This window comes from Lissotriton vulgaris, chromosome 3_1 (genome assembly GCF_964263255.1).
Source record: "Lissotriton vulgaris chromosome 3_1, aLisVul1.2, whole genome shotgun sequence".
NCBI lineage: Eukaryota > Metazoa > Chordata > Amphibia > Caudata > Salamandridae > Lissotriton > Lissotriton vulgaris.
The window spans coordinates 877,444,466-877,516,554 of record NC_141689.1 but is presented as its reverse complement, the minus strand read 5'-3'; positions in this window follow the sequence as shown (position 1 = coordinate 877,516,554).

Below are 72,089 nucleotides of genomic sequence, written 5' to 3'. Positions count from 1 at the left end.
CATTCCACTAATAGCTGTCTCTTTCTTCCAAAAAAAAGGGGATGGGAGGAGGCAGATTGCCTCCTTGCTTTAGAGCCCTTTACACCATTGCTGCAGTGTATAAACTTATGTAATGAACTGATGCTCTCCTGAGATTGTACATATGGCAACCAGTTTGGTGGAACCAGTAAACAGTTCATCATGATGGGTTAGTGTGCGTGTCAAGCACAAGTTATACAAACATGGAGTACTCCCATTTGCATTTTTACGTGTAAGAACAATGAGCGCTGTGAAGCTAGACATCCCTTTTCCTGCCCTTCGAGCCACGCTTGAGAGGCACTGGTTCAGGGGTCATGTAAACTGCCAGCGGAGAACACAACGGGGAACATGTTTCCTTTAAAGCTTCACCAGTTGTGTTGGGTTTTCTCACCACATTCTAATTAGTCACCGAATATGGCAGAGAGAGTGCAAATGCCACACCTTTGTTTTTTAATACAACTCTTGGATATGAAATAACACCACACAAAAGAAAAGCATATTTAGATGTCATCATGGCGTAGCTTGAATGAACTAATACGTAGAAGTCAGGTCATTCTTAAAAATAAATACTGTTTAAATGATGTAATCTCCCTGTGCCTTAACAGAAATAAATAAATCAGACTTAAAGTAACATGATCTGGTGCTCAATAAAGCGCTCCAAAGCCATCAGGCAGAGCTTGCATACTATAAATCTTTAAATAAGCTGTCGCCGTTGCGCCCCACAAGGAATTGGAGGAAGGGGGAGGAACAGCAGAGCGAGTGGGGTGGGGGTAGAGTAGCGAGGGGAGGGAGGAAACAGAAGACGCATGTGAAGGCCCATCAGATAAGAGAAAAGGGAATTGCTCAGAACGGGCACCCTTGGAAGGCCTGTGCGCTGCGGCTCATCTGCTTTGTGAACATATTTCTTATCTGCTTGCAGAGAGGAGATGCCATGTGCGTGCACATCGCCTGTCCGTATGCGCAAATGGTTTGTCTCCCTTCGCACACCAAACCCATAAGTCTCGCCAAGGCGAAGCAGCACATGCGCTGAGTTCGCTAGGCGAAACCTAAAAAAAAAGGTTATTGGTCTGTCACTGTCTCACCATTTTAAAACTGATGCATTTTCAATGTTATATTCAACAAAGCCATGGTTGCTGCTTTTTTAATGCAAATAGCAACCATTGACAAAGAAAATAGTTCTGGTTTGTAGGTGTAACACTACTTGTTGTGTTATATACCTGGATGCAGTGACAGAAGCAACAAATTACCGGTCTGGCGACACACTATGCTAAGCACAGATAATTAGCTTAGGTGTTTTAAGCCATGCCCTTAATTACATCAAACACCCCCTTTAGAGAGACCCTCCAATTTTGTCATCCCACTTAAAGCCCTGGAAACAACACCATGTCACAGTGGCACTGTGCATCATGCATGACTTCCACTTTTCCGGATTGCCTATGTGCAGGGGCATAGTGAGCCTTGCCCCGCACCACCCCTTGCTTTAGGAACTACAGCAGAGGTGAAGTGCAACTCAGCAGACAAAGGCTCAGCTCATAATTAATGTGAAAAGGTGTGCAAGTGAAGGGATGGCTGGATGGCTGAATGGATGGATTAGTGAAAGGGTGAATGGATGAATGAAAGGGTGAGTGGATGGATAATGAGATAAAGGATGGACGGATGAGTGAGTGGAAGAATAAATGAGAAAAAGAGTAAAAATAGATGGATATGTGGGTGGAAGGGTAGACGGACGGGAAAAAGGATGGATGACAGGTGAGTGAATGGGTGGATGGATGAGCGAACAAATGAATGGATTGATGAATTGATAAGTGAAAGGGTGTATGTAAGGATGGATGAGTGAGTGAAAGGGTGGATGGATGAGAGAATGGATGGATGGACGAGTGAAGGAGTAAAAGGGTGGATGGATGAGAGAAAGGATGGATGGATGAGTGAAAGGATGGATGAGTGATAGGGTCAATGGATGGATTCATGAATGGATGAGTAGATGGATGAGTGGGTGGAAGGGTGGCTAAATGAAAGAGAGATGGAGAGAGAAAGGGAGGGTGGATGGATGAATGCCCGAAAGGGTGGAAGGATGAGTGACTAGGTGGATGAATGAGTAAGTGAAAGGATGGCTCGATGGGTGAAAGGGTAGATGGCTGGATGGATGAGCGAATGGATGGATGTGAGGAAGAGTGGATGGATGAGTGTATGGATGGAAACGGTGAAAGGATGAATGGAGGGATGGATGAGTGAAAGGGTGGATGGAGGGATGGATGAGTGGAATGATGGATGGATGAAAGGATAGATGATGGATAGGTTTGCAATTGGTTGAATATTGAGATGGATGGGCACAGAGATGGAAGGACAGAATGAATGGTGAAAGACTGAATGATGGTGAAAGAATGATTACACCTTGTAACCTCCATTATCTTAAGTACATTTCCTATAGATTGACTTTTACATTTATGAGCCATTGTCTCTATATAATATGTTTGTGATGTAACGGACTCCGACACCCTGTCCTACTTACTTTGGATGAGTAGCACTATAAAAGAAATTAAATACACATGAGAGAAAGTCTGTGTGAAGAGGACTGTCACCACTGGAGGGTGGTAGCAAGGCCGGACTGGCCGGACCTGACATCAGGCGTTATCCTAGGAGGCTGGAAAGTTGGGGGGGGGGGAGTTGTTACCACAAGAAGACCTGCACATTTGCTCAAAGCTGCGTGCATACTGAAAAACCATGAAGTGCACAATTGTCTCAACCTAATATTGACTTCTTTTTACTTGTACTTAAGTGGTTGTCTATTTCCTTATGTATATACTATTGCGCGATCTCTTCTGATGAGTCTGTAAAACTTGCTTTTTGTCTTGAATTTTGACCTCCTGTCCTGAATATTTGTCCTGAATTTTGATCCTTTGTCCTGAATTTTTACACTAACCGTGCTGAATTTGCAAACATGCCATTTGGTCACCCTAGCTAAGACTAGAGTTAGAATAGCAGAACCGCCTATGCCGGAATATTCATAAATATTCTGGGACGGGATCATATCTGGCTCCAGTATCAGCATCTTTAGTGAAGGTGCACAGTCATCTGGAGGATAGCTTGCATTTCATTCCTGGCGTCTTGCTTGAATGTTTGGCACTGTAAAAAGCACAAATATTATTACTTTATCATTTTTCCTCTGGCCTGCCAACTGTACTGCAGCAAACTATTTCTCAACTACCAGGAAGTCATTACGTTTCATAATGTCGACCAGGTTCTGCTTCCAGATTATGACCTGCACTTAAATTTTCCACTGTAAAACAGACATTTGTTTCAGCGTCTAAAATGATAGATTATTAACTGTAATTTCGCAAATGTTTACAGAAAAAAGATTGCTCATGAATCGTTTTGACAGGAAAAATACCATAGCATTAAAATATTAGCAGAATGTGTCTCAGTTGCACCCCAGGGTATACAGTTTTTATTCAGTCATTCTGAATGCAATTATTCATTGAAGCATAATTTTTCATAAATGTTTCTATAAGCAAATTTCTGAAGTTGACATGGGTCAATTTAGGCCGGATCCAAGTCGGATTGTCAGGAATACCGGTAACCGTTTAAATTGTTTCCATTTAGTTTGGTTATGTTCATGACCACAAGGCCCCCAAACAAGATTCTACGGCACCGGCCTATTTTTAGTATTACCTGTTTCTTCTGGAGAGCTTCCAGTAAAGCCATAAGGACTTCTTCGCCTCTTTGAGGCCCCTTCGTTAGCGTTATCAAAGTACTCCGAACCAAATTGGATCCCAGCTATAGTCTGAAAGAACTTTGGAAGAAATCTGAAAGAAAGAAATTTGTGGTTCTTTTTGGACATGACAAGAATCCCCTTTGTTTACACTTCTGTTATAGGTTCCTATAGGTGCCCCATATCTCTTCATGAAGTGCTGTACCTTCTCACTGCAGGAAGATGGATGAAGAAGTCCCAAGAAGCCTCACCAAAATCAGCATCCAGTGCCGACATCTTGCTTTGGTGGATTAGATCTCTGATACTTTGCTCCCGGCATGGAATGGGGTCTCCTTGTCCCACAAGGTTCCTGGTTTAGAAAGGAGCAGCTCACAACATGTTGTTACAGGTCCACGCCACTGAAAGAGATTCTTCACGTATCACCGCCACTCTCCCTGGGGCTTGGTAGCAATACAGTTCGCCTTCGGGCAGTTGCCATCTTGAATTCCCCACTGGGAGACGTTGGAGTCTTTGTTCCAATGGAACTCTTTCTGGACAGACACCACCACAGCTAACAAGAATGGGGTCAAATTACATGTGCCTTTTTCCCATCTACATAATGAAAATCAGCCTGTAATCTTTTGTTGGTGTAGGTCAGTCACAAACCGCAGCCCATGCAGGTAAGAGCGGTGGGGCAAATAATTTATTTACAATCTAGTAAATCTGTCGAATCCCCCCAACCCGGCCCCACCGCCCTACCGCTCTTACCTGCACTGGCAGTGGCTGTCAGTCACGTGATATATTTAAGAGCTGCGCTGCTGTTAAAGGTTTGCTTTGTGACGTCATCAATCTCACAGGTTTAGGGCGAAACCATGTTGACCTTCATGTTGTGTCGCAGCATGGGTGTCACTTTGAGAGTGCAAGAGAATTTGCCCATCAGTACCCTTGAGAAGTGGGTATTCTCTTTAGATATGTCCTCAGCAAAGATTATAAGGTATTGGTTAAAACACATGAGCTCTTCTGTGCCTGGCGGCTATTTCAGACTGGGGTGAATTTATGACATTGTTCTGCATTCTGTCCATCAACTGTTGTTTTTGCGGCTATTTCAGACTGGTCTCAAGGTGTGCCTGCTTTGAATATATGAAATATAAATATGAGAACATGAAATATCGGACTCCCACGTTGGGGTTGAATTACAAATGAAGTTTTATGTATAACGACCATGGATAAACTGTACATAAATACAACCATGTGTATTGAGGTTACTTCCCAATGTGACTGGAGAAAGCAGTTTCATAGAATCATTGACCTGACCTTATTGTTTATCAAAAGCAGAATATGTATGGCATGGAAAAGTATAAAGTGGCATAGCTACTGTCTGATTTATGCATGAGGGTAGCGACTGAGTGCCCACTCCTGGAGGGAGTGAGAACCATGATAGACCACCAAAGTGCATGTATTATATGGAGCAAACTCCTGGGAGAATTCTTAAAACACATGGATAAAATACCTCAATGAGGTGTTCTTCACCCATCTCTCACAAACTCACTGACTTGTACTTTTCTAAACTGAGAAATAATGCATGATTAGTTTATAACAAGACTAATGCATTTGTGTGTGTGTGTTTATTTGTGCCATGGCTGTGAAACTAAATATGACACAATAACCATTCTTATTAAATGTATTAATAAACACACACTCACATGTTTATTACCACAGTGAAATGGCAAATGTGCGTTTATTACCAAAGTACAGAAAAATGGACATGAGAAAAACACTTTTTACTGTCACACAGATTACATGTAGCTATTAATTTACACAGGGAAACAACTTTCCAAATAGGGATTCACTTCAATGTGTCCTTACCACACACACTTAACCCCTTCCATCCAAATTTTGGGTAAATATATTTTATTAAAACACACACAAACACATGAATAATGCCATGTCATAAACCATGTATGCAGATGTGCTGAGTGTAATATTACCATAATTGAGGAAGGGGATGGTCATCATGACTCATTCAATGGTGTGTAGTTGTAGGTCAGAGTCTTCATAGGAAAGGTGTTTTTTTGTTTTTGTAATACGTTTGAAGCCATTTGACAAATCTGCACAAATACTTTGGAAAAAAGTTTATTCACATTGGCTCATTCATGGAAAGTTTTTTGCCGATCCGGGAAGCGTGGCCCAGTTAATTAGGTTTCCAAAAGTATGATTTTCCTATGTTAATTCCCAAATGAAAGCTTGCTCTCTGATACAGAAAGAAAGTGCTGAATGGAATTAGACCACATTTGGCAAAAAGATATAACTTCAGTCAGAAAATGTACTTTTTGTCACTTGGTTTAAATTCATTCAGCAGTTTTCAAGAAATTTGCCTCTAAAAAGGTGCTTGTGGTGGGCATGAAGGGGTTAATGCTGGTAAAAAGATAGAAATATCTAGATTGTCTATTTCCAGATATGCTCTGATTGGCCCATTCATAGTGGATGGGTGGGTCCTGTTTGGCTAGTCACAATATTGAGAATATGTTGTGGCAGTCATTACAGCACTCTGACCCCGTAAAAGACAAGGCGGGCACAACCGCGCCAGGACCATATTTTGTACTGTCTTTCACAAGCACCTTTCATTTGCTGCATTCCCATGCACAATGAAAAACAAGAAAATATTTTTTTTATTCAGAAAAAGACTGTATAAAAAACCTTTGTTTTACCCATGAGGTAGAGAGACGCTGTGGGAGACACTCCCACTCTAAATGACAGCATGCAATATGCTGGTGGACTTGGATGCCTGACAAACAGAGGGCTGTATTCGTCTTAGGCTAGCCGGAAGAAAGGCATGTAGGGCTTTGGGTATATTTAAACAGATAAGCAGCAAACACAATGAAGGATCCTACTAGCTTGTTTATAATGTGTTAGATATATTCGTTCCAGTAAATGTCAAATTAATTGTCTTTGCAAAAGTGCCATTTATTATTACTATCATAGCTATTTCTAGACTCTAAATTAGTGCATAATTAAGATTTGTAACCAAGGCACTGCTGTATTCATTGGCTACTCAGGACCATGTGTATGGCCCGACTGAAGAAATCACCCTGCCGGGAGTGGTGAGAGGTTTGGAGTAGTCTTCATAGTGACATGTCCCCGTGATATAGCCCATGGTTAGGCCATAAAGACCGGTGTCAATTATTCCAGCTTCGTGGGGACATTGGCTATAGGTGCAAGGGGCAACAGGTAAGGGAACTCTACCCTGTGTGGGGGGAAGGGCTAAGAGGTGAGGGCAAAATACATTGGTTCTAATCTGCATGCCCCTTATGTAAGGGCACTTGACCTTCAGATCACACCCAACTGGGTGCAATTTGGTTCCAATCAGTCTTCATCCTTAGGCCAAACAAGAGCCGCAAAAACAGTAAATCATTGAAAAACAGTGTATTGACAACCTGTGGATCCAGGGTTTATACACCTCCTTGGTTTTGCCTGATTGCACCTGGGCCGAATGTTATTCCCGCTAGTGCATCCTTTTCCTTGGGTTTCCTTCATCTTTAGGCAATCCCCTGAGAATATCCTTCTAGCTTTTAAATGAGCAGCCTTAAGACAAGTAATCAGGGCCCCGTGCAGCCAGCGCGTCAGTCACAAGCCAGGGGCTGGAACATCTTCTGAGGGGTTTGGGCAGGTGCAAGATGAACATCTGGCAGCACACTTCTTTGGGAGAGAGCTTCCAGGATACTTGCAGTTGGAAAGGTGCATGCAAAAGGAAGGCCTGTGCCTGAGAAGGAGCACAAGAAAACAGCTGACTCCTGTGATCTTCCTCCCAGGGTCTTCTGGGAGGTGTCAGGGGACATCTGTGCAACACAGATGATGCCTGACAAGGAGGCCAACTTCCCAGCTAAGACAAAAGGTTTCTCTGACCAACAGATGCAAGGTTCACTCAGAGAACTTCTCCCTCTTCCTTGGCAAGCCACAGACATATCACTCAAGTGTCTACTGCCAGTCATCAATCCACATCTTCCCTCTAAAATGCTGCATGCCAAGGCTAATTTTGCAAACTTTCTTGGTGATGATTTTGAAAGAGCAGCATGGTTTTCAAGCACTTCATAGAAAGTGCTCTGCATGCCTCCTATCTCAGAAGCTCATTTATGTCTTTATTTCTGGGTCCATTTTTCTGGCACTCAGTTGCAGCTTTTTGTCAAGCTTTGGGACCTTCTCTAGAGTATTGTGTCGAACTCTGTTAGCCTGAAATCAAGCTTTGTATCCTGTTTTGAGCTTTCTCTCCTTCATGTGAAAGAATGTCTACTGGTGTAGTGGCTTCATTGGGTGTGTAGACCTAGTTTGCCTAATTCTGGTACCCTCACATGAAGCCTCCAACTTTAAAGGCCTCCTGAATTGTATTTCCCTTTGTACTGAGTTTTAAACATTGTCTGGCCAGAGTATCGTGACCAGAATATTGACTATTGCAACGTTGTAAAGGTAAGTATATAGAGGTAAGTGTAGATTTACTATCCATAACTTCACCTATTTGTGCTCTGTCAATATTTATCTTCCATGTACCTGCTTCTGGAGTTAAGAGAAGTAGATCTATGCTTACTTATACATATTCATACCTACACAATATTATCGCAGTCGATATTTAGGTAATGATATTGCGACAGGATGACATTTCCTCACTCGATACTGTGACATACACCCTTTTGTGTAGTACTGTGCCATTTATGGAAACCTTACTGCCCTTCTCTGAAGGCCTAAACGGGTTTATTATTATGTCTTGGTCTGGACGCCTCAGCTACAGCTGTGTACAGTTCTGATGCTCTCATCTGGAGTGTTGTGTACAATTCTAGAAGCCTTATTTTAAGCACGGTGTCGATTCCTGGTGCCTCCACTTAAGCTTTGTCTTAAGTTCTATGAGGTCTTAGTCTTATAGTATAAGCATTTACTCCAGTTCAGGCAATTCATCCATAGTAATATGTCGTAATATGAAGGCACCACATTGCACTTTACTGTGGGCAATATGTCCAGGTCTGAGGTGCCAATGTACATATTATCATTCAGCCACGACCAGGAGTTTGTGCCCACTTCTGGAGACCACAATTGCCATCATTGGCCTGCGCCACAGGGCATAATAGAATCGTACTAAATGCATTAATAAGCAGCAGCATGTCATATTGGATCATTAAAGTGCGATCCAGATATCTATTGGGAGCACACTAGCACACGAGGACAAGTTCCTGGCATGTAACAGTAGTAATCTCGCGGGAGTTTAATTTCTGCTAAAGATATTCTGGAGAGCTATTCACTAACACATTAACTGTGAAGGCAGTTTCTCTCCAGACACAGTATTTGAAGCTGTGTTGTTTAATGTGGCATTGCATTTATGACAGGCATTATTTTTCTTCTGTTTCCCAGTGTTTCAAACACTGATGCTCCTGCAGCATAAGCAATTGTCTTCTACACATCTAGGGGCTTATTTACAAGCCCCTTGCGCCACCAGTAAGTCACTAGTTCCCGTATAAAAAGTGACGCACCAGAAGCGCAAAGGGCTTGTAAATAAGCCCCCTAGTCTTTTTTCGTTTTTTGTTGTTGCTAGGAGTAAGACATTCTTACTCGAGAAAAAACTATTTCGTGACTTAAAGTCAGCTAGTCTACTTCTCGGAAATTATGAACAAGTTACATCTAAACCTACGGTATGACGTAAGCACTCACAGAGAAAGCTTTGTGATTCAGGCCTGGAAATTCAGAACAATTTACACCATGACAGGATTCAGATACGTCTACTCAGAGGCAAGCTTCGTAAATTGGGATAGCTAGTACAGAGGCACCCATAGACTGGTATGGCCAGGCTGTCTGAAAAACTAACCAGAGCAGTTGGTGCGCTAAAATACCAATAATGCAAGACCAGATCTACAGAATATTGTCTGCTCTAGAAAGAGCCCATGCTTTCAGCTCGTAACCCACAGCAAGCACAGAGGGCCCGATTCAAAAAGGTAAGCTTACACTTTTGTGCAAGTTTACTATTTCTTTTGGTATTCACAAACTATGGGGCAGATTTACAAGCCCTTTGCACCGCTTTTAGGCCGCCGTTGCGTCACTTTTGTGATGCAGCGGCGCCGCAAAAGATGAGCCATGGTGCGGGTATTTAACCCGTGAAGCATCTCCCAGATGCGTCACGTTGTAAAGACCTGCGCCAGAAGAGGCGTTGTAAAAACCTGCGCCTGAAGAGGCGTTCCGGCGCAGGAATGCCACCCAAAAGTGGCTGAGTGAAATCTACAAAATTTCACTCAGTCACTTTTGGGCCCATACTGCGTCAAAACCCTGCACCTGCTTGAAGCAGGCGTAAGGATTGACGCAGCATTGTGCACATAGGGCCCCGCTGATCATTGCTGGTGCTGCGTCACGCTTGCGACGCAACTCCAGCAATGCGCCACTTTTACGGCACAGATGCGTGACGCATCTGTGCCGTTTTTGCCCCATGGTGCGCCGCATTGTAAATGCGGTGCATCAAGGGTGGCGGAGCTGCAGCGCACAATTACTGGCGCATTCCTGCCGATATGCAGAGATGCGCCAGTAATTGTAAATCTGCCTCTAAGACTTTAATTTTACTGGTAGTATTAAAGGACTGCAGAGACTCCTCACTCGGGGGAGACTCCCACATAAATAGGTAGGCCTCTTCTATCTTTCTATCTTTTTATGTGCAGAGTTCCACAGGGTGTCCGCAGTTGTAAACCTACTATTAGTAAAATTAAACTTGTACTTTGTGAATACCCAAAAATAGTAAACGTACACAAAAGTGTGACCTTGCTACTTTGTGAATCAGGGCCGGAGACACTACTACTTGTGGTACTTGTTAAAATATGCAGATGATACAACTTTTCTTTTCTGTCTGATTTCTTCTCCTTTTCAAGCCCTTGTTCGGGGAAGCACAATAAGAACTGACCATGCCTAATGTTTGCATCCTCAAACAGGAGTGTACCAGCAACAGCATGTGCAATGGCTGCTACAAGTGCCCATAGTGAGGATCACACTTGGCTCGACTCCGAGAAGGAAGGGATTGTATTTGAGTATATATCTTATTATATGTACTCCCACACTGCTGAGTTTAATAACAGTAGTGTGAAAACGTAATATGTGTTATATTACATCACTGGATATTTGTATATCACAGTGTCCTAAATTACTTAGCTTCTTGGCGCATGAAGATTTCTTGTTATGTTCCCATTACATCACATCTACTCGCCAAAAAGCGCTTCAACGCCTCGTCAGTGCTATATAAATGCAATTACCATACAATACAATACATCACATCCAGATTTTCCCATACTATCTAACTGAAACAGGCTCACACCACTTCAATCAAAGTGATCAAAAACGAATGTTTACTTATGCTATTATTTCTTGTTAATGTTCAAAGTCTTTGCGTGTAAATTTGTTTCAGTCAAAATCATGCACTTCTACATGCTCATGTTGGGAGGAGTTCCCAGCCTCAACTCCACTCACCACACAGGAAACCATACCAGATACCCTCAGTAAAGCATTGCAAATTTGATAACAAACTTAAAGTACGTGAGAAAGCCTTGCGGTATTCTTTACAGTGAAGCTGAAATGGTGCGAAATCAGAGCCAGATGGACCCCGAGAGCTATTTTAGGGCTTTGCAGTATTTCATGAATTCTTTTTTTAACTAAAGATTGTGCTTCCATATATGCTCGGAGTCAAGACCAAGAAAGGGTATTTTTAACATTTTGTAGCTTAATACCTAATGTGGCAGAAAAATCACAAACATCTACATAGTTAAGATAACACATCAGCCCTAGTGCCTGGTGCTTTGAAAGGCAGAATCAATGGCTGCACGCCGAGAACAGCCCAGAATGTGTACTTTCAGGCAATGATCCATTCAGTATCATTATGATTGAAATGAGGAAATGTTCAATAATGAGCACAACTAAATTGTTTCAATACATGAATGTATTCTTTAAAGTGCACTTGAATTAATGTTGTCTTTATATCTTCCCTGCAGGGTGACTGCTTTTAAAACTCATCCAGGAGTCTTACAGGTGAGCAGGCGTTGACGCTTCCTGTTTATCAAAATGTCTTGTTTTCACCATTAGACCTTTTATTTGAACCCTTGGCTTATCCCATTATAACTGGCGCAGGAATACAGTGGAAATTAGTCAGATTTTTAGTTTGAGGGGGTCCGATGCATTCAGTGTGTATATCGGAGCACCAGTCTGCATGTCAGAGTATATGGGGAACCTTTTTTAGGTCAAGCCTAAGCAGCGCATGTAAATTGTAAATTGATACTTGTATAGCGCACTACTCACCCTCAAGGGTCTCAAGGCGCTTGTACGAATACCACTGTGGAACCCGTCCTGGCTTTCCCTGTGAGGCAACCACTCCTGGGCACCCACAGGGTGAAGGCCAGGCATCCTTAGCGTTGTGGGGGCCGTTGTGGAGATTAAGCAACCTATTGCCCAGAGTTGCAGAGTGGGACTCCATGATTGGAATAGGCACCGCGGCAAGAATTACCAGGTCCTTGGAAATTTGAGGCCAAGACCCGCTGAGGCGGGGAATTGAACCCTGGTCCCGGGCTAGACCTCTGCATCAGGGTCTGCCGCTCTAACCATTGAGCCACACTTCTCGCATGTGCTGCGGCATGCTGTATTGGAGTATAGAATTAAAGCCTGCCCACTCTCCGCCCATATTTGTCATTGGCTTGTGTCATTGCCCTTCGTAAATGCTGGTTTCTGATTCGTTAATAGGCTTGTTAGTCCCTCCTTAGTACCCCCTAGTCTTCATTTGTAATCTCCCATGAGGACTGGCCCTTTTACTTTGGTTGTTACACAGTATGTCGTTTTTAATCTGTAAGCATGTATGGGGAATATTATCAAGGAACAGTGTTAAAATTACCGCAGCTTTAGCGGCAGGTAACTGCTGCTAAAATGGCGATAATGGGCTTGATAATATGCTATAGAGAATTCCAATAGAAGCCTGTGTAAACACCAGAACATGGGCTTCTATTGGAATTCTCAAGGGCATATTATTAAGCCGATTATCGCCGTTTTAGCGACAGTTTCCTGCCGCTAAAGCAGCGATAATTTTAACGCCGTTCCTTGATAATATGCCCCTATTTTCTTTAAATAGTTTCTCCTACTGCAGGCATGACATGCTTTTCTGCAATATTCAGTCATGCGTGCTTTAACTTACCAAGCAGCCCGGGACAAGGGAGGCCGCTTCTTTGAATAGGTCTTGCATTTACAAGAGTTTGAGCTATTGGCATTGTTAATGAGAAGGCCTTTTATTTATGTGTTAATTAGGAAAACACCCTCAGTAGGTATTTTTGCAGGTGTTTACGGTCGCCTTGCCACATGGCTCATCACACCATCAGGGGAAAGTTGGAGACCCTAAGCAACTCCTGGCTGGCATTTGCACCAAAATTGGCTATAGGAGCAGCATGATCAGAACACTCAGCGAAGAAAAGGTAGGGACTCCACTTTTCCTGAAGAAGTCCAATGAGAATAAAATGTGCAAAGAGATGGAGATCTTCTCCAGAAATTTCTGAGCAGTACTTACTCTGAGAACATTGAAAATGTAGAAGGATTGCACAATGACTATGTGAGAGAGCTTGAACAGTATTGACCTGTGGAATATTGATATGAAGACTACAGAAACCAGAATGCTCTGGGTAACGAACAGGTATTTCTAGGAAAGGGCCAGTGCTAGAGTGCTGATGGACTGTGGTGCCATAAAAATGTTAAGGTTACCACAGCCAACCAATTCTAAAGTAAGTCGAGGCTGGAGTGGAGTCCCGCAGAGGAGGTAGAGCTGAGCAAACCAAAACTGAATGACTGCTTGTATTTGAGAATTTAGAATCTACAGAAGCTTCGAACAACTGGAGAAGAGTGTTCAAACATGATAGAGTTCAAAGGACTAACAGAGAATTAAAATTTGTAATAAGTAGTAAAGTAATCACAGAGGGCTGGAGAACCTGTGTGCATGGGTGAATTATATATTCTATATTTTTGTTTATTTTTCTTTAATGTGCCGTCCGGACTATTTGCTCCACGTATTTGTCCTGCTGATACACTATAGTTTAGGATTTTCTTTAGGTTTTCGATGCGATCCTAATATTGGCTTACTTAATTCTTTTTTTCCTTTATTTTCTTCCTTTTAGGACTCGCTTACACAGCACATGCACTGTGATGCAAGACATAATATTTAGAATTCAGTGGGCTTACAATCCTCCCATAGCATACCATTAGTTGTTTTCATTGTCCCTCTCGTTTGCAATCTTTCCATGCTAAGCCCCTTTAGGCTTACTGTTAGAAATGGGATTTTTGGTAGGCTAGGGCGCGGGCCAAAGCCAAGCAATAACCACCACTTTAGTCAGGATAAGGGAGTTACACATCTAAAATAACCCCATGCTCACCCCCTTAGTAGCTTGGCTCGAGCAGCCAGGCTTATCATAAAGGCAGTGTGTAAAGCATTTGCACATAACCAATAGTAAGATAGTGTACGCATCACCAAAAGACACCAGACCTGTTTAGAAAAAAATCCAATATTTTTATATAATTAAAACAAGACCAAAAACGATGAAAATCCACAATACTATACTTAAAAGTTCACAGTTCCAAAAATATTTTGATTAAAAAGAGTTCCTTGTGTAGATAGCTCCGTCCATGCTTCCACAGCGTCGTGAGCACACAAATCCAAAAACAGTTCTAGCTGACCGCGAGGTCGCAGGCCAACTATGATGTCTGGAAGACCCGCAAACAGTACCTTTCAGAGATGGATGGCGATGGGGCCCTTGAAGTCACTCGCGTTGCAGGTCGAGCTCCTTTCTGACGGGATGCGGGGCGCTGGGTCCAACAGTCGTCGGGTACTGTGGTGTGAAGCGCAGCGGTGTGGCGTGCGGTGCCTCAGGTTGCGGTGTGAGCAGCGGCTTTTTGGCATTGTCAGATGGCATCATCGGTGAGACCCGGGTCGCACTGCGAGATGGAGGCGGTGCTAGTCACGGTGCTAGCAGGTCACGGTGCAAGAAGTGGCGCTGTTATTGCTGAAGCGCTGTCGTTGGCTGACGAACTAGAGTCGATGACAACGGTGTCGGTGGCCCAAGGCTGCAGTGTGAGACATGGTCGGTGTGTCGTGTAACTTACGAGCGGTGCCCCCGAACCATGGTGCAAGCAGCGGCGTTGATTTTGGCGGGAAGTGGCGGAATCCGGAAGGTCACGGCGTCGTCGTGTAGCTAGGCGGTGCAGAGAGCGGGCCCACAGGTCACGGTGCAAGCAGCGGCTTGGGGATGGCGTCAGCAGGGGTCGTCAGTGAGACCAGGGTTGAAGTGTGGCATAGCGCCGATGCCCTCTGCTGTGCCAAAGCTTCGGCGTGAAGCAAGGCGGTGCGGAGTGCGGTGCACACAGGTCGCGGTGTGAGCAGGGGCTCGGGATGACGTCTGCAGGCGTCATCGGTGATATCAGGGCCACGGTGCGGAGTTGCGGGCGGCGGTGCCCTCTGCGGTGCCTTCAGGACACGGGTTCGGCAGGGTCGTCGTAGGTGTCGTCGAGTGGGGTTCTGCCGCACAAAACATACAGGCCCCAGTGCTGCGGGTCAAAGAACCTGAAGTCTTTGCTGTTCCTGAGACTTCATGAACAGGGGGCAAGATACCTCAAGCACTTGGAAAGTCTCACCAATTTGGTTGCAAAAAGTCCAGTCCAGGCCTTTCACTGCCCAAGACAGAAGCAGCCACTGCAGGTCAGCCCAGCAAACCACGCAGCAAAGCGGTCGTTCCTTTTAGCAGCTTCTCCGGCTCTTCGTCTGTGCAGTCTTCTTGGTCCAGATGAGTTCTAAAGTTCAGGGGTCTGGGACCCAGTATTTGTACACAAAAATCCTTTGATCTTCCAGGGAGAGGGCGTCGGTGTCCGGCCAGAACCAATTGGGCCTTCTCTGGCGTGAACTCCTAGTAGGAGGTGGAGACAGCTTTATCAAAGGCAGACCAGGCCCTCAGAGTTGCAAGGTAATCTCCTCCCTCTTCCCCCCGTCCTAACCCAGGTCTATTTAGCCCTTTCCTGACCTACCTAGACTATCAGGAGCCACCCTGCTTCCTAGCCATCTGTCGTCTACAAACCAGACACGCAATCCAAATTCCAGCAGAGGCACACAGGATGACCGAGCTAAATAATATCCACTTTCTAAAAGTGGCCTCTATGAACTCAGAATGAAACGGGCACCTTCGCTACAGGCTGCTTCTTTAGACGCTGAGTTCAGGCATACCAAAATTAATTCACTTATACCTTTTTGGGGTTACGTACATGGGTGGCACAATCCATGTTGCAGGCCCACGAGTAGCGGTTGACTCACAAGCCCCGGCACCCACAGTGCCCTTTATTGGTGACTGACAAGTAAGTCATACATTCAATCATAACACAATTTACCACAGGAGCACCAGCGCTTTACCACTGATCAACAGTGCGAAAAGCGCGCAGAAACATTATACCAGCAAAAACAGAGTCCAAACCTGGAGGGCAGAAAACAAAAACTTGGGGGTAACATGCCAAAAGATGCCAAGTCTAACACTTCCCTACCTTTCTTGTGTTAGTTCCACCCTGGAGCATGGATCCAGTAAATGTGTTCTTCCTCGTATTTTTGAAATACACTTAATTTTATTGAGTGGTTAATTATTATTTTTGAACGTTCTTGTGCTTTCCTACTTTTAACTTCTTATTTATGTTTCTTTCACCCTATCTATTCACGCTTTAGTTTTTTAGACCCACAACTGTACTATTCCACGTCACTCTGCTCTAGCCTCCTCCACTCTATGCCACTTCACTTCACTCTACGCGACTCTACACCACTCTACTCCGCGCTATGCCACTCTACTCTATGCCCCTCCACTCTATGCCACTCTACTCCACTCTATACCACTCCATTTTACTCTATGCCACTCTGCTCTACTTTACGATACTCCACTCCACTCCACTCCACATGATGCCACTCTATGGCAATCTGCACCACTCCAGTCTACTCAACGCCACTCCACTCCACGGCACTCTAGTCCATGCCACTCCACTCTACACATCTCTAATCCACTCTACTCCATTTCACTCTACTCAATGCCACTATAAGCCTCTCCACTCCTCTGTACGCCACTCTACTCCATGCCATTCTTCTCTATGCTGCTCCACTCTACATAAATCCAAGCTATGCCACTCTACTCTACAACACTGCAGTCCACGCCACTCTACACCATCCCTCTCCATGCCACTCCACTCCACTATACCCTACACTAGTATTCAAGGTGTTTAATAAGCAATACTGTGGCATTCATCTGATAGAATTCCGCTGGAGAGCATCCAGTCCAGGAGTCTTCCCTTGTTTCATATTGTCCAGGGAGGCTACCAACTCCTCTTTATGTAGTGGGGCATACAGTGTCCATTTCTGCTCTGCTGTTAAGAATGCAAGCTGCCTTATTATCTCTGCGGCGCATTTTCCTTCATTGCGCTGGGCGGACATTTAAAAGTTGCGCTTGGTGCAATGAAGGAAAATGCGCCATATTATGATGAATGAGCTGCCGCCAGGACAGGTACGATCTCGTGCTGCCCTGTGGGCAGTGCATTCCTGTGAAAAATGGAGAAGCTGCTACGAAGCAGCTCCATATTTACATAGTGCAGGCAGCAACCTGCTTGCACTTCTGAAGGGGATTTCTGGGTGCTCCATGGGACCCCCTTTTCCCTCTGCCAAAGGGTGGCTCTCGGGGGGCGGGACAGTGTGCCACCTTATAGGTGGCACACTGTCAGTGCACCTCTTGAGAGCTTCTTTGCATCTGCACCTGCGTCTGTAATACGGAACAGGTGCAGAGGCAAATGGATTCCCTCATTTGCTTGGGGCAAGCCCCCAGGAAAATGAAGGAACCCCCATGAATGGTACCAAGGACACCCTTTGTAGTGGAAAAATGCAGGGTGAACTCAGAGGGTAGGTACGTGGCTGTGGAGGGACAATTGGATGAGGATCTCTTAGCCCTGGTAGAGATATATGCAACAAACACCGATCACTCAGGTTTTGTGGACTGCCTGCGACCAGCACTGATGCACAATCCAAAGGTGCTGTCAATATAGGGGTGCGGTTTAATGTAAACTTGGTTAGATCTACCCCAGCTGCTGAGTGCTGGTTGCTGGAAAGCGTATCAGCACTTTCATTGCTAAAGGGCCAACTACGATCTCGTTCGGAAAGCATACCTAATGACTTGGTTCCGGAATGCTTTCCGTACGACTCGGATTGGGGTAGTCCGACTGAATGAGTATGATGTATCCGTATCCGATTCGGTCAGGTTACAATTGACTTTAATGGGAACCTGTGTTCCGAACGTGAACACAGGCTCCCATTGAAGAAAGGGGCAGTAGCGGTAAACGTTGCACCATGTGGCAGGCACCCACACTGTGCATGGTTGGAAAGGGGGGACCCATGGATACCCCCAGGGGTCTGATTTGGAAGAACCCGGGTGAAGGGGTGCCTACTATGGCCCCGAAAGACTGATTCCGGCAGCTCTTTCGTTCCGGGCAAACAAAATCGGAAAGGCTGCCAGAATCGGTCATCGGCCTCACTCGTTGGGAAACTAAGTCCAGAGAGCTGTACGAAGCAGCTCCGGAAAGGCTTGTCCTGTCTGAATGCCTTCCGGAACCGATTCTTTCAGCCCTAACGGTTTCCAGGCATCGTACTTGGTCGTTCGGAACTGGGATCGAGTCAGTCGGAAACACGGGCTCCGGATTGGTTTTGGCAAAGTCGAATCTGATTTGGAGCCTTTCCGAAGATATGGTAATCATTCCTTTAACCTCTTCAATGCTGATGATGGAACCGCTCCGTCATCAGCCGCGGTGGTGCTGTGCTGATGACGGATCGGTTCCGTCATGGCCCGCACGACGCGCCTGCACGGTGCGGATTCCGCGCCTGCGCTGGGCGTTCTATTGAGCGGGCAGGGCCATGACGGAACCGCTCCGTCATCAGCACAGCTTACCCGAGGCTGGTGACGGAGCGGTTCCGTCACCAGCGTGTGAGCGCCGCGCGGCCCCCCGCCGCCAGAGCGCTGCAGCGGAATAGCCACCACAGCGAAGGTGTTAATGTCTAATGCGCCGGTATACAATGTGTTTATACAGCTGTACACCACAAAGAGGGAGTACTCATCTTATTCCCTGGTGCATCACCTCTGCACACGAATAGGGCTGTTTCTCTGCGGTGCAATGTTATGCACACAGATAATAATCTTCGAATACATGGCTCATACAGTATCAGAAATGACAATCAAAAGGAATAAATCCAGTGTGACAAGACCAACTTGGGGGGTTCGCCCAGAGGCACTATACAATACCTCTTTTCATAAATCCATAGGATCACAAATATCTCATTATTTCACTGAGAACGAAGACTCAACTGACACCAGGGCAATGGGAGGAATTTATAGTGGTAGTAAGAGGCCACTGTGTAAACTCATCTTCAGGCACAACACAATTGCTGGTTACAAAGATTTCAGACATGGAGAGGGACATGCGATGAGTCGAAATGACTAAGCTGACCCAACCTGAAACCTTTTTGCAACTTGCAACGCTGTAACGGAATGAACCACTCAGAGATGAATGATAAAATGGGTAGGATTGATTCAATATGTGGCCAGACAGTAGGAGGGGGCGACAGAGCAGGTAGAATGCTGTCATAGCTTCTCAACCACGACTCAACCCATAAACCTATAAGATCAATCTCAACTCTCTCTGGTGAGATGGTTAACGCTAAAGCGGGCATAAATATGGCCTTTGCCAATAATTATAGAGCTCCGTACATTTCACATCCAAAAGCAGATAGGGACCAAATACAAAGCTATGTCCTAAGGATACCTATATCACAGATAAACCACTGTAGCAACTCAGCGACTTAGAGCTGCTGCCACAAGTGGACAACATACACACAACTATTGCACAAATAGCTAGACAAAACACCTCAGGCATAGACTGCCTCCCAATTTAATTCTATCTCACATACAGTGCACACACAATCCCTAGAGTGTTACAGATGTATTACGATGCAAAAGCCCTATTCAATATAGTGAAAGAATTCACTCACCCCAGCGCACTCTCGACCCCTGTGCCCATGTCACAGACACTATGTGAAAACTTATCCAACTTTTTCGAAGAAAAAATTGCCAACATAGCGGCAGCAATCCTGCAGAAAGATTCCGATACCACCAAAGACCAATCCCCAATAGCACTCATGCGTTTACCTCATTCCAACCACTTAGCAAAGAACTTGCTCTAAAACTATTTCTGGAATGTAAATCTGGCTCACCTCTGGACCCAACCCCAGCTCTTATCATGAACGAAATTGCCCCCATCATCATTAACCCCCTACTTGACATCTGGAACTCCTCACTACTCACTGGGGTTGTTCCCGCAGCCTGGAAACACGCCATGCTGATCCCTCTCCAAAAAAAAACCGGCGTCGACCCTTCCTGTCTAAATAACTACAGGCCAATATCACTTCTACCCAAACACGCAAAAGTTCTGGAAAAAGCTGTCCAAAAACAACTGTCACACTACTTGGAATCCAACTCCCTATTCCACGACACCCAGTCAGGTTTCAGACCAGACTACAGTACAGAGTCGGCGCTATTCGAGGTATCTGAATCGATCGCGAATGCACGGACAAGGGAGAGGAGGCCATGCTAGTCCTCCTCGACCTATCCGCAGCGTTCGATACCATCTCGCACGAAAAACTCCTGACCCGCCTACAAGAAGTTGGTATTAGCGGACCCCCACTTGCATGGATAAAATCCTTTCTCACAAACAGAATACAGCAAGTGATGCTAGGACCTTTTCTCTCCTCCAAAAAACAGTTGATCTGGGGCGTCCCACAGGGCTCTGCCCTCAGCCCGCTCCTTTTCAATGTATACCGCAAACCTTTGGCCAAAGTTGTAGAATCCTGGGGCGTCAAAGTAACCTTCTACGCTGACGCACCCAACTGGTGTTCTCCTTCAAAGAACACACTGAAAAATCTTTTACCAACTTCCGCCTCTGTATGCTCAACATCGCAGCCTGGATGTCCGCCAACAACCTGAAACTCAATACAGACAAAACCGAGGTACTGTTCTTCAATCAAAAATCGCTTATACCCTCCAACCTCTGGTGGCCGTCTGAACTCAACCCCCCCCAGAACCAGTCCAAACCGCACGCAACCTTGGCTTTCAATTCAACACCTCCCTCTCCTGCAAAACTCAAGTCAACAAAGTCACCTCAGCCTGCTTCGGCAAACTCCGAATGATAAAAAAAATCATCCCATACCTCCCACTGGAGTCCCGCAAAACGGTGGTCCATGCCCTGATTACCGTTCATCTGGACTATGCCAACAGCCTATACGTAGGCGCCACCACTTACCTCATCCACCAACTTCAAAAAGTCCAGAATGCGGCGGCCAGGCTTGTCTGCAATGTCCCCTATCGCCATTCCATCACACCCCATCTAATCAAACTTCACTGGCTACCAATAAAACTCCGTATCCAATTCAAGGCCTTAACACTGGCCTTCAGAGCGCTCAATGACAGAGGCCCATCCTACCTACGTCACAGAATGAGGTTTTCACAAGCACCAAGAAACCTGAGATCTAATCATCTTCGCCTCATGATCTGCCCCCGCTTTCGCCTCACACGTACAGGGGGAAGGGCCCTGGCAGTAACAACCGCCAAACTATGGAATCAGCTACCCACTGAACTAAGATTCCTGACGTCCGAACCCCTATTTAGAAAAAAACTAAAGACCTGGTTATTTTCACAGATCTAAGACCCCTCTGTACTTCCCCCCGACCCTCCTGAGACTATGTCTTCAGCGCCGGGACACCTCCGTCGGAGGTAGCTGCGCGCTCTACAAAATTCAAAATAAATAAATAAATAAATGCAAGAGCAGTGGAACTGCTCCCGGAATCATTGAGGGAGGTGCTGATAGTGGTGCTCCCTGAATGGATACGTAATCCCTTGGAAGTTTGCTCCTACAGCCCCCTGTACTTGCTTAACAGGGACTACAAAATCTTTGGAAAAGTATTAGCAAATAGAATACTACCTATACTGAGGTCTTTGATCCACTCAGACCAAAATGCATCAATAACAGAAAGGAACACCTTCCTTAATATTAAGCAGTGTATGAGCCTTATGGGAGCTCACAGTGCTGGAGCAGTCAACCGGTCTCCCTAGATATTGAAACGGCATTTGATGATAACGTCGGCTGACCATGCCTTCTGGCAGTACCTAGGTAATGGGTATGGGCCCGGTGTGTCTCAGCTGAGTATGTATGCTGTACAGTCGCCAAATGTCCGGGCTAAAACAGGACACTTCAACAGATGTAGAGGAACCCAGCAGAGATGCCCCCTCCCCCTTAATCTTTGAGAGGGCCATAGAACCACTGACCTGCCTGTTATGGACAAAAGCACATGACTTGGGGAATAAATGCATCCAGCAGGTTGAACATGAAACCCATTTATGCTGATGATGCCTTGATTTACCTCTTAGATGCCTGTGAGTCTCTCCATGGGCTCAAGAAGTTGTTAGTGAAATTAGGAGATACATTGGGATTCAAAATAAACTGTACCAAGTTGTGTCTGTTCCCATTAAACCCAGTACCAGATAATCACATACAGACCAGGCTAGAATGGCATTTGACCCTCTTAAATAGTTAGTGGTGCAAATATACCACACAGCCACAGACATTATTGACTGCAATTGTAACAAGGCCCTTGCATCGATCCACAGATCCGTCCCATTCTGGACCTCCCTCCCGCTATCCCCACCGGGACTTGTAGTGATAGCTAAAATGTTGATTTTACCAAATTACTTTGCTTATTTACAGCATTACAGGTACTCCTTCCTTGATCCTTCTTTAAGACCCTCCATGGCCTACTGTTGAACCTCATATGAGACACTGGTAGGAAGAGAGTTGCACTCCACCTACTGCAGTGAGCACTGATGGAGGGTGGCGGGCCCTGAATTATGAAATGTACTATGCAGGGATGCAATTACATTGGCCAATCCTCTGACTGTGAGACGGATTCGGCATAGAGATATCTGAACTGAAGAGGGTCCTTGGAAGGGTATCTTTCCTTCCCTGGATCCTAAACCACTCCAGATTGCAATGAGATGACACCGAACTGATAACAGTAGCACTGATATGTCCATAGGAGCGGTCAACCCTCATTGTATGTTCTGCGATTACTGATGTGCGCACTACCAGAAATGCAGAGTCTTAGCGAGACACATCACATAGTAACATAGTTTGAATGCCAGGGACCCTGGTGCAAGCTAGGAAAATGGCCCTTTTGACTTTTGTTGGGGTCATAAAATACCACAATCATCAGGGTTCAATGGGCCCCTCAGGGCTCTTGGGCCTGGTGCACTGCACCTACTAAACCAATGGTAGCTACGCCCTTGACGACGTACAGGCCTGGAGAGATGTGGGGGTAACATTGATGGAAGACTTATACACTGATGAAAAACTACATACCTTTCAAGCCATGACACACACACTCGGTGCGGCGTTGGACACTTTTGCTCATACAATGTCACACAACACACTGTGTGTAGGAGATCAGACAGGGGTAACACTGAATAGACAACATTGTTAATCCTACAGGGACTACTCACACGCGGCACTGGTAGCAATGCGTTCAATACAGTCCATACATCATGCAATGCGCAACGTAAATTACCTTTAGGTTTTTTAGTGAATATATATATAATACAATTCACTGAAAAAACACACACGCACATTTGATTACATATACATATATATATGTTTGTTTCCACTGGGGAGAGAGTATGGAGTCTTCACTGCGTGAAGGGGCAAACAAGGGTACTTACCATCACATTCACCCATGCAGGCAGCCGCAGCGGATTTGTTTTTGATGGCCAACAGGATTGGGGTACCACTTGGTGCACGAGTGCCTTATTACTTAAAGAGCACCCGCAATTGAAGACAGACCGGTGCGGAGTAATGTTTGGGATCGCGTATGGAGTCAATCTAAATGGACACCTGAACTTTCGGACAGGCTACCAGGAGTACCATCTTGCACTAGTGAAACCGGCACTGACGAAAGCCGAGTTGGCTGAAATGCGTGAGCCTGAGCGTTTCACGGACTGGAGATTTTTACTTCTGTGCTCTAAATGGCAAGATCTTTTTAAATAAACATCTCATTTGCCCCTGAGCATGTGTCGGCCCATTCTTCTGGTGAGTGGGATTGGTTCCGTGTGTAGCCAGTACGCAGGCACTGGCAACCGGCACGCACTCTCGATATGGAGCAACGCGCCTACCTGCACATTTTGGACGACGGTGTGAGAAACCGAGAGCGTAGCCCCCAGTCAGAGACACTGCCACTGTGTGTTTGTTGTTTCTACTGGGGAGAGAGTATGCAGTCTTCACTGCGTGAAGGGGCAAACAAGGGTACTTACCATCACATTCACCCATGCAGGCAGCCGCAGCGCATTTGTTTTTAATGGCCAACAGGATTGGGGTACCACTTGGTGCACGAGTGCCTTATTACTTAAAGGGCACCCGCAATTAAAGACAGACCGGTGCGGAGTGATGTTTGGGATCACGTATGGAGTGAATCCAAAGCGAAGGAGGAGCCTAGTATGTCATCCAATGGGAGTGGACACCTGAACTTTCGAATAGGCTACCAGGGAGTACCATCTTGCACTAATGAAACCGGCACTGATGAAAGCCGAGTTGGCTGAAACGCGTCTGCCTGAGCGTTTCACGGACTGGAGATTTTAACTTCTGTGCGCTAAACTGCAAGATCTTTTTGAATAAATACCAGGTTTGCCCCTGAGCATGTGTCGGCCCATTCTTCTGGTGAGTGGGATTGGTTCTATGTATATATGTATATATACATATTTATTCGCACATATAAATGTATACATACATATATACACATATATGTATGTATACATGTATATGTGCGTATAAATATGTAGATATACATATCTAAATTTTTTTTTTGTAAAACATTTTTATTGTCATTTTTCCTTTACAACATACAGCATATCTTTCATGGTTGATGATTTCGACAAACAAATTGATCCCGCATGGGGACCGTTTAGATATACATATATACATATGTAGTCAAATGTGTATGTGTACATTTATATGTGCGTATAAATATGTATATATACACATATTCAGATGTAATCAAATGTAGATGTGTGTATACAAGTATACATGGAAACATGTATTTGCAAAATATAATTTTACGCTTGAAAGTAAAAACAAATGTATCTAAGCCGAGTATATTATAATATCATCAGAGCATATTGTAAAGATGAGGCGGAAGCAGGTTACAGCAGCAGGAGGTTTATTCAGGATAAAAGAGCCGTCCAGCTTGAGGGAAAGGCAGAGCAGCAGCAGGAGGTTTATTCAGGATAAAAGAGCCGTCCAGCTTGAGGGAAAGGCAGAGCAGCAGCAACTGCCGAAACAGGGAACACCGGGGAGGAATGTTCAGTACATAGGAATCTAATCAGTGACATCACAGCAATACAGATCACCAAACATGGTAAGAAGAACCACATCTAAAGCAAAAAGTACTTTGACTGAATTGTCTATTGGGCATGAAAGGTCTTCTAGTACTGGGATTTCCCATTCTTCTAAAATAACCACGTGAATCACGAGGAACAAAATTGGAAGTCTTGAGAGGAGTAGGAGTTTTAGTGGAAACAGCACTGGAAATAGAAGTATTAGAGAGAGAAACTTCTAATTGTTTGGAATCCTCCAAAGATGTTTCAATACTTTTGGCTATGTCAATAGCCTTATCAAGAGAAGGATCTTTGCAGGATAGAAGTTTCCCTTGAATTTGTTTACAAGAACAACGAGCAACAAGTTGATCCCTAATAAGTTGGGAAGTGAAATTGTCAAATTCACATTTAGAAGCAAGTATTTTTAAAGCAGTGACAAACGTATCAATACTTTCTTCAGGTTTCTGAGCCCTGGTGAAGAATTTGTAACGGTGTACAACCATATTTTTAGTTTTGACAAAGTATTTGTCCAATTTAGCTATAGCGATGTCGAACTCATCAGGAGCTTCACCAGTGGGTGGAACGTAAGGGGGAAGATGATCGAAAACGTTCTGGCCTTCTACACCAAGATGGTAATACATTAAGCTCTTTTTTCTTTCTGCACGGTACCTAAGGCCGTCAATTGCACCTAAGTAGGCCATGAAAGATCTCAACCAAAGTTTCCACTCAAGAGGAGGATCTCCGGGAGTCTGAAGGAATGGAGCTGGAGGAGAAACACTTTGCATTGTGATGTCTTCTATTTTCCCCTTGAAATTGAAAAATTTGAATCCACAAAAAAAACAATGGAGTGCAGGAACAGTGCACTTTAGTAAGACAACGATGATGTGCACACTATTATGCAAAGGTGGTGTGTAGATGCTGTGCACATCAGCGTGCAGATGCTGTGCACATCAGCGTGCAGGTGTTGTGGATACTGTGCACGTCAGTGTGCAGATGCTGTGCACATCAGCGTGAAAACGTTGGTAGGAGGAATAAAGGCTGTGCGCATTGAATGCTGTACGCATCAGCGTGAAAACGTTGGTAGGAGGAATAAAGGCTGTGCGCATTGAATGCTGTGCGCATCAGCGCGAAGTTGAGGTTTTATTCATGTAAAAGAACTGAGCATATTAGCACATTAGCACATTAGCATACTGTAAAATACGCTGTACAGACCACTGTGTGCTCAAACTGTGCACATCAGTGTGAATGAATAAAGTTGCAGGAGACCGCTGTGTGCTCAAGCTGTGCACATCAGCGTGAATAGATAAAGTTGCAGGAGAATGAGGCTTAATAGTTGATCCGCTGTACACGGAGAACCCTTTGTGACGTGTTGAAACAAGAAACCCGGCAAAGATAATGAAGGTTGCTAGAATGAGGAAATTGAAGGCTCTGTGACGTAGAGACGTGGGACGTCGAGGACAAGCAGAGAAGAGCGTCTAAGTATCCATGGTGACAAGCAGCGTGAAGACGCTGGATTGTTTGACGTCGTTCGACGTGGAGGTTCTACCACGTCATCATTCAGAGGCGCAGCCCGAGGAGGAAAGATCAACGGAAGAATCAGCGGAAGGGAAATACACAGCGTGGAGAGGACGAAGTAGGAGGTAGGAGAGTCTCCAAATGGTAGCAAAACGTGGCATAAAGGTCTTGCGGGAGTTATGTAGGAGCAGTACGGGCTGGCGCAGGGAGCAGAGTAGATAGAGCAGAGCCGGGTGAAGCGCCGTTGGAAAATGCGCAAGTAGGTTCTGTTTGAAAATGCGCAAATAGGTTCAAATGGTAGAGATTGTAAGGCAGAAAAGGTTCAAACGCTGCGACGGCTCTTGCATAGGTAATTGTAAGAGTACTCACATGGCCGTGAAAGTCGAGAAAGAGAAAAAAAAAAATATCCTGAATTTTCTTAACGTAGTTGTTTAGGAACCGCAGCTGAAGAACCGGATCCCATCCTCCGTCGCCAGTGTAAAGATGAGGCGGAAGCAGGTTACAGCAGCAGGAGGTTTATTCAGGATAAAAGAGCCGTCCAGCTTGAGGGAAAGGCAGAGCAGCAGCAACTGCCGAAACAGGGAACACCGGGGAGGAATGTTCAGTACATAGGAATCTAATCAGTGACATCACAGCAATACAGATCACCACACATATGAATTATTTTTAGACAAAATATCTCCAGACTATTTCCCTTGAAAACTAATAGACCAGTGTTCGGCCAGCATTTGACTTCGACCCCCATCAGTTATTGGTGGACCAATGCCAAGCCTTCCTGTTCACCTCGCTTCAGCAGAGACCCCCAAAGCTAACGTTCATTGGCTGGCTGTCATCAGACAGTAGGGTCTCTGTAAGTGTGGTCTCCTGTGAGCAGCTGTATGTTTTCCCAGTGAAGGAGACTTGTCATTAAAAGAAACGAGAAGATGAGTGGGTGGTACGTCAGCTGTTTTTCTTTCGCTTGGGCCCGGGTTTGCTTTGCATCTTAAGAGGGAGTGCAGGGCCGTTAGCTGGCGGTGCCCACTGTTCACTTGTAATGATGAAGCCCGCCTGACAGCTGCATAAATCACTGCGAGATACCCCTGATAGACTGCAGCATTAGACTTTGTTAAAGACCACCCAGGTTCACTTCAGAGGCGGCCTGCAGAGGCAAAGTACACCACCGCAGTACTGAATGCTTAACCCCTTTTTACCCAGGTTTTTTTTTTACAGGTCGGAATCGACCTTACACTGAAATTCAAAACACTGCGGTTTGACCATAAGCCTTGAGCAAGTGCTTAACAGGCGTGTTAAATGAACGAACAAAGACAATGTAATTTTTCATTTACTTTAGGTAGAATCATTTTAAGCATAACCTTTTTGCCTTTGTTTATCCCCCTCAGCTTGTGGAGGGTTGGCAAGAAAGGTTTTTCGTTTTCGGGAGGCAAGCTAAACAATAGAGACTAATTTCCAAACGCGATCAGGAACTGTGTCAGTTTCTTTGTAAATGCATTTCAGGACATTGTGGAGAAACGTGATATGAGCCTGCTTCTTCTATAATAGGGGAGTGGATGTGTTACATCAGTTTTACTTCTATGTAGAGCAGAGTGCTAAATTCCCTTGCTCTATAAATTAAGCTGATTCCATGCCACTAAATGTACTCACTGCACACTGCAAACAAATATGTTCACTTGCAGTTATTTATGTAGCACTTAAAATACGTCTGTGATGTCTCCTCACATTGACACAGACCCTTATTGCCATGGCACTGCTCCTAAAACAAGTGTCTGGAGCCAAATGATCAAATACAGTGACGTCACAGAACGTAACATCACAGTATGTGATGCCTTCCCTTTGGCTTAATGGTAGGGGGCCTTCAACAATCTAATAGTCTGTTTTCTCTTTCGCTAGATAGCACATTGTGTAGTCATCTAAGGCTCGATTTGCAAACCTTTTTGCTTATCTAAATATTACTTGGTTCATCATTAGGAGCTGCCAGATTTAAGAGGGTGAAAAACAGGGACCAGAATTACCAAGCGATATAACCTGCAGAACCCTATATTTTAGGGTCAATTTATACATGTTTTCTTGGATTCCTAGACTAGTCTGCTCACATTTACCACATACTGTGAGACAAGCTGGAGGGTGTGAGGGCCAGATCAAGGTGGGACACTGCTTGGAGGAACCTTCACTGTTCCAACCTTCATTGTTCGACTGTTGCTATAAAGGGGATCACGTAGGGGGCTGGGCAGTGGCTTACAGTGCTCTCTGCCTCTAACTCAAGACCCTGTTTCTACACCTGTTAAATTGGACCAATATCCCCACACCTAGCAATTTGATGTTCGAGAAAACATCCCACCCAGAATCAGCCGGGGTGGGCTTTACCCACTGATCCCACCCTGGTTGACTCAGAAGGAGAACCTAAGTTGTCGCCAAAAACAAGCATTGAAAATGCAATAGGTCTCACCTGTAGGAGAGTAGGGTCTGCAATCCTATGATCACCCAGATTTTTTGCTTTTGTTTCACTGGTTTACGACTTTCTCTGGCTGTGGGCCTGCTAATCAGACCCACAGCCTGGCTGTTCTCTTTCTAAATTACGATATGTACCCTAGGTGCATTTACCAATTGGTACTGGGCCACCTTATCAGACCCTGTAACTCAGGGCATAGGTGTACCCAGGGCCGCCAGGGGCTGCAGCATGTATTATGCCACCCCTGGCTGGCCTCCTAAATTTGACACAACTGGCTGCATGACAGCTGGGGCGAAGTCGTGTAATCACCCTTTGCTTTATATATAGTAGCCCTATATCTAACCTTACAAAGGACACCCGAGTTCCTATCAGTCACTCCTATGGCAGGCCTTGACAATCCTGAAGGCAGAGTGCGTGGGCTCGTGTGAACTGTGTTCTGGCCCGAGCCAAGCCCGGTTGCAGCTTGCGGAATCAAGACCCAATGGCTGTTCCATGATAACGCGTACCATATCGGTAACTTCGGTGCCGCGTTATCAAGACATGTCGAGTAAGGTGTCATACGAATCGGGATGCTGCCCTCTCACCGACTCTGGCGACGAGGTTAGCATTCCGCCCTTCTAGAGGGACACGACATGTACGTAACTGTGAACCCCGGTTAAAGTTAACTAAAGCCTCAGCTCCACAAAATGGATGCTGCCACCACAGACACGAGTCTGACCTCCTGCTGCTGGGAGTCCTTCCAGCGGGGAGCGCTTGGACAAAGGGTTTCCTGTCGAGGGCGGTGTTCGCACCGTCCCAGACAGTGTTGGTATATTCTGGGTAGGTAGGGCTTTTGCGAGAAGGTGACTGCGGAGTGGCACCCCGGTGCTCACTACGCATCTGCCGGTCAGAACCAGTTCCAGGGGCGCCAGCCCTGGCCTGGGGAAAGTCCGGCAGGGGAGAGGGGTGTAACTACCCCCCTTCCTGGTCCCACGCTTAGGGCAGGACCTAGTCATGTACCCACCCCTTTCTTTAGGATAAAGACCGGAGCGGGGACCCTTCCAAATTAGATCATCTTTGAATCAAGAATACTTTCTACGAAAGGACTTCGAGACTCTTCTCAAGATTTCTCCCTTGTGACTAAGGAGTAGTCACCCTGCATCAGCGGGCACCATCTAAGAACTCTGCGGTTTGCTGCAAGTCCTTCCTCAAGGATCCGACGACCCAGCTCGACGAGAACCGGCTTCCCTGGCACCTCTGACCTCTACCCACGTCATCAGCTCAGCTGTGATCTGTGGGTGCGACGAGACCTCGAGGGACCGGCCATCATCAGAACCTGCACGCTCTTAACCAGCACGACCATCGAAGCAATTCTCTGGTGAGTGCTCTGGGGTCCGAGAAGCCCCGACCCTGAGCCGCTCCAGCACCGAAGTGCAGTCTCCCAGCATCTCCACGATCTGCGTGGGGCCCTTCTGCTCGCTGCTCAGCACGTCGTCTGGTCACTAGCCGCAGGCTTGTGCCCTTCTGTGACGACATCCGACAACCACCACTGCTGGTCTGGGTGCTCCAGACTGGCCCTTGCTTCCATCTTTGCGAGAAGCACCCCGGACCCTCCTGGTCCACTCAAGACGCCATCTTAGGCCTACCACTTGGCCCTGAGATCTGCCAAGGCTTGTTGCCCCATCCTGGGCCCAGCGACGCCGACAGCATCATCCTTCGTGGGACAGCTCGCACCTCCATCCTGGTCGCCGACAACGCCTCCTGGTCCGTGAGACTGCAGAGCCTAGCGTCGCCCACTCACCTGGTCGAGGTGACGGCCAACCGGTGCCTTCCTGGTACCCTCTGACTACTGGCTAGTAGTACGAACTTGGTCCCCTCTGCTTTCAGGTATCATCGATCTCTGATCCAGGCTTGGATCTCTACGAACTATTCATCACTGGTCGCCGGCCAGCAACTCCTTTTCTTCCGGCTCCTGGCTCGTCAGCGAAGACTCCGACGCCTGTAAGACTTGTGCAGCCGCAGCCCTCGTGGCTAGGTAACTCGGCATTTCGGTGCCTGCATAGCCTCCTTACTCTAGGGTCCCGAGCCCCTCGCTTCCGACTTGCCTTATCGGGTCCGCCCGAGACCTCTAAACTTTCGGTGTCCTCGGACACTTGTTTTAATTGTGCACTTGAAGTATTTTCCTAAGAGATTTGGTTGTTGCTTAGTACCCTGTCCTCATAAAGAGTACAGGGCTGTTGTGATTCTTAATAAATATACTGTTTATTTTCATAACACTTGTGTGGTGTCCTTTCACTTGGTGTTCAAGGGGTACATGTGTGGTAAACAGCTGGCTTAACACGCCCTCTCGAGTCTTTAGCCTTAGACTGCTCGTATCCACGCTACTAGGATAGCTGGTCTATAGGTTGACCTACAACCAATCACCATAAGGGTCGTTTGGAACGATACATAGCGGTCGCTAGAATAGCGAACGCTGCATATCGGGCCAACTTCTCACATTGGTGAGCAGCGGTTGGGATTTGAGCTTGCTGTTGTTTTACCACACGTATCCTAAGAATATCTTGTTGAAAGATCACATAAGTACTGTTAGTACATATAACTAAAGCTTAGAATACTCTGAGTTCTACTGAACCAGCTGTTGCAGCTCCTCAAGGTTTAGCACACCTTGGCTGCAACTCTTAGCAAGGGATCAGTAGGGAAACACATAGTGTAGGTAGGTGCATCACTTACACCACACTAGAAACAGTATGTCGGACAAAGGAGGAAACTCTGAGTCTCCCCTTGTGTCAGTTGACCCTCCACAGGTCATCCCTTCAAGATATACTGTGCTTAGCTTCCGCGAGTTGCGACAGGTATGTAACTCTAGGAAGATTAAGCAAGGGGCTAACCCCACCACCTCCTTTCTGATTGGTCTCCTAGAGACTTATGATGCCAGAATGGCTGAGAAGCTTCTTAGCCATTCTAATCCAGAAGGAGACATGCCTCCCCTCGAGGGAACCAGAGACGATCCTGACCTCATCCACCTCGCAACTGAGAACGAAGATGTGGAGGATGATGAGGATGAGGATCCCTCTGGGGATGAGGCAGATAAGGGACAGGTAGAAGTCGTCAGACTAACCCGGTCCAACTTAAGCAAACATGATAGTGGTACTGGGGGACCCCCGCGCTACTGTCAGGTCAGCTTAACATTGGGAATGGACGAGCCCGATCTCTGTCAAGAGACTCTGGCAGATCCCTTCAAACCAATGGCTCTCACAACTCTTCTCAAAGAGGGATGACGTCCCCTCAGAGGAGAGTGTACGAAGCTAAGGAAAGGGCAGCTAATCTGAGGATTGAAAGGGAAGAACTTGCCCTGGCCAAAGAAAGGCTTGCCTTTGCTAGAGAGCAACAGTTAAGTGGGGTAGTCCCCACTGGTGGCAGCATTGTACCTAGCAATAGGGAAAGGAGTTTTGATACGAAACACCTTGGGAAGATAGTGCCCCCCTTTAAACAAGGGGACGACATCCACAAATGGATTACTGCTTTGGAGAGGGCCTGCACTGTGCAAGGTGTTCCCCAGAGTCAGTGGGCAGCTATCTTGTGGCTCTCCTTTGAAGGAAAAGGAAGAGACAAGCTCCTCACCACAAGGGTGGAGGATGCTAATGATTACCAAGTCTTGAAAAATACACTCGTTGAAGGGTTCGGCCTAACCACTGAGCAGTACAGGGTGCTGTTCAGGGATACCCAGAAAACGCAGGTTCAAGACTGGTCTGACTTTGTCGATTGTGCCACTAAGGCTTTTGAGGGCTGGTTGCTGGGCAGTAAGGTTACTGATTACAAAGGATTGTATAATTTGATGATGAGAGAACAAATTTTAAACAGTTGTCAGAACCAGTTGTTGCATCAGCATCTTGTCGACTCGGATCTGACCTCTCCCCAAGAATTGGGAAAGAAGGCAGACAGATGGGTTCGTACGAGAGTTAAACAGAACCAGGGCCAGAATCAAGGTGGTCAGAAGAAAGCAGACCAGAAGGGTAAAGATTCTAAGGGGGAACAAAACGACCAGAAGTCTTCGACAGGTCCCCAACAACCCAAAGAGGGTGGGGGTCAGGCTCCCCAAAAGAAGAAAGAAGGCCAATCCAAAAGATGGTGCCAGTACTGTAAAAGTAAATCTCACTGGTTTAGTGAGTGCACCAAGAAAGGAGGAGGGCAGACTCCTGCCACTGCAGCCCCTAAGGCACCTGTGCCCCCTAGTACAGTCAGCAGTGGTAGTGCGCCTCCCAAGGGTTTAGTAGGGTTAACCCTGGGTTCTGAGGGGCGTGACAACTTAGTTGGCACACTCACTCAGGCTGTCCTTGTCAGTACAGGGGACGTGGACGTGTCCCCTGACATAAGTCCCAATACTTTGGGCAAATACAGACAGACGCCTTTCATAAATGGAAAGATGGCTCAGGCCTATAGGGACACTTGTGCCAGCGTCACCATGGTGACGCCTAACTTTGTGGACCCTGGACAGATCATGCCAGGTACAGAATTCCTGGTGACCAATGCAAGCAATGTCACTACCAATCACAGTATGGCAATTGTAGCTTTCTCCTGGGGAGGGGTAACTGGCCAAAAGAAGGTTGTAGTTAGTTCAGACCTCCCAGTGGATTGTTTGTTGGGCAATGATTTGGAGTCATCACAATGGTCAGAAGTGGAGCACCGGACTCACATGGAAATGTTAGGCTTGCCAGCACATGTGTTCGCTGTGACCAGGTCACAGGTCAGGAAATGCCCCACTGAACAGGTGCTGGATCCTGGAACAACGGACCAGACACCTCCCAAGAAAAAGAGCGGTAGGGTTAAGGCTGCGCCTTCCCCCTTGCCCCAGGTCGTGGATCAAGTCTCAGAGGAGGCTGACCTACAGGAATTGAGGGAAACTGAGCCTAGAGAGTTCGAACTTGATCAAGTTGAATTCTTGGGTTCAGGGGGACCCTCAAGGGAAGACCTGGGGAAGGACCAATTAGACTGCCCTTCTCTTGAACCCCTCAGACAGCAGGCTGCTGCCGAGGCTGCTGGGAACGCCACAGGTACCCACAAGGTATACTGGGAAGATGGACTCCTGTACACTGAGTCAAGAGACCCCAAGCCTGGCATGACCAGGAGGCTGGTTGTACCCTTGTCTCAGCGAGGTTTCCTACTTACCTTGGCCCACGAGATTCCCTTAGCAGGTCACTTAGGCCAGACGAAGACGTGGGACAGGCTTGTCTCACACTTTCACTGGCCTCATATGAACGAAGATACCAAGGAGTTTTGCCGCTCCTGTGTCACTTGCCAAGCCAGTGGTAAGTCAGGTGGCACGACAAAGGCCCCCCTTATACCAATGCCTGTGGTGGGGGTGCCCTTTGAACGGGTGGGGATCGACATCGTCGGTCCCATGGAACCACCAACAGCATCAGGGCACAAGTTTATACTGGTGGTAGTGGATCATGCCACCAGGTATCCTGAAGCTATTCCCTTTAGGACCACTACAGCACCTGTTGTGGCAAGAGCCCTAGTTGGAGTATTCTCCAGAGTGGGCTTCCCTAAGGAGGTCGTCTCCGACAGAGGTGCAAACTTTATGTCGAGCTACTTAACTGCTATGTGGAAGGAATGTGGTGTCAACTACAAGTTCACTACACCCTATCATCCACAATGCAATGGGCTTGTTGAGAGGTTCAACAGGACCCTGAAAGGGATGATTCATGGACTACCGGAAAAGCTTCGGCGTAGATGGGACGTCCTGATCCCCTGCCTCTTGTTCGCCTACAGAGAAGTCCCACAGAAGGGGGTTGGCTACAGCCCTTTTGAACTTTTGTACGGACATCCTGTAAGAGGACCCCTGTGTTTGGTGAAGGAAGGATGGGAGAGACCTCTCAAAAAGCCTGCAGCCAACATAGTGGACTATGTGCTTGGCCTCCGCTCGCGGATGGCTGAATACATGGAGAAGGCATCTGAAAACCTTAAGGCCAGCCAAGAACTCCAAAAAGCTTGGCATGACCAAAAGGCTGTCTTGACTGTTTATCAGCCCGGACAGAAGGTGTGGGTGTTGGAGCCAGTGGCCCCAGCAGCACTCAAGGACAAATGGTCCGGGCCCTACACCATCCGGGAGAAAAAGGGAGAGGTCACCTACCTGGTCGACCTGGGAACTCCCCGGAGCCCCCACAGGGTGCTTCATGTCAACAGGCTCAAGGCATATGTCGACAGGAAGGACATGAGTTTGCTCATGGCCCTAGATGAGGGACAGGAAGAGGAGAGTGACCCTCTCCCCGACCTGCTCACTCAGAATCCTGACGATGGATCGGTAGATGGTGTTGTCTTTTGTGGCAGCCTCTCCGAACATCAACAGAAAGACTGTAAACAGGTTCTTCAGTCTTTCAGGCATATGTTCTCTCTAACACCCAGTCAGACCGATTGGTGCACCCATGAGGTTGACACTGGTGACAGCTTGCCAGTTAAGAGTAAAATCTACCGGCAGCCTGATCACGTTAGAGACTGCATCAAGAGTGAAGTGCAGAAAATGTTGGAGCTGGGAGTCATTGAACCCTCGGATAGCCCTTGGGCTAGTCCCGTAGTTCTAGTGCCGAAACCTCACACCCCGGGCGGTAAGAAAGAGATGAGGTTCTGCGTAGACTACAGGGGTCTCAATGCAGTCACTAAGACTGACGCCCACCCAATACCAAGGGCAGACGAGCTTATCGATAGATTGGCTTCGGCCAACTACTTAAGTACGTTTGACCTGACAGCTGGGTATTGGCAAATCAGGTTAGCTGAGGACGCCAAGCCTAAGACCGCATTTTCAACCCCTGGTGGGCATTATCAGTTCGTGGTGATGCCCTTTGGTCTGAAAAATGCACCTGCCACCTTCCAAAGGTTGGTGAATCAAGTCCTTACTGGGCTGGATGACTTCTGTGCGGCGTATCTTGACGATATTGCTGTCTTTAGCTCCACCTGGGAGGATCACCTGGTCCACCTGCGGAAAGTGTTAGAGGCTCTGCAAGCAGCAGGCCTCACTATCAAGGCCACCAAGTGCCAGATAGGGCAGACACAGGTTGTATACCTGGGCCACCTTGTAGGTGGAGGCCAGGTTCAGCCACTGGAGAGCAAGATACAGTCAATCAGGGACTGGGCTCCTCCAACCACCCAGACTCAGGTTCGAGCTTTCTTGGGCCTGACTGGATACTACCGAAAGTTTGTCAGGAACTATGGTTCCATCGTGACACCATTAAACGAACTGACAAGTAAAAAAATGCCAAAAAAGGTTCAGTGGACAGCGAGCTGTCAAAAAGCATTCGATGACCTAAAAAAGGCCATGTGCACGGCGCCTATCCTTAAGAGTCCAGACTACTCCAAACCATTCATTGTCCAAACAGATGCTTCGGAGTTGGGTGTGGGAGCTGTTCTATCTCAACTGAATTTTGATGGTCAAGACCAGCCCATTGCTTTTATAAGCAGAAGGCTGACCCCTAGAGATAAGAATTGGTCAGCTATTGAGAGGGAGGCCTTTGCTGTGGTTTGGGCCCTGAAGAAGCTGAGGCCATACTTGTTTGGCACTCACTTCAAGATTCAGACCGACCATAAGCCCCTCTTATGGCTAAATCAGATGAAGGGTGAAAACCCCAAACTGCTTAGGTGGTCCATTTCCCTACAGGGGATGGACTTTACAGTGGAACATAGACCTGGTACTGATCATGGCAATGCCGATGGGCTCTCCAGATATTTCCACTTAGAGCAAGAAGACTCACCTGGTCAAGGTTAGCTTATTGTTCCGACGTTTGGGGGGGGTCATGTAGGAGAGTAGGGTCTGCAATCCTATGATCACCCAGATTTTTTGCTTTTGTTTCACTGGTTTACGACTTTCTCTGGCTGTGGGCCTGCTAATCAGACCCACAGCCTGGCTGTTCTCTTTCTAAATTACGATATGTACCCTAGGTGCATTTACCAATTGGTACTGGGCCACCTTATCAGACCCTGTAACTCAGGGCATAGGTGTACCCAGGGCCGCCAGGGGCTGCAGCATGTATTATGCCACCCCTGGCTGGCCTCCTAAATTTGACACAACTGGCTGCATGACAGCTGGGGCGAAGTCGTGTAATCACCCTTTGCTTTAGATATAGTAGCCCTATATCTAACCTTACAAAGGACACCCGAGTTCCTATCAGTCACTCCTATGGCAGGCCTTGACAATCCTGAAGGCAGAGTGCGTGGGCTCGTGTGAACTGTGTTCTGGCCCGAGCCAAGCCCGGTTGCAGCTTGCGGAATCAAGACCCAATGGCTGTTCCATGATAACGCGTACCATATCGGTAACTTCGGTGCCGCGTTATCAAGACATGTCGAGTAAGGTGTCATACGAATCGGGATGCTGCCCTCTCACCGACTCTGGCGACGAGGTTAGCATTCCGCCCTTCTAGAGGGACACGACATGTACGTAACTGTGAACCCCGGTTAAAGTTAACTAAAGCCTCAGCTCCACAAAATGGATGCTGCCACCACAGACACGAGTCTGACCTCCTGCTGCTGGGAGTCCTTCCAGCGGGGAGCGCTTGGACAAAGGGTTTCCTGTCGAGGGCGGTGTTCGCACCGTCCCAGACAGGGTTTGTGTATTCTGGGTAGGTAGGGCTTTTGCGAGAAGGTGACTGCGGAGTGGCACCCTGGTGCTCACTACGCATCTGCCGGTCAGAACCAGTTCCAGGGGCGCCAGCCCTGGCCTGGGGAAAGTCCGGCAGGGGAGAGGGGTGTAACTACCCCCCTTCCTGGTCCCACCCTTAGGGCAGGACCTAGTCATGTACCCACCCCTTTCATTAGGATAAAGACCGGAGCGGGGACCCTTCCAAATTAGATCATCTTTGAATCAAGAATACTTTCTACGAAAGGACTTCGAGACTCTTCTCAAGATTTCTCCCTTGTGACTAAGGAGTAGTCACCCTGCATCAGCGGGCACCATCTAAGAACTCTGCGGTTTGCTGCAAGTCCTTCCTCAAGGATCCGACGACCCAGCTCGACGAGAACCGGCGTCCCTGGCACCTCTGACCTCTACCCACGTCATCAGCTCAGCTGTGATCTGTGGGTGCGACGAGACCTCGAGGGACCGGCCATCATCAGAACCTGCACGCTCTTAACCAGCACGACCATCGAAGCAATTCTCTGGTGAGTGCTCTGGGGTCCGAGAAGCCCCGACCCTGAGCCGCTCCAGCACCGAAGTGCAGTCTCCCAGCATCTCCACGATCTGCGTGGGGCCCTTCTGCTCGCTGCTCAGCACGTCGTCTGGTCACTAGCCGCAGGCTTGTGCCCTTCTGTGACGACATCCGACAACCACCACTGCTGGTCTGGGTGCTCCAGACTGGCCCTTGCTTCCATCTTTGCGAGAAGCACCCCGGACCCTCCTGGTCCACTCAAGACGCCATCTTAGGCCTACCACGTGGCCCTGAGATCTGCCAAGGCTTGTTGCCCCATCCTGGGCCCAGCGACGCCGACAGCATCATCCTTCGTGGGACAGCTCGCACCTCCATCCTGGTCGCCGACAACGCCTCCTGGTCCGTGAGACTGCAGAGCCTAGCGTCGCCCACTCACCTGGTCGAGGTGACGGCCAACCGGTGCCTTCCTGGTACCCTCTGACTACTGGCTAGTAGTACGAACTTGGTCCCCTCTGCTTTCAGGTATCATCGATCTCTGATCCAGGCTTGGATCTCTACGAACTATTCATCACTGGTCGCCGGCCAGCAACTCCTTTTCTTCCGGCTCCTGGCTCGTCAGCGAAGACTCCGACGCCTGTAAGACTTGTGCAGCCGCAGCCCTCGTGGCTAGGTAACTCGGCATTTCGGTGCCTGCATAGCCTCCTTACTCTAGGGTCCCGAGCCCCTCGCTTCCGACTTGCCTTATCGGGTCCGCCCGAGACCTCTAAACTTTCCGTGTCCTCGGACACTTGTTTTAATTGTGCACTTGAAGTATTTTCCTAAGAGATTTGGTTTGTGCTTAGTACCCTGTCCTCATAAAGAGTACAGGGCTGTTGTGATTCTTAATAAATATACTGTTTATTTTCATAACACTTGTGTGGTGTCCTTTCACTTGGTGTTCAAGGGGTACATGTGTGGTAAACAGCTGGCTTAACACGCCCTCTCGAGTCTTTAGCCTTAGACTGCTCGTATCCACGCTACTAGGATAGCTGGTCTATAGGTTGACCTACAACCAATCACCATAAGGGTCGTTTGGAATGATACATAGCGGTCGCTAGAATAGCGAACGCTGCATATCGGGCCAACTTCTCACATCACCTTTGATTAAGTTAAAGCCATTTGCTTTGCTAATGGTATTATATAGCAAAGCAAATGGCTTTAACTTAATAAAAGGCGAGACTTATTGCATTTTTAATGCTTGTTAGTTTAGTTTTTAGTTTTATAGTATTAGCCCTAAAGTCAACTAACCAGTCTCAACAGGAATCACTAACTTAAAGTAAACAAAAATAGTGTGGCATCATTAATCCTTATTGACTAACCATTTCAAAGCGGTGTGTTGAGCACTACCTAATAGTAACTTCAGCGGCAGAGTAGAGTTGTGAGCGAGTTTTGAACCTGGCGGTGGAGAACAGTAAACAATGAGCCATAGAACTTGCCAGGATTTCTGGTAACCCACACTTGTTACTCTCCATTGGAGCACATAATACTACCTCGTGCACATGAATGCCAACAAATCCCTCTACACAGGATCTACCAAAAAAACACTTGGAAGTAACACCTGCAAGCATTTGTACTTTGTTTTACCACCGAATTTTTAGGTCTAACTTTTTACTCTTCACAATAAAAACCGCTTATCCGAAAAAGATTTGGTGAGACCCTCCCTGTCAAGGCGAGGAACACATTCGGCAAGTAAATAGTCTTCACTCAATCGCTAGTATACCTGCACCTTACAGGTAGAAGCGACCCCCTTTCTTTAAGCAGCGACATTTTGCAATCATTTTCCCCCATCCCACATGCCCAGTTGGTTTAACCCAGAGCCATCCCTCACAAGATTCACCTTCATCCTCAGCAGTCCTAATCATGGTTGCCATGAAAACCCGCAAGTCACTGACTCTGAAATTCCACGAATTTGAGATAAAAAAGTGCACACACCCACACATCAGCTAAACACAATTTAGCTTCACAGTTAAAAGGGCAAGCAGATGGCGTGATAGCGATGGCAGCTAAACACACACAGCAGCTATTCACTTTCTAAATGAAAGCAGGAACTACGATCCCAGGGAAGGGGGGGTGGATAATGGGCATGCAGGTGCTTACCTTGCCCGGCTGTCCCGGTGCCAAACAGCAGCAGCAGGAGCAGATAAAAAGAGAGCAGGGGGTTCCCACGCCCTGCCATCCCCGCTGCGGTCTGTCCCGCTCCTTCCCAGGCTTTTCTCATAATCTGAATTCTGGGCTTTTTAACCCTTTCTGTTGTACCAGCTCTGAAATAAAGGTGCAGAACCCTTCAGCCCGAGCGTGGTGACTCCGGAGAACAGAGGGCCACCCAATAAAACAAGAAAAGCTAAAACCTGCTCTATGCATGGCAAGGGCGTGCAGGAGATCTGGTGAGGCCTCTCCGCTCTTTTACCCTCGGAGTACAGACGGGGCATGGCAAGGGGAGCAGGAGATCTTGCGGGATTCCTGCTCCTCTCTTTTACCCATGGAGTACAGACAGGATTTGGCAAGGAGGTACATGGGAGATCTTGCGGAGGCCCACCTCTCCCCTTTACGCAGGGAACACAGACAGGACGTGGCAAGGGGTATAGGAGGAGGACCCCACGCAGCCTGACTTTGGCTGTGTTACTTTGCCAAGGAGAAACGACAGAGGAGGATAAGGGTGAAATGGCAGACATCTCAGGGCAACTTGCTCGGCACAGTTCGTGCCACCCCACCTACGAGAAAACAAGCGGGAGCTTAGGGTACACTGCTTACTCTGAGGCACCCTCAAGAGAGCTCAGCTACGAGCACCACCCGGTCTCAACCCTCCAACCATGAGGGTAGGCGGGTGAGGGCAAAGGCTTGTTCACGTCGCCGAGCCTCAATGAGAGCTTACGCGAGAGCCTTGCACCGATGCTGTAGCCTTTCACTGTCTCACATCAGACTCCAGGCCGGCTGCACTGGCGGCAGCACTGCAGGAAATAGCCACCGGTACCAGAGAACCTAGGTATACACCCACTGCACTACCAAGCCATTGCCAGAAAGGCACCACAACATGATAAGAGGCAGTGGCGGGAATGAGAGCAGCGCTTATGTCGTGGTATTATTAGGTCCTGCCTTAGTCTTTCACTATTGCATATGGAAGCTTGTTCATTTTGGTTCATGCGACGAACGCACTGTTCACGGAGCCGAATGTATCTACATACCTACAGCTAACGCTTAGTGGATTTGTCTGTCCTAGTTAGTAGGTAGGTAGGCAGACAGATTGATTTGCTGGAATAGTACCAGATAGGCAGTAGGTTGAAGAGATAAGTAGAAGGTTGGTAGGTTGACAGGGATGTGTAGCTAGATAGATATGTAGCTAGATGAGAGCATGCATTGTAGTTAGATTTGTGAGCGTATGTATGGGAATATATCTGTGCGTTTTTCAGCAAAATACTGCAACTTGTCAGTCAGGAGGTCATAGGCTTCTAGAACAAGAAAATCGCAAGAAAATCACCTTCCAAATGAACACATAGCCCGGCAGAGGCAGAACGACACGTGTTTCCATTAAGGTTGAAGCACTTTCCAAGATTCCCAGCATTAGAAATAAATAAGCACGGTCCGCCGATTTCTTGTCTTTATGGGGCCATGTGTTTGAAAAACATGGCCCCATAAAGATAAGAAACCTTTTACGGCAGAAGGAAGGCAGACGAGCGTGTCCAAGTGGGCCGTCTGTAAAAGAGAAAAGTCCATGTCACTAAAAGCTCTTTCCCAATGGCTGGCCACTGTTTAGCATAAACGGTGACGCCAGCCAATGGGAAAGCGGGGCGGGTTGGGGCTTTAAGCCCGTTACTGAAAGCCCTCTGAATCATTAAATCTCGCCAGCAAGACTGCGCATGTGCGCAAGCCCACGCCAGCAGAGACCTAAAAAATCTGAGTGCATACCCTCCCAATTATGTTTCACAGCATTAGGAACTGAGGAATTTCGCTCTTGCAAAGGGCATTTGTGATAGTGGAAATTGATCCAATAAAATACATTTTCTTCATTGGTAAAGTTGGAGTGGGCTTGTGGACATTGCTGTGCGAATCTACCTACTAAATAGGTATACAACCACAAATGCATAGAATCGTGTGTATTGGAATACGGCTTGCAGGCAGTTTTCCACACAGAAGAGGCACACAAACACAGATTTTTGTAATTATGATGAAGGAAACGGTTTACTTCTTTTAAAGACATGCAGGTGCTTCTTATCCTTGTGAAGATTAAATATTTCTCCCAGACCTTTGGGCAAGGCGAGGTTAGTTTGTAAACAGTGGCATGGTATACAAACTACTCCCATGCACTTGGAAATGTTGGTGGCATTATTTTTCATGCCACAGCCCAGTGGCTAGGCCAGTGTGTGTGTGCCTAAAACCTGATCCTGGCCAAGTGGTAGCTCTGGTTGTTGGGCCTTTTCTTGTTTGATGTATCCCCAACCTGTTTGAAAGGCCCATTTATGCCTAGTGCTGCATTGGCTCTTCCACTGTGGTACTTCTTTTTTTTAAATCTTTTTTTTGTCCTAATGTTTGCAGACATTGAGTGTTTTTTCTACAAATAGGTAGTTTTACCCTCATGCTACAACATGTGATGGAGATTTTTTCATAATTAATTATTTTGCATTAATATCAACATTAACATACAACACGCAAATGTATTGAGTGTGTATTTTTCATGTTTACATTGTAGCTAATGAAGGCTGCATTTTAAAATGGTTAACCGCCTGGTAGCCATTTTGTTTCATGCTGTATGTTTCTTTATTTCGAGATAAATCCAACCATCAGTCTCAAACAATGTATCTTTTGTTTTCTGTTCCATGTGAAATGTTTCCCTTACGCAATCAAGCACCTGTAGAGAACTCCATGAACCAAATGCATCTCATTATGTTGCAGATAACTGTCAGTCCAAGGACATTTAGAGTGAGTTCGTTGTGCAGTAACTTGAGAAAATAATTTAATTTAGTTGTCAGTTTGTGCCTTAACCGGATTCGTCCCTCGTCTGGGAATCATATGTAACTGTAGTAAACTTTTAGGATTGTGTGAATTAAACTAATGCAATGTAAAAGATTCTCCAGAAACTTCTTTGTTTTACCCATAGGCAGATGCCTTTAGAGCAGAAGCCTTTTCACTTGCCTTTATGGCAGGATCATTCTTTATTGATTTATTAGCCAACTTTCCTTGACTTCGCAGAGTAGAATGCTCTTTTAATGGGAGAAATGATCTTGCTTGCCTTTCATTTTGAGATCATTTTATTATAGTTTGTCTTTGCTTTATGACTGAATTGAAATGAATTATACATTGATTTTAAGATTCATGTACTGATTATCAATATACAACTAATTTAATGATTTGAATTTGTAAAGTTACTATTCCTTTAATAAACCTTCATGGTTTTGAAACTCACCCACTGTCTGTCTTCCTTGTGGAGCCTAATGTTTATCATGTAATTGAAATGTATTGAATTTTGAGGTTAGCCTCAATTGGAACTAAATATTCATCCCAGAGAACTTCATGAACTTGAATTTGCAGCAGAATATGCAATAAGCATAGTGCTTCATCACATGCTACATCATGGCACCAAGGTCCCCAGATTTGCTATTTGTTTTTGGTGTAATTAACTTGTTTGTGTTTGTTGCAAATGGATCCCGTCCATTTAATACACCAGGATTTTTTGCTTTTGGATCACCCAGTTTTTGGACCTTTGCCGTGAGTGAGTCTCACTTCATGAACCCCCTCAAGTAGTTTCATGGTCATTAGACTGCATGTGTTTACCTCCAGTGCCTACCTTTTAAGATAAGTCCTATACGATGCAGCTATGGTAAGGGGCACTGGGCTGGTTACATGTGAACACGTATGCACATGTGTGCATTGGTGCCGGCTGAACGTGGGAAACTACAATCATGCACAGCCTGGTAGATGCACGGAGGTACTCTGTAACTTACCTGTGGCAAATTAAAACTGCAAATTTGGCCTACTAAGGTAACCCCTTTTAACAGGCCTAGACCTTCTTTTTAAATATTAAACAGTCACCCGTACTCAGGCATTTTCGCCCATAAAGGCAGGGTGCATGATATTTAAACATAGGACATGTAGGGGCGTGGTCTGGAGCCAGCCAAGATGACCACATAGGACTCTAGCTCCACGCCGTTCATCGAATATCCGACAGAAATCCGTCTTTTATCCGCCAGTATTCCATGCAGAAATCATACCAGAAAGCCCCCAACCTGGAGTAATACCCAGCTCTGCAACCGCGGAGCGAATGCGACACCAGAAGACGGAGATCGCACGACCAAGGTACAGGTGGGAAGGAGACGGGTCGTCTCTGGCGATCCAGCACTGAGCTGGCCGGGAGCTGAAGTGCTGGGGGAGATTCCGAACTACCCACGCCGATGATCCACAGCCCTGGTCACGACTGGAGCAGAGTCCCTTTCCTCCCCCCTTTGGCCATTTGGTGGCATGCGGGACTGGGACACGGAACGGCCGCCCAGCCCTCATCATCGAGCGGGAGTAGGTGACTCCGTCCAGGCTGGAGACATCCAGGCCGGGGCCCACGCATCGTCAGAAGGCCTGTAAGCCCGGGAAGAAAAAGTCAGCACAGTTAGGGCTCAGTTGCAGCTTGTAGGGAAGCATGACATAGAGCGCCAAAGCTGGGAAAAAAGACTCTAATATGCTGGGCAATAAACTGTACACAGCCCATGGCACTAGGGACTTGCTGGCAAACAGACGCAAAGAAAAGCTTGGACCAGTACACCCTCAAGTGGCGTAGTGGGGCACTAAGAAAGTGAGGGTACAACACCTGGAGGCATAGCGGACAACAGCCTTAAGAAAGGTACTACCCTGAGGGGAACTAGCTTCGAAGGCGACGCCCCTAGTCAGGGAATAACAAACGAGGCGACGGCACACAAGGCAGCCATAATGAAGCCCAAGGGTACACCGGCAAACCAGAGTAACAAAATGAACACGAATGCGGTACCCCGTAGTGCTTTGGCAGAGTGAGGTCAGCCACCCGGGGGCCAAGAGCTGGAAGAACCATCACTAGGGGCTATAATGGAGGTGATCTGCATTCTGGGGGAGACCCTTGAAACAAAGATTGACAGAATCAATATAGATGTTAACCTCCTTCGAGCGGATATGCACAAAACATCGGAGAAGGTCAAAGCAGCAGAGACAAACATAGGAGATCTTCAGACTTTAACCAGACGGCTAGAAGAAAAGTTGCAATGGCTGGAACAACAGCAGAAAACTGTGGCTGCAAGGTTAGAAGACCAGGAAGGGCGGGCCTGGCGCAATAACATAAGGGTGGTCGGTGTGCCAGCGGGAATGGAGGGGCCTTCCATAGACCTTTTTCTGGAGGACCCAGTCCTGAACCAGTTGAAACCCAAAAGGATATCCAGGTTCCTCACGATCCAGAGGGTACACAGAGCTCCTGTACCCCCACCAAGACCAGGCGCCCCACCAAGAACAATAATAGCAAGGATACTAAACTACCAAGATCGGGATGCTATCCTGCAGGTGGCCCGGATTAAGGGAGACATGAAGCATGAAAACGCGATGATACGGTTTCCCCCGATTTCACCATGCAGGTACATCGCCAGTGACGGACCTTCGTCGAAGTCAAGAGAGCGCTAAGGGAAAAAGAAATTAAGAAAAGCAATGCTCTTCCTGCCAAATTAAGAGTAATGGAGGAAGGTGAATCGTGGTACTTCACGGCGCTAGAGGAAGCATTGACCTGGCTGGAAGGAAGGCAGAAAGACATAGCGCGAAGGAGGCAAAACCGAGACAGGAAGCAACAAAAGGTGCAAGAGGACGAGCAGTCCGGGACCAGGACGGAAACCACTATGAGCGCCAGATCCAAGCATGATCAGGGACAGCAGGAACCGTGCCCGACCACAAAATAAATGGACACAATGAGTGAATGTGTGAATAGATGAGCAGGAGATAACCAAGAAATAAAGAACGATTGTGTGAGCTGAGAAGACTCTAAGGGGAGTGCAGTCTAACTGCCTCCCCAAGCAATGGTACTGTAAGCGGTGATGGCAACTGGGACATTTAAGGGAGAGGTACATGGTATATACCGACGGCGGGCGGTGGGAAGGAACAGCAAAGGACAATAAAGAGACTCAGTGTCTACCAACCCTCAATAAGTTACATGTTACAGAATGGGCGACTGGTGCTCGGCAAATTGGGGCAGTGGGTAGTTCTACACCTACAGTGCAGGGTGGCAGGGAGGGGGTACATTGTAATGTTTTCAGTTTCTGGAGTAATTGTTTGCAACAGGAACGAAATGTTGTGTGCATGTTGAATTTACAGGAACCTAGCAATTTGATACATCAGTCACCAACACAGGGGAAAAGGGTGGGGTCAGGACGAGAATGTGGGAGTGAATCACACACAGATATGGCGACACAAATGACTAACGCCCTTAAGTTTTTATCCTGGAGCGTAAAAGGCCTCGGAAATAAAATCAAATGCACAATGGTCCTTCAATATCTACGTAGACACTCCCCAGACTTGGCGTTAATCCAGGAGACCCACCTGAAAGACAACTGCTACTTGGCACTGAATCAATACTGTTACTCTCTCATAGCCCCTGCGGGATACACAACATGTTCAAGGGGAGCAGCAATACTTACCAAAAACACAACCCCCTTTGTGGTAGGTCAGATCTGGCGAGACACTGAGGGTAACTATGTAGCGGTATCTGGGAAGTGGGAGGGCAGAGCCATTAACATATGCTCCCTATATATGCCACCAAGACTTCACTCAGAAACCTTCCCAAAGCTTAACAAAACACTACCCAAAATGCCCCAGGGACTTCTGATACTAGGAGGTGACATGAATGCTGTAATTTCCCCGGATAGATAGGAGCACAAGATCAGAGGTGTCGACTGGGCCTGCTTCAACCATTCACGACAGCACTGGGCTTTACAGATCTCTGGAGAGCACACAACCCAAGTACCAGACAATACACACACATCTCTGCAGCGCACGTCAGCGGGTCCCATCTAGATTACATCTTCACAAAAAGTATATATGCGGGTTTCTCTAGAGAAGCACAACATAAAGCCAGAGGTATATTGGTCCACTCAAAGGTAGAAGTAACGCTTCAAGGTCCAATGAGGGAGTGGCCACTACCGCCGTGAGTGCAACTCTGGCTCTTTAGAGATAAAGAATTCATAGGCCAATATAGGGAATGAATAGAGCAATATTTTGAGGAAAACACTGGGATGGTTACCACTCCAGCTGTGCACTGGGAGGCATATAAAGGAGTAGCAAGGGGTCATGCACGGACACTCGTAGGGGGCAAAAGGAAAGAAAGCTGAGCAAGTTGTGAGGAACTGGAATTAGAGATACTCAAGCTGGAGGAGCAAACTGGGGGAGGGGTCTCAGTAGAACCCACCATGAAACACAAATTGGGTCTACGACAGTCGGAACTTAAAGACCTGGAGGAGAGAGCAGCCAGAGCGCATATAATAGCCACACAACGGCGAGTTTATGATATAGGAGATAAATCAAGTAAACTCATAGTATGGTTAGAGAGGAGAGATAAAGCTCACAATTGGGTGCTAGAAATTCAAAGAGCTGATGGCCTACTTAGTAAATCAAATTGAGAAATAGCAGAGGCCTTTGCCACCTATTATGCAGCGGTATATCAGTCCCAAACAACTAGAAGGGCCAAGGTCTGCGCAGAATTTCTGAAAAGACCTCCATTTGACTGAGCTCTCCACAGAAGACAGGGAAGACATTGATAGGGACCAGACAGTGGAAGAAATTACAGGTACCATACAAGATCTGCAGTCTGGAAAGGCGGCAGGGCCAAACAGGCTACGCACGGATTCATTCAAATGTGACACTGATACTAATTATGTTCCAGTCAGCGCTCTAGTGGCAGACTGTCTGAAGATATCAGAGTGGCCACAATAGTAGTCATACCTAAGCAAGGGAAGCCTATGGAGTAATGCAGCTCATACAGGCCCATATCTGTGATTAATTTTGAGGCAACGGTAGTAGCTAAAGTCTTAGCAAATAGAGTACGCCCAGTAATCTCCGCTATAATTCATCTGGACCAGTCAGGTTTTATTCCACACAGAAATACCAGGCTAAACCTTAGGAGACTCTTTGGAGTAATCCACAAAGTAACATCAAGAGAAGATGAGGTGCAGCGGTGCTGGCTCTAGATGCGCATATGGCATTCAATAGCATTGAATGGTCATACCTGTTATCTATCAAAGTAGAGGGGTCCGACCAAAGTGGGAGAAGATATGGTCGGCCTGGGCAATATAGAGGGTGGACACTGGATAAATTACTCAAGGGGGATTACAACAAAGGGAGGCCATATATAGCATGACAGGAGGTGTGCCTGACCGAAATGCATTGCTAATTGTACTATGTATCAGATTGCCGAATAAAATGTATATAGATGTTTGTGACGGTGCATCGTTTACTTGTTTATTAAACAGAATGTTTGAAAAAAAACATAGGACATGTAGAACCTAATGTTAAACATGCCCTTACAGTGAAATATCTGTACTAAGGAAAGCTGCTGCCATAGGGAATCATTGTGCTACATATTTACATTTATTAAATGCTAAATTAGGATTAGTAGCAGCTGGACAAAATGCTTCTTTCACACATTTTAATTGTAATTTGAAATCATCTTTAGTGGTAAAGTCAGATTTTTAAATTATTATTTTGGAAAATCCACTTTCAGAGAGTGGCCAACTGCCTGCGCTGGTGATGGCTTCCCCACTGGCAAATGTGCATTGGAGCCAGGCAGTGAACCAAAAGTGCCTGGGTGTGGAGGGAGTGGGTCTACCTGAAAGTCTGACTGGAGGAGAGGAGTTGTGCCCTGCCATTATTACCCTTCAACGGAACCTGCTTACAGCACACACAAGGTAACCTGAAAGCAGGCCTGCCTCTTCCTTTATTTCATACCCAGGCTGGAGCCAAACCCAGGGGAAAGGGAGTGCCCCCCGTCCACAGACTCAGCTAGCCGTAAAAATGGCATCCCCAGAACCTGAAGGAAAGCAGGATACTGGACCTAGAATGCTATGGTAGCAACACCATGGACAGCTAGAAGCATAAGCACCCTGATGGACAAAGGACTCTGTCTGCAGGTGATCCTCCGTACTAGAAGGGCCTCTCCAGGCTCAGAGACTCTGCCCCCCTTGCACCTCTGAATAACCAGTTGGGTGAATACCTGGACTCCACTGCTAACCTGAGTGCCCTGCAAGAGGGCCAGAAGGCCATGGGATCTTGCGAGGAGAAGCAGAGGAGGAGGAGGCTGACGCAGGGAGCCAGGAAAATAGGCTCCATGAATGGTGTGTCCATTTAGAGACCAAGGGTCCTGTTTAAAATGCTCCTGGTGGCTAGAGCTTGCACACCAAGAGCTAAATGAGTCCAAGATTGTTGGGACCTGAGTTTTACACATTTAAAGATTTTGACTGTTGACACCTGCTCAAAAACATAGTGCATGGGGCTACGCCACCCTTTCTGAAAATACCACTGGAGTAGGCCAGTGCTCGGAGGTGGGTGCAAGGTTAATTTAATAATTTTTTTCCCCTGGGGAGGGAGGTGCATTGGGACTCCTCCATAGACTCATTCATGGCCCGGTTACCCCAGCTGGTATGAATGGGTCCCAGGACCTCATCTCCGGAACTCTGGCGGCAGTGATTAAAAGACTGGGATAGCCAAATGCCATCCCACCTCCTCATTCCACAGCTGCCTGCGGGCTGGGGGCAGAAAGAACCTTGTGCTATCTCCAACCCCAAGAGACCAGTGTGGGCGGGGAAGCTGAAAAGGAACTGCTGGCTACCCTACTGCATAGGAGCAGCGCGAAAGGAGCCAGTGGGGGTGTGTGGGTTTTGGAGCTCTCCTTTTACCCCCTGCGTAAACATTGCATGGAGGTGTCCCAGATGGGACCAGGGCACCCATGGGAAAAAAAAGAAAAAAGAAAAAACTAAAATGAGATGCAAGTCTCAAGGATGTGCACATAACCCAAACTGCCAGAGATGCCATATAAATATGCATTTTTTCTGGCTTGGAGCACCCCATAATGTGGGGTTACTGTGCCTATTTTTCCGTGGCCTGTGGTGCCTCAATCTGGGCAAGGGTACCAACAACAGGATTTTGGGAATGATGGAGGGAGCTGTGGTGCAGCGTGGCTCCAAAATAAACCACCACAAAGAAACCCACGGAACCTCTTACAACTTCTTGCAATTTGGGCCCATCACTCTAATCATCCATCCATATACACATTTATGCCCAGATGCATCAAACTACTTTTTTGCGATTCCTAATTTGCGAAATTTACCGAATCGCAAATTAGGAATCGCAAAATGGTATGCATCATTTTTCTCGCATTTGTTTTGCGATTCGGGAAAAATCGCAATTTTTACCGAATCGCATACAAAATGCGATTTTCAAATTGCGAATTCGCAATTCCCATTCATTCCTATGGGCTGAAATGCCCATAGGAATGAAGGGGAATTGCGAATTCGCAATTTGAAATCGCAATTCAACAATGCATTTCAAGGGTGGAGAGGGGGGTCTAAATGACCCCCCCTGCACCCATGAAATGCACTTTTACCTATAAGTTACAGACACACATGTCCTAAGGACATGTGTGTCTGTAACTTAACAGTTTAAAAAATGCATTTTTGTGCATTTTTAAACAATTTTGCAAATTACCACGAGGTTCAACCTCATGGTAATTTGCACTTGCAATTTGTGAATTTGCAAATTTAAAAAAAATGATGCATTGCATTTAAGGAATCGCAAAATTGCTATTCCTTAAATGCAAACGCATTTTAGAAAATCGCAAAATTAGCGATTTTCTACAAAAACAAATGATGCATCTCAAAAAGCATTTTTGGAATCGCAAACGGCCGATTTTAAGGAATCGCACCGTTTGCGACTCCAAAAATGCTTGATGCATTTGGGCATTTATCCGTTCCGAAGATTCAGTATGGGTTCAATAAGGGAGTCGCTGTGCTTTAGTGAAGTGCCTAAACTATACTTTATACATTATTTACAACTGCAGTTTTTATTTCTAAGAACCATGGTCTTCAATTAAAAATAAGAAAAATACATCACCCCACTATCCATATTTTAGATTTGGATCTGCTAGTAAAGTTGACAATAAGAAGGATCAAGACCAGCTTAATTCTTCATTAATCTAATTTTTATTTTCTCAATATTTTAATTTTCTAGCATGATCTCTATGATTAATAAAACTAAAGAAATAACTCAACTTTGCAATGAAATCCTGAAAGAAAAGGTTACATTTTCAATAACATTAATTTAATAACAATGACAGCGGAAAGAAAAATAGACTGTGAAATATTACCCAAATGAAGAGACAAATACATCAGTACAGAATGCAATAATACTACAAGTCCCAGCATGCCCCAGGTAAACATAGGGTATTTTCACAGGCTAATGTATAGAAATAGCAGAGGGACCAATCACCTAAGCTACCGTGAACAGGAACTACGATTCGAAACACGTAGGGTGTTTTTCACGTTTGAAAAATAAAGTAACTGCTGAAGCATCAAGGAGTGTGCAGTGATTTCTTCTTTGGTATTGAATGAATTTGGGACACTGCCCTGGTCCCATCGCTGGCACCAACTGACCAGTGCTCCCGCTGCGACAGGACAATTTGTGAGGCTATATATATATATATATATGTGTGTAAATAAATGAATAGTATATAGTAGTGTGTGTGTCATAAATGTACTCTTTCATGAAAGCGCATTGACTAGCCAATTATTTTTTGGGTGTTTTATTGTATGCCTCCGATAAATATGGACCTATTACTTGCGCAGGCCTCACATCCTGCACCACTAATAACCCAATTCATTGTTTTCCATCTTTTGAAATGTTGACATGTTAATGTTTGCAGGCAGATGAAAGGGAAACAAGATGGCTGGCTCTGAAAGAGCTTCGGATGAATTACAGCCAATCTCATTCTGTGAGACTAGTAAAGTCTGGTAAAACTCACTGTAGAAAGCTGGCTCTGTATATACTATACCAAAGTGAGGAATAGTGTGGAGAGTCCAGAGGCACCCCAAAGATAGGCAGAGGTAAAGTTAGATAGCACCTCACTCTCTATTTGTGGTAGTGAGGTCGAGTAGTAAGGCAGTATCTGAGAAAACAATCCCAGTTTTTCAGAAATAGAAACTTTTGTGTTTCTAGGGTAGGAGTTACAACCACGTAGCAAACTCTCAAGAATATCCTGCTTCTAAAGATGTGTGAAAAGCCTGTGGGGGTAATTTTGCTAAATGTTGCAAGTCTACCAACCCAAAAGATAACGTTTTTGAGGTGGAACTCAATGATACTGACATTGTTTTGCAAGTTGTAAATGATGTGAGTTATGTCTTGAATCCAGATTGTGAAGACCCATCTGATATTGTAAGCCTAAATGGCATACAGATGTTCATGATGATGGACTCTGGGGCAAAGCTATCACTTGTCTCCAATAGCGATTACACTAAACTTTTCAAGGAAAAAGTACAACTGCACAATTCAGATTTCACGCCAGTTAGGTATGGGCTAAACCTATAAAACTGGTAGGATACTTCAATGCTCAAAATGAATTTCAATCGAATTTTACATTCCGTAAAATGTATGTCCCGGTAAAAGGTGACACGCTGCTGAGCTGGCCTCACCAGAAACTCCTAGGCATAATTCTTGACCCCAACACTTTACCACAGGTACAGATACGGAAAGGAGACATAACACCTGAGGAAAAACTATGGGCGGAAAATCCGTTCCGCTCACGGAATTTGCTGAAAAATCCACAAATCCGCTTGCGGGCGGATTTCAGTTAAGACAGATGCTCGAGTTGAAGAAAGCTAACTTTGTAACCATTTTAGAATGGCGCCGGCAAGCTGCCAGAGTTGAAACTTGCAAGTAAGCAACTCTGGCAGCTTGCCGGCGCCATTCTAAAATGGTTACGAAGTTAGCTTCAACTCGGGCACCTGCCTTAACTCTGTAAGTGCTTCCTGTGGGCCAAAAATTAAACCTCAACAGGAAGCACTTACAGATATAAATAAAGCAGGTGCCCGAGTTGAAGCTCAAATTCAGTAACGTTTTAATCAGCCCAAAACATTAGTGAGCACGGTCGAGGCTGGGCAAGTGTGCTTTAACCCCATATCTGCCATCGAAAATTAGCTGTAATACTCGAGGGAGGTCTTTGAATCCCTGAGTTTCTCGAGCGCAACCCCCGTGTAGTTCCTGTGACCAGGAGGCTGCTTTCTCCTCACCTGCTGCCCTGCTCGCTCTCTGACCTTTCATGCACAAAAAGCATGTTGACACGCATAGGAGCCCCGCACCACACACTAGCGGTATCAAACGTCTTTCCGCCCTTTCCCAACTAGGATGGACAGCTTACTTAAGGGACCTCAGCGCCTTTTGGTGCGGTGGCAAAGTTACAGGCAAACATGGTCAGTGGAGACAAATCATCTGGCCCTTTACGCAGCTGCAGTGTAGGAAAAGCTCTATACATCTACCCAACGAGGTAGCACTTACTGATTAGCCAGTAAAAGTACTCCAGTTGAGTAGAGGTATTGTACAAAACGGTGGCATCTTCGTGGATAACTATGCAGGGCAGGATTAATTCTGGCACGAGGCTCCTGTCACAAAAATTAAACCTCAACAGGAAGCACTTACAGATATAGCAGGGGCCCGAGTTGAAGCTCAAATTCAGTAACGTTTTAATGAGCCCAAAACATTAGAGAGCACGGTCGAGGCTGGGAAAGTGTGCTTTATCCCCATCTCTGCCGTCGATAATTAGCTGTAATACTCTAGGGAGGTCTTTGAATCCCTGAGTTTCTCGAGCGCAACCCCGTGTAGTTCCTGTGACCAGGGGGCTGCTTTCTCCTCACCTGCTGCCCTGCTCGCTCTCTGACCCTTTATACACAAGAGGCATGTTCACACGCATAGAAGCCCCGCTCATTTGGCCCCGCACCACACACTAGCGGTATTAACCGTATTCCCACCCTTTCCCAACTATGATGGACAGCTCACTCAAGGGACCTTGGCGCCTTTTGGCGCTGTGGCAAAGTTACAGGCACACATGGTCAGTGGAGACAAATCTTCTGGCCCTTTACGCAGCTGCAGTGTAGGAAAAGCACAATACATTTACCCAACAAGATAGCACTTACTGGATTAGCCAGTAGAAAGTACTCCAGTGTAAATCGCAAAAAAATCCGCGATTTTGTGGGAAAATCCGCTAATTCACTGATTGTTTTGTGATTTCACGTGAATTCGTGGACCGCAGGTCTGCAAAATTCGCCCATACTTACTGAGGAACTTCTACATGAACTTCCTGAAGTATTCTCTGATAAAGTGAGGTGTGTAAAGAGTTACGCGCATTGCATTAAGTTGAAGACAGTGCAATAACTGTTTCCTGTAAAGTGAGTAATGTACCATTTAGTTTGCAGCTGTCAGTGAAGGCGGATTTGGATTGTCTGCTGAATGAAGGTATCATTGAGACTGTTGAGGCTTTGGAGTGGGTGGCATCTGTAGTAGCAGCCACTAAAGCCTCAGGAGGAGTACAATTGTGTGTAGATCTTAGGAACCTCAATAAGGAAGTGGTCGAGGACAGGTTTCCCCTTTCAAACATTACTGAAATTATAAGCTTGCAAGGTGATGTCAAAGTTTGCTCCACAATCAAGTTAGATTGGCTGAGGAATCCAAGGAGCTTACATCTTTCATGATGCCATTTGGTTTTTTTCATTTTAACAGAATGCCATTTGGCTTATGTTTGGATGCTTCTGTTTTTCAAAGGCTCATGTCGGAGATCTTCGGTAGGATCTCCGGCGTAAAGTTCTTTCAGGACGATGTCTTAATTTTTACCAATACCTTAGTATTAAGAATCCTAAGTTAAAAAGGCTTGACTTTGAAACTTAAAATATGCAAGTTCAATCAAACTGAGATTACTTATTTGGGGCACACTATCACAGCCAATGGATTTAAACCCAAGGAGGATCTAGTGGATGCTCTGGTTAAGGTACCACATCCCACTTGTAAAGAAGATGTGCAGTCATTTCTAGGAATGGCTGAATTTTATAGTAGGTGTGTCCCAGATTTTGCTGCACACACGTGTTCTATACAAGATTTACTCAAGAAAGGTGCGCAGTTCACATGGGATGTTGGTTTCCAACAGGAGACTGAAGGGAACAAATCCTGTCTCAGATCAGCCTAGTTTTTAAAATGTTTCATACCTGGATTACCCTGTTATATTGTCAGTGGTGCGAGTGACAAAGGGCTCGGAGCAGTGCTAAAACAGAAGCAGGAGTAAGGGGAGGTCTCTATTTTATTTGCTTCAAGCTCATTGAGGGGTGCTGAAATGTGATACTCCATCATAGAGAAAGAGTCCCTCACTGTGTTCTAGGCTATCCGCAAGTTTAAACAATTCGTCTGAGATGTGAAATGTGCTTGTCCACACGGATCACAAACCACTTCAGGAAGTATTTGGTAGAAAATGGGCTAGATTGTGTTTCAGGAAGAATTTACAAGTGGATGGTTACATTGCAAGAATATAATTTTGTTGTTTCGTATATTCCAGGAGTTGACAATAAGGTGGTCGACTGCCTGTCTAGGCTGATTACTGGCAGTGGATCTGTAAAAGAAGAAAATGATACATGGTGGACTGAAGATGTGATTTACATGTGTGCTATTTCTGATGGTTGTGTTTCAGAGGATGAATGGTTGAGTGAAACTAAGGAAGATGCTGTTCTCCAGCATGTGAGGGATTCCATTGTTGCAGTTGTGAAAGAACTGAGTACTGATCTAAATCTTGAGGGTTTCCAGAGAATTTAGGAAGAGTTATCAGTTAGCAATTTATCAGCCAAGAGAGGTGAGAAACTGATTTGATCAGGAGGAGTGAGAAGATGTCTGGTTGATCTTGCTCATAAAGGCCACATGGGCATATCCAAAGCAAAAGAAAGATTGAGAAGGACATACTGGTGGTCTGGGATGGATATAGGCATTGAGAGAAAAGTGAGGGAGTGTTATCAGTGCAAGTAGAGTGACAAGTCTCTAAAGATCAGAACATCACCCTTGACATGTCATGATGTCCAAGTGAAGTGTGGGTGGAGGTAGGTTTTGATGTTGTTGGGCATTTGAATTATACTGGAGCTTCCAAGTATCTTTTAGTTCTTATGAACCTCTTTTCAAGATGGCCTGAGGTTGGAATAGTTCAAGAAGTCACTACTTCTACAGTTGTGAAATTTCCATCCGAGGTATTTTCCAGTGAAGTGTGTCCCCAAAGAATCCTAATGGATAATGTGGCGCAGTTGACTAGCAGGGAATTTGCAAAATTTGTGAGTGACAGGTGCATTCTACACAAGAAATGCTCTTTATATAACCCTGAATATAATGGGATGATAGAAAGGTTTAACTGCACCCTGAAAGAGGTGATACAAATTGCTAATGCTGGAAATCTGGATTGAATTGAGGTTGTGAAGAAGAGGGTAGAGGAGTACAGATTTACACCCCACAGTACAACAGGATGTTCTCAGTTTGAGTGTTTCAAAAATCTTAAACCATATCACAGTATGGTCTTCATTATGACGCTGCACAGCCAAATCTGTAGTCAGAACTCCTGCCAGATTAGGAGTTTCCTTCTGTCTGTCTGGCTTTTTTTTTTCGTTCCCACTGCAGTGTCCTGAAAATGGGCACCGCAATGGGAATGAAAAAACAGTTCCTGCACGACTGTCAGGTCTGCTCTGGCCACATTACATAAAAGAAACAATAGAGTGAAGGTGAGAACTCAACTGAAGAAGAAGGCTAGATATCCTCGTTGGAGGAGAAAGCACATCGTTTCACTTTTAAGTTTTCAACAATGCATGTCACTAATTAAGAGACCAGGTGTGTTAAATGGCGGACGGGGTGGACACAGACAGGGTCAGGTTGCTGTCCTAGTGTCTCTAGCGCGAGAGCAGCTGAGCGAATTAGCGTTGTTTCTTCATTCTCGGACTTCATGGAATTTGCCGTCACAGAATTCTCCAGAGTGTTTAGGAAGAAAAAAAAAACGCATGCGCCACGTGGGGCTCGCTATTCAGAGACAGTAAGACTTTATTTCGAGTGAAATAAAACTCGGAAGCATTAAACGTTGTTATTTTCTCTCTCCTTCTGGAGAAGTCATTAATCTGCCAGAAGTGGTTAAATTCAAGAGCGGAGTAATAATTACTCTACAGACTATTTTTCGTTTTCCGTTTTTCTAGTTTACTCATAGTTAGGGTTATTTGCATTGGAGTGAAATCAACTCACGATTCCAGTTGAAATCATCGTTGGTTACCTTTGATAACTGCACCAGGTAATACGAGTAACAGTTGGGGCATTTTGGAACATTTTACAATAGTCACAGTTATTGACAGATTGTGATTATTTTCAGATTAAGTTGTCAAAACACAGCCATACCTTAAGAGAGAAGCTATAGCCTGGGCTTTACGGGGTAAGAATTACTGGTACATTCAGAAATGCAATATTAGGAAAATAACAGAACGTGTAGTTGTTGTTACATTATGTTTTCCTTTTAGGTGCAACAATACAGAACCCCAAGACCACTGCGAAGAGGCTACCAAGCTCAGAGTGGAGGCTGTCTCTCTTTCTTATCCACTTCCCCTTTCCCTTCTGTCCCAGACATCACTTAGATTTATTCGAGTGGTGGTTGGGGTGTGGGGGCACTGGGACCTGTGGTCTACCTCGGCACCTTGACAGATTGAAGTGCCTTTTTTTGACCACCCGAGTCAACATGGCGGAAGGTTTGGATCTAAAGTCCTTAGCGGGAATTTTAGAGGGGCTTCAAAATCAACTCACCCGTACTTCAGAGGTAAATAGAGTCCTGAGAGATGAGGTCAAAAGATCCCAACAAGAAACCCACCAGATTAAACAAAAAATGGAAGAACTCCTTGCTGGAACAACTCCTTTACTGGATATAGGCTCCACTCGTAAATCTGCTGCTGAAGTGGCAAATCAAGTTATACATTCAGTGGCCCCAATCGTCCCATTGGCTAATTCAGAGAGATTTAGCGGAGACCCCCACAAGGCCCAAATATTCCTTACCCAGTGCTCCCTGCATTTCCTTTGCAGGGCAGTAGTGTTTAAAGAGGATCCAGCAAAAGTTGCTTTCATGCTGTCCTACTTGAGTGGTGATGCCGCCGCCTGGTCTATGCCATTGATCTCCAGAAATGACCCAGCTCTGTACAATTTTGAACTCTTTAAGAAAGAATTTTTGATAGGCGAACCACTAACCAAGCAACCGACAACGAATTGCTAGACCTAAAACAAGGCAATCGCGACTTCATAGCATACATCGCTCAATTTAACAAGTTAATAGTGGAAACTGATTGGCCTGAAGGTAAACGTTCAGCCATTTTTATCGTGGTCTGAAGGATGAATTAAAAGATGCTTTAGCACAGATACCCAAGAGGCCGCAGGAAACCTCGGAGTTAATAGACCTAGTTTTTCAGATAGATCACTGACTTTATGAGCGACGATCTGAGAAGAAGAAAGACTTCAGAACATGGGTACCTCAGTTGGATCGCATCAAGTCTGAAGTCAGTAAGACCGATGTTACCACAGGGGAAGAACCTATGCAGATAGGTTCAATCAGAGGTCCCCTGAGCAAGGAAGAAAAAGAGAAACGTCGTTCAAACAACCTGTGCTTGTATTGCGGAGCCTCGGGTCGCTTTGTGAAAGAGTGTCCGAAAAAGCCCAAGGTTAATTTGGGGTTAAAAGACAAATCCCATCAGTAGAGGGAGTTGCCCTGGTGGGAAATATTGATCAGTCAACTCTTGAACAGCAACAGGTGGTCAACACTTTGATCAACACTTTGCAATCAGCGGCCCCTCACTTAACTGTTACATTTACGGTCAAATTCGGATCACAAGAAATCAATGGAGTAACGGTATCGGTGATGATTGATTCCGGAGCTACCGGGAACTTTTGCGATTTAAGGTATGCTTGTGAAATTGGGGTCAAGGCTATCAAGAAAAAACACTTCGAAGTGGTGAAGGCCATGGATGGTATAAACTTAACCTCTGGCCCAATCACCGAAGAGACTGAAACGCTGGAATTGGAGGGTCTGCAGGGACATCGAGAATTTATAAGATTTAATCTTATTGATGCGCCACAATTTCAGTTAATTTTGGGATTGCCGTGGCTGACTGAACACAATCCAACTATTGACTGGGAGAGAAGAACTGTGAAGATGAACTCCAAACATTGCTTAAGAAATTGTTTTCCACAAAGAAAATCAAAGTTCGAAGGAACTCCAGCCAGCGAATTGGCTCAACTTACTACTAGTATTTGTGTCTTGGAAACTCAGGATATTCCTAAAGAATATCAAGATTTGGCCAGTGTCTTTGATAAAAGAAACGCAGAAAGGCTTCCTCCCCATCGGGAATATGATTGCAAGATCGTACTTGAACCTGGAGCTTCATTACTGTGCTGCCGAATCTACGCTTTAACTGAAGCCGAGAACCTCCACCGTAAACAATATTTGGATGAGTACTTGAAAATTGGCTTTATCCGACCGTCTCAATCACCGGTGTCATCGCCTCTGTTTTTTCGACCCAAGAAGGATGGGACGCTGCGCTCCTGTATAGACTACAGAGCCTTAAATCAGGTGACTGTCAAGAATCGATACCCACTGCCACTCATTTCCCAACTTCTGGATCAAGTTAAAGGTGCTAAGATCTACACAAAACTTGACTTACGAGGAGCATATCACTTGGTACGAGTTGCGGAAGGAGATGAGTGGAAAACGTCATTCAGGACCAAGTATGGCCTTTTCAAATACCAGGTCATGCCATACGGTTTATGTAACGCAACAGCGGCATTTCAGCACTTGGTCAACGATGTCCTTCGAGAATTTCTGGATAGAGTCGGGGTGGTTAACATTGACGACATATTGATTTTCTCTGATTGTGTAGAGGATCACGTTGCCCACGTGAGGGCCATTTTGCAATGACTGCTTGAAAATCATTTATATGTAAAACTCGAAAAGTGCTAGTTTCATGCGGAACTAGTGGAATTTCTTAGTTTCGTTTTGTCAGCTGATGGAGTGGAGATGGATATGTCCAAGGTTAAAGTCATACAAGATTGGTCATCCCCGAGATGTGTAAAAGAAATACAAAGCTTCATTGGCTTTGCCAATTTTTATCGGAGATTTATTTCAAATTTCTCTACCATGGTTTCTCCTGTCACCCAGTTGTTGAAAAAAGGTAAGAAGTTTGATTGGACCAAGGAAGCAGAGATGGCTTTTCAAGCCCCAATTTTAATGCATCCAGACACGGAACAAGCTTTCTTTGTTGAAACTGACGCTTCAGACTTCGCGCGTCTGGTGGTATACTGTCTCAAAGGAATAAACAAACAGGAAAACTCCACCCTGTGGCTTACCGATCTAGGAAACTGTCAGATACTGAAGTCAATTATTCCATAGCCGACAAAGAACTGTTAGCTGTTAAAGAAGCATTCCAAGACTGGCGCCATTATCTATTGGGGGCCAAACACTGAGTAACAGTGTTTACGGATCACAGGAATGTATAGTTTTTAAAATCCGCGAATGCAAATGAAAATGTAAATGTATAGGCATTTATATAGCGCACTACTTACCCGGAGGGTCCCAAGGCGCTTCGACCGCTGCGAAACCCTTCCTGGCTTCCCTGAGACATGGTCCCTTAATGGGTATCTCCAGGGTGAGACCAGGCATCCCCGGCAGTCTGGTGGGGCCGTTAGTGAGGATGAGGCAAGCTAATGCCCAGAGTTGCCGAGTGTGATCGCTGATCAGAGTGGGCACCGAGGCGAGAGAATTATCGAGTCCGCTGACCCTGGTCCAGAAACCTGCCGCGCCGGGAATCGAACCCTGGTCCCGGGCCGTCCACTGCTCTCGGGTCTGCCGCCTCTAACCAGTGAGCCACACTACCTCACATAGCGAAGACTGTTACACCCAGGCAATTAAGATGGTCTTTGTATTTCTCAGAATTCAACTTTGTGATAACGTACAAACCAGGAGCAAAAAATGGAAAAGCTGATGCCTTGTCCAGGATGAATACAGTTGATGATGAGAGAACTCTATTAAAAGACCCAATTATTTCATTAAACAAGATCATTGGAGTCATACACTTGGAGGAATTCACAAATGAAATTCGACAAACTTTCTCCGATGAAAAATTAAAGGAGTGGTTTGATTAAGATGACAAAAGAACGGTTTCAGATGGTCTTCCATACTACGAGGGAAAATTGTACTTACCAACTCATGAAATGCAGGAAAAGGCCATGAGTGGGTGCCATGATGATCGGCTAGCTGGGCATAAAGGTGGTAAAAAAACTTTGGAGTTGATCAGGAGATATTTTTGGTTGCCTGGCATGGCGGCTCGGGTGGGACAGTATGTCTCAACTTGTGAGATATGTATCAAAGGAAAGCCTAATCGGCAAGCTCCACAGGGTCTTTTACATCCCTTGCCTAACGCACCACATCCCTGGCATACAGTAACTTTAGATTTAATTGTAGACCTGCCCCCTAGTCAGGGTCACACTGCTATATTAGTGTTTGTAGACTCTCTCAAAAATGGGACATTTCATTCCATTAAAATCGGTATCAAATGCAACTCAACTTGTACAATTATTCAATCAGCACATAATTTGAGCTCATGGAGTTCCACAGATAATCATATCAGATAGGGGGACTCAATTTTTATCAAAATTCCGGAAGAAATTCATGCACAATTTAGGCATAGACACACGATATTCTACCAGTTATCATCCTGAAACCGATGGTCAAACCGAGAGAGTTAATCAGGAGTTGGAGCAACATTTGCGACTCCATCTATTGGAACAGGAGGGGAACTGGTCAGAATTGCTATGGACAGCTGAGTTTGCCTACAATAACGCATGTCACGATTCTACAGGGTTTTCACCTTTCTACTTGAATTCAGGCAGACACCCTAGCCTTATGATTGGTAAACAAGATGAAACTGTCCCCGCCATCATCAGCGTAATGGCGGAGCTGAAAAGTTCATATGAAAAGGCTCAGAGAAACTTGTTAAAGGCAAAAGAATTTTACAAAAAACAAGCAGATAAAAAGAGAAGGGTGGGGACCAGGTTCGAAGTAGGAGATCAGGTGTGGTTGTCCACCAAACATCTAAGGCTCAAAGGGAATAGAAAATTCCAACCCGGGTACATTGGCCCCTTCAAGGTTTTAAAGATCATTAACCCAGTGGTGGTGAAATTACATCTCCTAAGTCATTAAAGATTCATTCCACATTTCATATCTCACTCTTACAGAAGAATCCAGTGAATGCAAGGCTCAAGAACACTCCCCCGTCAGTACAAGCTGAGTCAGGTGAGGAGTTCGAGGTTAGCAAGATCCTAGATTCTCGAATTACTAGAAATAAACTGTATTTAGTGGATTGGAAGGGGTTTGGCCCGGACGAAAGATCATGGGAACCCTCCTCCAATGTGCATACACCCAGACTGGTAAATTCTTTTCATAAGACTTATCCAAGGAAACCTAAATTGGGGGACCCCTGTTTGGAGGGAGGTACTGTCAGGTCTGCTCTGGCCACATTACATAAAAGAAACAATAGAGTGAAGGTGAGAACTCACCTAAAGGAGAAGGCTAGATGTCCTCGTTGGAGGAGAAAGCACATTGTTTCTCTTTTAAGTTTAAAACAATGCATGTCAGTATTTAAGAGACCAGGTGTGTTAAATGGCGGAGCGGGGTGGACACAGACAGGGTCAGGTTGCTGTTCTAGTGTCTCTAGCGCGAGAGCAGCTGAGCGAATTAGGTGCGCGTTCCACCAGAGAACTACGCACTTCAACTGAAATCGTTCCGAGTGAAGACGCGTTGTTTCTTCATTCTCGGACTTCATGGAATTTGCCGTCACAGAATTCTCCAGAGTGTTTAGGAAGAAAGAAAAAAACGCATGCGCCACGTGGGACACGCTATTCAGAGACAGTAAGACTTTATTTCAAGTGAAATACAACTCGGAAGCATTAAACGTTGTTATTTTCTCTCTCCGGCTGGAGAAGTCATTAATCTGCCAGAAGCGGTTAAATTCAAGAGCGGAGTAATAATTGCTGTACAGACTATTTTTTGTTTTCCATTTTTCTTGTTTACTCATAGTTAGTGTTATTTGCATTGGAGTGAAATCAACTCACGATTCCAGTTGAAATCATTGTTGGTTACCTTTGATAACTGCACCAGGTAATACGAGTAACAGTTGGGGCATTTTAGAACATTTTACAAGAGTCACAGTTATTGACAGATTGTGCTTATTTTCAGATTCAGTTGTCAAAGCACAGCCATGCATTAAGAGAGAAGCTATAGCCTGGGTTTTACGGGGTAAGAATTACTGGTACATTCAGAAATGCAATATTAGGAAAACAGAACATGTAGTTGTTGTTACATTATGTCTTCCTTTCAGGTGAAACCATACAGAACCCCAAGACCACTGCAAAGAGGCTACCAAGCTCAGAGCGGAGGCTGTCTCTCTTTCTTATCCACTTCCCCTTTCCCTTCCGTTCCAGGCATCACTTAGATTTATTCGAGTGGTGGTTGGGGCGTGGGGGCATTGGGACCATCGTCGGCTCCTGTGGTCTACCTCGGCATCTTGACAACGGCATGGACTGAAAAGTCCATGCCGTACAGGAACTGGTGTGCATTCACACAGGGGAGCACATGCTGTGCCCCCTTGTGTGCATCAACATGTGGAGGAGGCACATGGGGACTTGCAGGGCCTCCTTTGTTTCCTCTCCACCACTGTGTTCATGAAGGAGAGGAACTGCCATGACACCACCGGCAGAGAGGAAACTCATAATATGTTTGGTGGGACCACGGTAGTCCCATCAACCATATTGCGGCCTCCAGACCTCCTGCAACACTACCAGGAAATGGCGGTTCCCTGGTGGCTGCGGTGGGCTGTGGCGGTCCGACCACCCTAGTCGTAATAGGGCAGTTGGGACGCATAAGTCTGGATGTCTGTGAACTACCAGATTCGTAATTGGGACCTATGTGCAAGCCTTGGACAGGTCAGTATTGTTTTGATTAATTTGATGTAGGGAAGCTCATTAATAATGGAAGAAAGAAAGAAATGTATTTGCAGGAGAGGGGGAAAAATGTGTATGAATCCAGCAAGACCATGAAGCATCTGCAGGTCAAAGCTGGTGATATGATGAAAATCAGAATGCCTAAGAGTGTGATGAGTGTTGCGCTTTATAAAACCTGACAAATAAATTGTGTAACAAAAATATTCACGGGAGCAGAGAAACTGAAAAATGGAAAAATATAAAACTTCAACCGAGTTGTTGTTATCCATTGAATTGCTATTTTTCTAATTTTCTCATATTGTGAACATTTTGTTCTTTATGTGCAATATTTTAGTGTACCAAATATTCTTGTTTGTTTGCTATTTTGCTTTAGTAGAATTGTTTTATATTTCTTGTTTCTTTTAAATTGGAGAGTAGGGTATGTGGTACTTTGTTATTATATAGTTGGTTTGCCCCCCGTTCACTTCCTTGGTGTATCCCCTATTATGGAATGAAAAAATAGAATGTCTGTTTCGGAAGGAAGAGGATGGAAGGACTGGAGCTGGAAAGGAGCTGTGCTGCTGGCTGGCGTTTCTTATTATCCAATAAACCTGTATATCACATATATCTGTCGATATGGGCCATATGACAGCTGTGACCATTTTCACACTTTCACTGCAGATTCTCAATCCTGCACAGATAGACCTCCCATCTTTCCAAATGGTACTAAACCCTTATCCCATTTGACCATATATTTAATAGTTTCATCTCCTTGTGGAGATTTAAACAGTTTATAAAGGCTCACCCCTTTGTATCTTGGTAAGATGTCTAGGCTCCCCCCCCCCCCCGAGACATTGGTCTTATGACCACTTCTTTTATTTCTGAATGCATCAAAAATGATAGATCTGTTGGTGTTGAAATCGCTCAATTTTAGGGCTCCCGAAAGCGCATTTGGAATCTTCAAATAATCTAATCTATCTGCCTAAAAACATATCCAATTTTATGCGGTGGTCACCCATTTCCCAGTTCAGAAAGGACATCCCCGCCATGAAGCACAGATTTTCCTGTATGGGTGTCAGTTGGGACTAGAAAGAAGTGATGCATCTGCACTATATTACATTGTTCCACGCTCCTAACAGAGTATTTATTTGTATTCTGCTATTTGTTTCACGGGAATGAATGTTTTGGAGTCCCATGGTATCTGGGTAACCAATTACAGAGGGATCTCCCAACCACTGCTTAGTCCACGAGAGGCCAATATTTGTCCACTTCTCTCATTGACCAGTCTCCCATAAAATAGAGCTGAACTGCCTGATAGTAATTAATACTATTTGGGAATTCCAGGTCCTCCTTATCTTTTTGATCCCTCACAATGTTCCCTAACACATTGCGAGCCCTCCCATGCCACAGGAGGCAAATCAAGGCCTGTTGAAGATCGTCTAGTGCTTTCTTGTCTATTCTGACTTGCATGGCATGGACTACTTGTAGCAGTCTTGGTATTACATTCATTTTAAGTGCAGCAATGCATCCCAGGCATGATATATAGGAGATCCCTACAACTCCAGAGGTCTCCTTTTATGTCTTGAAATAGTACTGGTATGTTTGCTGAGTAACATTCAGCGATTGAGGCAGTCAGGTTCACCCCCTATTTGTGAATCAACCCCTTAATCATCTTAAAGGGGACCTCGACAGGTCTGTAGGAAGGTTTTACAACTTGTGTTCATTTATTTTATATGCAGCGCCCTCCCACACTCATCAAAATTTTAATCAATGGAGGTAATGACACACTTGGGCTTGACAATGACAGCATCACATCATCTGCAAATTAAAGATAGTGTATGTTCTATTGCTTCAAAGCTAATTATTTTGACGGTGTTCACCTGGATTTTCAGGGTCAGGTTTCTATGACCATGAAGTACATCAAAGGGGATGGGGCGCTTAACCTCCGCAGAGTCCATGGTGTCTTAAGCAGAGTGTCCTCTATCGAGGAACCCGCTGTAATCGTATCCCTAGATGGTACCATGGCCTTCGACACCATCAAATGGCGGTATATGTGGGCATTTCTGGAAAAGTTTGGGTTCAGCCCGCAATACATTCAATGGGTGCAGCTTCTGTATGCTAAACTGCTAGCTCAAGTGGTAGTCAATAACAAAAATCATCCACATTTGAGCTGGGGCGAGGGACCCGTCAGGGCTGTCCACTGTCTCCCCTCCTGTTTGCTCTTGCTCTGGAACCACTAGCGGCCTGGATACGCAGAGACCCGATGATTCGGGGCTTGGGATGGTCCCCAGAGTCGGAGGACCGTTTTTCTCTCTATGCAGACGATATCCTGCTCTATTTGGCTTCACCGAGGCGGTCTCTGATTGTGATCCTAGATATCCTGGCCATTTTTGGTAGGTTCTCGGGGTATTCTATTACCTGGAGCAAATCTCTTTTGTTTGTTTTGGCTGGTGAGCTGCCCAACCCTCTGAAGTGGTGCCCAATACAGATACGCACAGAGGGCTTCAGGTACCTAGGGATCTTTCTTTCCTTGGATCCATCACTTCGCTACTCCCAAAATCTTCTCCCCCCCTTGGCCAGACTGCGCAAAGATATCACTAATTGGAAGTCCCTTCCCCTTTTCCTATTGGGTAAGGCGGCCCTATTTAAAATGATGACTCTTCCCCCAGTTTTAATATGCCCTGCAGAACTCCCTAGATCCGGTCCCAACGTCCTATTTCAGAGAGGTGAAGGGCCTTCAGTGAGATTTGTTATGGAATGGAAAACCACGCATTGCCTTTAGTAAACTCACCTTGAACTGGTATGAAGGGGGCATTAGTCTCCCGGATATCAAAAAGTACATTTGGGCAGCTCACCTAGTCGCCATCAACCGCGGCACCTACACCCGTCCCGGGGATCCCGGGCTACAACATGGATAGGTGGTTACTTTCTGGCGAGAACTATGCTAGGGCACTTTATTCTAAAATGCAACGCTTCAACCTCACAGGCCCCACCAAACACTCAGTTCACATCTGGCACACTGCCACTAAAAGTCTTTGCTGGGATCGCCGGCTCACACTTGCAACCCCGTTGTGGGACTCGGAGCAGCTGGGTAGTTTGTGGAAAAGCAAAGGGTTTGATAAATGGGACCTTATAGGTCTCTCACGTATAGGGGACCTACGGGACAAATCAGACATCAAGTCATTTGCCACCCTACAACAACAATTTGGCTTAGCTGACTCAGAGCTCTTCCGCTATACACAGATCAGACATGCACTGCGCTCCCATCTGCAGCACAGCACCACTCTTCCCGAATCTTCTCCCCTAGAAGACCGCATATTGGACAGCCACATCCCTGATAGCACTATCTCACTGATCTATACAAAGTTGATTAATAACATGCCAGAGCCTCTCCAGTTGCTGAGGGAAAAATGGTCCAGAGACTGACTTGAAATGGACGACGAGGAATGGCAAGAGGCCGTTTCCTCGCCCAGAGACGTGGCTATCCCAACTTGCCTCCGCCTAGTCCAACTAAAGGTACTTCATAAAATTTATGTGACAGGGCCCCAATTGGTACGGATGGGCAGCATGGACGGGCGGGGACTGCCAGTGGGGATGTGGTTTGGAGGGCACCTTTATGCACATAATCTGGGAATGCGACATCATTCAATGCTACTGGCGCATAGTGCATGACATTATTAACACAGTGTTATCCACACAACTTAGCCTGGAAGTCCGTAGGTGTCTCTTGAATGTATGGGCGCCAACTGATTTGAAAGCTTGCTCAACGCAATGGGTCACTTTGGGGCTCATGCTCGCTAAAAGAAATATTGCACTAAGGTGGGGAGCGGCCCAACCTCCTACAGTGGGCGAATGGAAGAAAGACTTGGACTGGTCAATGTTTAGAGAAAAGGCGGTATATGTGGCCAGGGGTTGCCCCAAGAAATGGACTCGGGTGTGGGGCCTGTGGAACTCCTACCGTGGGGACATATGTCAACCCCCCTCACTAGCATCTGTGACATTCCCCCTTCAACCTAGACCCTTCCATTGACGATGTGTATTGCTTGCATTCTACCTATGGTCCTCATGTTATTTGACCTCTTGCTTTCTCAGTACTGTATTTGTTAATGCTGATGCTTATCCTTTAATAAAAAGATTTTTTTTTTTTAAAGGGGATGGGGGCCTCCCCTGTCTAGTGTCCCTCGTCTAGGTTGAAGCAACTTGGGGGCACTCCGCCGCTCTAGCATCACCCCCATGAAGGACCATTGAACCCATTAGCATCTTTTTTGCATCTAGTGCTATTAATGCTAAGGTCAATCTTTTTCCCTTCACCTTTTCAACACGGTGAGCTCGCCTTTAGACATTTTCAAATGTCTGCCAGCCCGCCACGAATCCTGCCTGCTCCTCATGTATAGGAGAGGGTAGAAAAATGTGCAAGACAGTACACGAAGCCCTTCATATAAATGTTTATATCCAGGTTTTGTAAAGTGATCCACATGTAGGCTAAGGATTTTGAATGGTTGTTCCCTGTTTTAGGGAGCGCTACAATTTTGGAATCCTCCATTGATGGCATTTAACTCCTCCCTTTTCGGATGGGGTTAAACACTCTCTTATGGTTCAAGGACTTTAGATGGCAGTTCTTATCTGTTGGCCCCACAGTGGTGCTCCCAGCCCAAGCTTTATCCTCCGAAATGCAGTAAAATGGAGGCTTGTTTAGATCTGTCCATATCTTGCTCCTTTGCATAGAGTTTGGCACAGAAGGAGCTTAACATGTTGGACTTTCTCTCATTCGCATATGTTAATTAATAATTAAGAATTCTTCAGGCATAATATCCCTTATCAATTGATTTTTGTCTTTAGTTTATGAGCTAGGGATTTGTGTGTCTTATTTCCTGTTTCATAACCCTTTCTTTTTAGCGCAGAGAGTGGCCTCTACGCTGTTAACTCTTTGTTGACCGCTAATTGTAGTGACCACTCTCAAGTCAGCCTTAGCCGGTGAACATTATGTTTCTGCTGTGCTCGCTTCATTTTTCTGTAGAGTAGTGCTTGTACAACGGCCCCTCGCGGCGGGATGCCTGGCTTTCACCTTGCGGATACCCTGCCGGGGTTATCTCACAGGGGAATACCAGGACGGGTTCCCTAAGCAAGCGCTTAGAAACCAGTGGTGATTTGCGCTATATAAATTCCTGTACATTTACATATACATGTACACTCTCTTGTTTAGGAACTGCCACTATTGATATCAGGTGATCACTTGGCACCCAGTAGTGACATGTTTAAAAGCACCCCAATACATTGCCATGGTTATATTTTCTATATTGGTATTCACCCTATACTTGTTTATGGCTTTAGCTAGCTTGCTCGCTTGCTTTGCTACATCCTGGATTAAAGATTTACTCAGTTTGCAAATCCTTTCCCGATAGGTTTTGCTAAATCATTCAATGTGACTGACACCAGTGCATGATTTGATACTGATATGGTTTCTATCTGTGCCTTTCTCACTGCCTTGTACTTGTTGCTTTGCTCAACAGAAGTATCATGTCAATTCTAGACTATGTTTGATGTATCGAGAGTACATTGTATGGTCTTTTTCTCGAAGATGTCTTGTTCACCATATACTAATTAAACCAAATTCCACTATTTGCTCTTTCATTTCTATTGCCATCCTTTTAGCGGCCCCTCAGGTGGCAGCTGATTGACATTCGCCAAATGGTTGTGAATTCTCTTACACACGGAAAGGTAATTAAGTACCTTGTTATCATTTTTTGGCATTATGCTTATTATATTTTTCTTGATTTTTCTAAATTGGTTTAGGAATTGAATTGTGTTTCTTACCTTAATGATGTTTAATGTTATTTGGTACTACTTGAACCTTTCATTTAGTTATCTGGTGAACAGACTGCTGCATTTCTATAGCTACCAGGGATTGAGCAGATTTTTCTCAGTGAAGTGTATTGTAACCTAACGAGATGGTGGCCCTCTTCTGAAGTTACTCACTTTCTAACAATATGTTTATAGGAATGTTAAATAATTAATCAAACAGAACAGGAGCTAAACAGTAACCCATTTCGAGATATTAGAAGTGAATACAGTAAAGGTTATGACTTAAGAGAAACATATGCACTCTGACAGTGATCTATGACCAAAGAGAATATTTTGTCTCTATTATACATACAAGTAGTAAGGCCAAATAGAGCAACCTGGGGTCTTGGTATGTGTATATTTATCTATGGAAGCAGGGAAAGCAGCATGCAGCAGTCCTTTTGTGGACAAGAATACAGTTTTACTTGACATCAGATTTGTTGTGGCTTCTACACCAGGGGCTAAATGTCAATCAGGGTTAGTATAGATGATGGTAATAATTTGCTAGTAGGCTTGAAGGAGCTCCAATTTGTGGCATTTTAATTCTGTTGAGGGTTAAACCAATGCCATCAAGGGCACAAGTGAAACCTGTGAATGTGTAATAGAGTGAGGGTTCACCAAACCGAGGGATAAACTTGCAATTACTGCCTATGCCCTGATATTGTGGAAGACAGAAATCCCCCTGTGGAAACCAACCTGTGTAGATGAAATAGCACCGGTTCCTTCCGCCCGGTTCATTAGTTCTGATGCATGAAAGTGTAGTAATGATTCAATTCTTCACTGTCTTCCCATTCTCCAAAAACAGGCAGTGCCAGGAACAGCTGATTAAACGAGGTTCCATTGTTGCCACTGTATTTTGCTTCCGGCCAACTTCACTGATAAATTGAGAGGAAACTGTGATTATCCACTGATTGAAACTTAAATTAAAGAAAATCATAGAGAGGTTTTAATAGTATCCTTCGAGTCTTCCAAAATAAGATCTTGCCATTTTAGGAATATATCAGAAATATGGTCAATATGATACTTATCACTGTAACATTGCACGTGGACCATTGTTCACTGCTAAATCTAAATCCTTAATGGCTGCCTTCTGCACTGCTGGCTGGCTATTCGGACTGGAATATAGCATGTGTTGACCTTGAGGTTTATAGGTCATCCTTTCTGGAGAGAGCATTAGGGTGCCTTACTCCTAAATCACCCTCGCGGCTAACTTTACCTAATATCGGGCGCATTCCACTAACAGCAACTTTAATTTTGCTCTGAGAATATTTCCCCCTTCAGGCTGGGTTGCTATATCCAGCGTGTGGAACACATTAGCTCCAAGAGCTCTTGCAGCGGGAACCCTGGGGTATAGCTCAGGTCCTACGTCACGCTGCTTCTGACAGAGTGGATGAAGCACTGCAGGAGGCAGCCCGGTACAGTAACTGAAAGTGAGGAACTCATTAGCTGTGGAGCAAGAAAAATGGGCTAAGTGACCTTTGACCGTTGTAGGGATTTATGGCCTCTCCAAAGCTAGTTATACCTGCTTTGCTAAAACTAAGCAAATGCGGAAGTCTGCATTTAAGACAGAGGTTGCCTCCTCATAACGCGCGGGGCACCAACCACTCACCAACCGCCGTTTAAAGATGCAATAACATAAATAGCCACACTTTTCCTCTAAGTAATTAAATAAGCACATCTGTTTTTCATTTTCATATGAAACCGTGTCTTTCGTATTCCCACAGGAAACATATGAAAGCACAATGAAGTTAGAAACTGCACTCACGTGAGAGGCCTGTGGTGCACTGGCAATCTGAGACTCAATGATACATGGGTAGATAACAACTCACGTGTGGACCGAACAATTTCACTGCACGTTTTAGCTCTACCAGAGAAAAACAAGAGGCAGAATG